Source organism: Accipiter gentilis, chromosome 10 (genome assembly GCF_929443795.1).
Source record: "Accipiter gentilis chromosome 10, bAccGen1.1, whole genome shotgun sequence".
Taxonomy (NCBI): Eukaryota; Metazoa; Chordata; class Aves; order Accipitriformes; family Accipitridae; genus Astur; species Astur gentilis.
Genome location: NC_064889.1, coordinates 38,395,102 through 38,467,043, shown reverse-complemented (window position 1 = coordinate 38,467,043; position 71,942 = coordinate 38,395,102). Strand labels below are relative to the sequence as shown.

Below are 71,942 nucleotides of genomic sequence, written 5' to 3'. Positions count from 1 at the left end.
CTAACAGGGAGTTAAGAGAAAGTGCCGTCACGAGTTCAGGAAGAAATGCTGCCACCTGTGAGGGTCTGAGTCTTCCAAATCGCTTGGGAGAATTGGAGAAAGTTGATGGGAAAAGGATGGATTAGTGAAGGTCATGAACTTAGAGATGGTGAGCTTGAAGACAGCCTATATATGTGTTTGTATGTATGCGCATATATTTATTTATTTATTTATATTTATAAAATCACCACTAGGAAACTTTATAGGCTTCAGTCTGCTTAGAGAAACAAATCAGTGGTTATGGTTCTGGAGGTTTTATTATATGGCAGCAACCAGGAGCATCATGAGATGAAGCTGTAGGCGTCACCTTAAACAAGAGGGGAATAAAGTCTGTCTTGCCCAGTTGAAGAGCTGAGTAAGGAGGACGGACAGAGGGCTGGAGAAGAAGCAGGGCAGAGGGAAAGGAAGCGATGTTTGCAGGGCTGCCCAGCAGACCTGGGATGCAAAAGTTTGCCTTGTTATCTAGTACCCTGTTCCTGCAGATCGTATCTCCTCTGGGGTTTTCTTCCTAGGCACGTGCCTATTCTGCCAGGTAGAGGTATTTAAATACAACATATTATTATTTGTTCTTGAACGCATATGTTCATCCCCCTCTGAGAGCGATAGGAGAACAGTGTAGATATCCGATGAATCTTTCACCCTCGCTGTAGTGACAGCTTTGATTTGTGAAACAGCTTGGAATAAAACGCTGGTAATTTTTCATGGAAAAAATAGTGGACATAATTTCCGTGTGTCGCAAAGAGAACAGCAGAGAACTGAAACGCCTGGACACACCGTTATCTGAGTGCCAAAATCCCGGATGGATATAAAAGTTAGTGTTTTTAACCCAGAGAATTAATGTTACAATCATACCTAATTAAGTAGATTCTGCTTGTTTATTGTTTTCAAGTATCTGCAGCTCTACTCATCAATTTTTCACAGTATTTCTTGGCTGTTTTCTCACATTCAGTCTCTTTGCTGGTTTGATGTTTTGTTCTCTGGAGATTTCTTTCATAAATTTTTACTGTTTCCTCAGAGAGATCTTTTCTTTTTTTTTTTTTCTTCTTTTTTTCCAAATGACTGTTGTCACTGCGCAATGTTGTAGCGGGAGGAGAAAGACAGGCAGTGGAAACTCCTTTAACTGAATGACATGGAAAAACCCCTCTGGCTCCCTGTCAGCCAAAGAAGGTCTAATGCAGTCAGAGCTACAACTCTTGTCAATGGCTACTAAATCCAGTATTTAATATTGATCTCCAGCTTCATAAACACCATATTGACAATGCTGACACCGGTCCTGACATCAGCATGATGAAATACAACCAGGACATACAAAAATGACTTCATACTGCCAGATTTGCTCACAGCAACCGCTGGAACAAAACCGGGGAGGATCTTTTGTAAGTTTAGTTAGTTCGTAGTAATAAAGTTTCCTTAGAGGACTCTGGAGGTTGGGGGACTATTATTTGCTTGCCATCCAGCTGCCTATGCTACGCCGTTCAGGCATGATGCTGAGGTGAGATTGAGAGGAGGAAAGCCGGACTGCCTCAGCGGTTGGGGCAGGGGGATATTTGAAATCGCCGTTGCAGGCATTTAAAGCAGATATTGCGCTCACCTTGGCTCCCTGGCTGCGGGGAGGAGGTTTGCTGGGCATGCCCTATACCGACCCGTGGCTCAGCCAAAGGACCAAAACTGATCTTAGCTTTGGAGGAGATTTTTGGAGATTCATCTTTCTGTGATCTGTTTTTAGCCCAACACTAAGCACAGGGTAATAAGAAAGGTTCCCAAACAGCAGTGTTGGTACCCTGCCGTCGCCCACACAGGGCAAGTCAGACTTAGAGATGTCCAAGGCGCTGAGCACAGCCCCCTGCAGAATAACGGACCTGGGGTCTGCTGCCATCACCTCCTTTGTGGGTGCTGAGCCTGGGGATGTCCTTTCTGAATTTAATTAAAGTCTAGAAGCAGTGCCACTAAATCATATGAAGACCAACTGGAACATTTTTCCAATAAGAGTGTTCGAAGTGACTATGGTATTTAGGGAAATGGTTATGAGCTGATAAAAATTCACATGGTAACTATGTTTTAATAAAATGAAGGGGGAAGGAAGAGAAGAATTCAGATTTTCCCCTGAAAATTTTAAAAAATTACTTTTCACATACCTCGATTATCTCCACCTTCATTTTATATATGAAAATCAGTGCCTGCAGAATGAGTCAATAAAAGCCAATAAAATGAGAACAGTGTGAGACAGATCTTTGGATTGTATAAATAAAGCATGGCTGAGGTGACATCATTGGGGCAACAGTGATTTATACCAGCTGAGGATCTGGCCCATAAACTGGGTATAACTCTTTCCGTGCTGTGATTTATGTTCTCCAGTTATTGACTGCTTGGGAATAAGTCCTCTGTTATAAACAATCTGGGAAGCAAAGACGACAGTTGTGTCTTAATGAGACCATGGTTCAAAGCAGTGCCCTGTTACATTGACCCTTCTATAGATCAGAAAGTCTCCTTGATTTAATTACCTTACAGAACCCTAGACCCTAGACTAGACAGCTCCAAAACTCATTTATGCCCTGATTTATTTTTTTTTTTTTTTTTTTTTTTTGGTGCACTTTATAGTGATTTACAATTTAGCCAAGGGACTCTTCAGGCTACCAATGAGAATTGTTTAGAGGGGTTTGCAGTTTGTATGCAATTACATTTTCCTTAAGAAAAAAAAAAAAAAAAAAAGAAGCCCATTTTGAGACTATAAAGGTCTCATCTCCTTTCCCAAGCACAAAGAATAAGCAGAGCTGCCTTTTAAGTCTAAAGGACCAAAATCTTCAAGGATAGAATTAGGGGAATTTAAATTAAAGGCAAGACACTGCACATGTCGGGAACATTCCCATTTGAAAGTTAATGATTCAGTCTTGCACGCAGTTTTCATCAGATATTACAGGATTGTTCCACCAGGATTATCTCATCTTCAAGGAGATGTTGGGTTTGGGTTTTTTTCCCCTTCAAATCTGCGGTATAAAGCAGTGGAAATAATACGATGTTCCCTTCCATTCACAAATGACTATTCTCTTCTGTCTCAGGATGTCTCACACTCTCTAATTAGGTAAGGCTTAAAACACCTCCAAAAATTAACGAAACACCCAACTATTACATCTTAATTTCTTCTGGAGGGATACTGCACTGCAACCAAATGTGCAGCAAACAGCCTTGGCTCTTCTGATGCTTCCTCGGTGCCACAGCCCGTGGGATTTTGTCTCACCGCTCCAGGGAGGGATGCTTGGAGCCACCACAGTCCAAACTGGGAGAAACCCAGCCCGGGGACCACTGCCAACAACCGTGGGGTCACCCAGCCCCCCCGTGCTCGGAGGTGGCCGATGGCCACTGAACCAGCATGGAGGTTGTCTTTGTGCTACCAAAAGTCTTGATAAATATTCAATTAACACCAACCTGCCTTTCGTGCCTTGGGAAAAAAATCTCCTCCTGAAGCTTTTCCCTCATCTCTGTGGATTCAAAGACTTTTGTGTTATAGTTGCCAACAGCGCCTGCATGATTTAAAAACTGAACTCCCATTGCATTTTCATAATTTACACTTGGTTCTTTCTGACTGAAAGACACAATTCCCACTCACCTTTCCTCGAAACTCCCTTCTGCGCATCACCTACCCTGATTTAGGATCTGCTTTTTCCCTTTTCACTAAATCTTCCTCTCCCAGTACCTATTCCTTGGCAGTTTCCATCTCTTTTCTTTCTCTGACGACAGAGAGTTGGTGTTTCAGCCTTTACTGCCATGGTCTGACCTTGGCACAACCACTAGTGTCTGTCTCAGTCCCAGGGGACTTGGAAGTAAGAGCCTGATAGAGAAATAAGTCAGGTCCTTTTGCCCTGGACATGAGCACACTACCTGTGCTCAGCAAAGCACCGTGCCAGGTGTCATATATACGGTCATTAATTAGCTCATGCCATTAATTATCACTAATGTTCAAACTGTAGCAGAATTTTTAACAGAAAGCATCCCCTCTGTTGGCATATTTATACCCTGTGAATATACTTTTTTCGTTATTTTCAAGTTCCTTAAGCAGAAACATATACTCCCTCAGGAATGAAGTCTCTTGGGCAAAGTTACAGTATATATTAAGAGAGGAACTTTAACCCATGCTGTAAACCACATATTAATATTTAATAAGCCCCTGCCTTCTTTCAACACAAATAAAACATTATTGCTCTCTGAGCTGAAATATGTTTAAATGGAACAATGATTTATATTTTTCCAAAACAAACAGTCTTCAAGTGAAGTCCTTTTGAAATGATTTGAAAGCTGTTTCTGAGTTGGATGGGTGCCTAAAAATAATGTTGTAGATTGTTAAGATCTGACAATACCAATAATCATACTGCTATAATTCAGCTTAAGCACCCTACCTTCCTCTGGGTATCAGGACTCCCTGTTTCTCCTTGACATCTAGGGCATTTTAATGCATTCTAGCTGAATATTTAAACTTACAATCATAAGCTCCTCTGGAAAATATAGTCTTGTATTTTTAGGACTGGAAAAGGACGTAGGGAACTTGTTTCTCCCCATTAAAATGATAATAAGTGTCTCTACTAATAGGAGAGGGGAAAAAGAAAGAGAATAACGTGACAGTTGTAACGATCCCGCTCTGTCATAAAACGAATACGTTAATAGGGAAATACAATCATCAAAATGCAGAGCCGCTCTGACATCTGGACCGAATTAGAGGCACTGGAAGGCAAGCCCGCGCGGCGCTGCCGTGATGCTGCCGTGCCCCGGCGCCGCGGCAGGTGGATGCGCGGCCCCACACGGAGCAAACTCGCGTTGCTTTGATGCTCCTCCAACTTGGAAGAGCTGGTCCTGGTCCCCTCTTAGACCGGGGATGCTGCTGAATCAGGCCTTAGCGAGATCCATAACAGGCATCAGTGCCCGCTGCGGCAGAACGGGTTTCCTCGGGGAAGGTTTTGCAGCCTGCAATTAAAAGAAGGGATGGACTTCTGAATTGCAGCGCTGATGCGATAAAACGTTTCCTGCATTCTTGATGGGTTTTGTTTTGCTTCGTTCAGGGCAAGAAAAGGAGAGAAGGGAAAACAAACGCGGTGTAAAGCCCGGTGGCCAGCGGCAGGCTGCTCAGCCCTGGCATAAGCAAGAACAACCTTGAGGCTGCTGACGCACTCCCTGAGTTTCCGAAGAGCTGTTTCGCTAGTCATGAGCCAGATTTCAGGAATACTTTCTGGCCCCGTGTGCTGAAAAGTCCTGCCAGGTCCCCATCCAAATCCCAGCGCTGGATTGCTGCTGCATCGCATGGCACAGATGGGTCTGCTGGAGTCACCGGGGCTTTAGGAGCCAAACACCTGCAGGACAGGGAGCTTGCTTAGCTCAGACCTTCTGTAACACTTACCAGTGTGGTGCTGGTAATGATAATTAAAGGACCTGGATCCTTAGAAGGTTTCAATGGGTGACATTTAACTCGAGGCAATGCAGCTACACTGCTTCACCCCACTGAGGGTCTGGCACCTGGCGAACCATTAGCAACACAGCCCCCAGAGGATAAAATACAAACGGCACACAGCTCTGTGTGAAAAGAAAAACGACATCTCTAACAACATAACGAAGCCCTCCCACATATCAAACGGCTGAAATGGCTGCAAGCAAATCCTGTGCATTATCTAGCAAAATATGATTAAAGTTATGCCTGTAAGCTCCTTAACGAGACAGATATGGTACCTAGGGAAGTTATACATACTTCAGGGGTTCCCTGACTCTCTGCAGTCACGTTTGCAGGTTTCTTTCGGAGGTTACTGGAATGGGGTGTCCTGGGGTTTGCACCTCTCCCGGCTGGGTGCTGCAGACCTGCCCCTGCCGCATCGCCCCGGGCAGGCAGGGTGAGGGGTCCCGCCGCTTCCCACCTGATGCTAAGATTGGGTGCCACACTGGCAAGACCGTAAAAGCCAATCCAGTCTGCTTTTTTATACCACAAACGGGACGAGAAGGACAAAAATCGTGGTGATGTAGGCTATTGACAATGTGTCTGGGCTTTTGACTAATAGTAAATCAACATGAGACAGTGGAGTTTCAGAAAGTGAGACTGGTTTCGGTGTTATTTCAGTAATCTGGTGCTTCTTTAAACATTAACCAAGCCCTACTGCATAAACCCAGAGACACTAAGGGGAGAAAGCACTTCTTGCAGGACATCCCTTCTCCTCAATTTTTTGCTTGATATTTGTAAGTGCTCTGCTTAGCCCAGTTTTCAGTGCTCCCAAGTGATGGGGACTTCTATCCAGGCAGCAGCTGAGCAGTCCTGTTTATTTATAAGAATCAGCCAGAGCCACACAAAAGGTTATGGCTACAGGCCAAATGTCTTTGACATCATAGCCTGTCATTAATGGCATAAATCCTCTGTGATTTCATTTCCCAGTCAGCTAACCAGCATCTATCACAGATTATTTTAAAGGAAAAAATGTCTAAACATTTACCTTCAAACCCCAAACAGATCATATCATTCTCTTTTGCCGTCCCAATATTAAATATATTCTCTTGCATATGGCATTTTTATTACAGGTTGCGACCAGTCACGGAGCTTGTTTCAGAAAGAGATATGTACAAAGAGAAGTTTTCTTATTGTTCCCTAAGGGGAAAAACAAAAACAGCATTTCATTTAACAAAACCTTTACCAACCACATTACTTTGCTGGTGTAATGTATTTTTGTTCCCCTGCTTGTGCACAAGATCTCTATCGGGTCATTCATTTTGAGGGAGAGAAAAATTGAAAAGGTTGCTTTCTGCGCTACAGCTTCTTAAATGTGAGAACTTTTAATGTGGACAGGCCAGAACAGTCTTCCTTCAGACCATGCCTGTCCCTTCTTTTGCATACAATGATCGTGGTTATGTGCAAAACATTAGCAAATGACTCAGAGCATGAAAGGACCGCATATGCATGTAATGCCTGAATATTTTAATTTCAAACACCTTGGTATTTTAAGTCTTACTGACCTTGGTATATTTGCTGGTGGACAATACACTGCTTGATAAAAAAACTTGATATTCCACCAGTCGTTACTGGTTACATTAGGTTGGGCCTAAGAAGCACAAGAAAAGTTTTCCAAACCAGGGCTGGTACTGAAGCTGCAGGGGTGAACTGGGAATTCTTCTGCTCTTATATGCAAAAGCAGATAGTCAGAGAGTCAGTTTTGATCTGACTTTTTTGCATATAAGCCTGAAATCGCAGAAATTAGTCCAGATTACACTGTTTGAGAGCAAAAGAACCTGACGGGGCTGCCTCCAGAAGAAAACGTCCATAATGTAAATGTACAGCGCTCGCTTATCAGCTCTCATCTCAAAAGCGCCCTGTAAGGAGAAGTTAATTATAGGCAATTACAGATGCATTCTGAGATCCAAACGAATTCAAAGGAAGACAACTTAGGATCAGATCAAGTCCACTTCACATCTGCTGCACAAAGGGCAGAATTACACAGGCAATTTGGTACGTGGACGCTAGCAGTTAGGCAGAGGCAGCGAGCGTGAGCCTCCTGATGCCAGTGCAAACTCCCGGAGGCTGTGTTTTTGTGGTCCCTGATGCCTGTAGGTGGCAGGGGAAGGGAACATCACACGGAGAACCCTGCGGCCAGCAGCGTGCCAAGGGGCCGGGGCGATGCGGCCAGGAGGCTGCCCCAGCCCGAGATGGTCCATGTGAATTTTCCCAAGGCGGAAAATAATACGTAGGGGCACACGAGCAAGGCTGGCTGAGCAAACACAGTCTTCCCGCTCTCTCTGGCCACCCTGCAGCGTTCGGAAGAGAAAGGACAGAACTGGAGCTGGACATGACAGCATGAACCCAGCGTTCCCATTTGAGCCATCGCTCTTGCCTTCATCCCACGTTAACCCTGTACCCAAAAGCCCTCACCACCAACAAGGAATAACGAAAGGACCTCACGCATACCTTAGCAAATATAAATTAGATGTTTCCTTTTTTTGAGCCGTCTGGAATCTCAGGAGGCACCCGCAAGCAAACGCTACCCAGACGTGCAGACAGCACGGATGTGTCAGAGCACTCATGTGAGAGCCAAAGTTAAAATATGCCTGCAGAGCACCAGTAGCTCCATTCTTATGACTAACGCATCCCAAAGGTGCCATAACATGCACTGATGCAATGAATTCTGGGGCGCTGGAAGGAGTACAGTGAGAGGAGGAGCTGGAGAGGAGAGTTTCTTAGGAAAGCCAGCAAGTTATTTTTCCACAATTTATCATACTACTTTTACACTGCAAGTTAGCCTTTTCCTCCAACTGCAGAGATGAAAAGTCACACAACTCCAGCATGAATTGAGCCAGCCAAGAAAAAGAAAGGCAGCTTTCTCTGCTCCCCGGGGCATATATTATACCTATTTGTTAACATTTTTTGATATGTGGAGGAGACAAACTTCAGGGAAGGAATGTGGACATCTCCTATCTGAAACAAAATCTACCATGTTGGAACGGGCTGAACATGTTTCGTTAGGAAGATGTGTTAGGGGCAGTAATATATTTGAGCGGTAACGCTTACATTTTTCAGCGCAAATAATAGAGCGCGGTGCTGCCCTTGTGAATAACAGTCACACGATGGACTTTTGCAGTGCTGGTGGAAATACTAAATGGCACATCTGCAGCCTGGCGGAAGAGTAAGATGTGTGCCTGAGCAGAGCAAGGAGGAACATCAGCAGCAAAGCAGACCCCAACCGCTGTGGTCGCAGAAGCTCCCAGGGTTTACGTGCTCCCATGGATGACGAGCTGAGTGTCACCAAAACTCCATGAGCCTTTAGAGTAGATAAAGTTACCTGTAAACGTGTTGGGAAGCTTCCTCCTGAACCGCCATCGGCAGCAACCATCAGCAATCTTTCCAGGGACATGGAAATATCCGTGGAAGGAAACCTGTGAGATTGGAAGTGGGTGGCGTGAGGCTTTCAAGCGATACATAATTAATGGTATCTCAAATACATGCAAATAATTTACATGTGTAAAAAAATCTCCAAGTCTGAAAACCCAGACTAAGAAAGACTGCGACTGTTTAATCATTTACTGTAATAGCAGTATTGTCATTAAAAAGGCGCCACGATGCGATTCTTGCAGCAGATGAAAAGGAGGGACAATACATGCAGATGCTACTCACATTTTCTCTTCCTGCACTCCCAGTGGTTTAATTTATATCTGATGAGACTACAGTTTTAAGAAGGAGAATGGCACATTAGTCTCACTGGTAATACCGCTCAGGATGAAAGCGCTCTCATTATTCGCACTGAAAGATCCAGATTTGCTTAAACAAGAACTGTCACAACATGCTGAGGTCCAGGGATTCCTAAGGGAGCTAGTCTGACATATTTGAAGCTGATTTGCATTAATTTATGAATATTACATAGTCTGTTTGTCCAATGGTTCTAAAGATGTTTAGTCAATGCATACCTTGAGTTAATTCAATAGAAAAACTGTCAGATAATACGCCAAGGGACAGGCACAGCAATTCTAGCAACCCCTCCTCATTAAACACCGGGTGTAAAGAACTGCAGAAGGATTTCATCGCAGGGGTTAATGAGCTATAAATATTGAAAATACCGAGACACTCCAACTACATTAAAATGTTGCAACTATAAAGGTAAATACCAAATCCGCAAGGGTCCTTGAGATCAAAGCCCGGTGAAGAGTGTCACTGGGAGGAGAGAGAAAAGAAGGGGGAAAGAAGGAGAAGGGCAGAAATAAACTCCTGAGCCTGCTGGGAGACAGCTTTGGAAAACTTGAGATAACGACTCTAATACAGCTGCAGCACTGGCTCTAATTAGGATAAATCAGGGCTTCCCTAATTGCTTTTAATCCCCCTGGCTTCTCTGAAAACAGGAGTGACCAAGCACAAGGCATGCAGCCCTGTGCCGGAACGCGTGGCACGTGGAGGAGAGCACAGTGTCGGGGGTCCGCTGCCTCCTTACCCCCCTGGGGCTCTCAGAGGCAATTTCCCATACGGGATCAGATTTGCAGGCTGGCCAGATACAGAGGGATGGAGGGAGGCCAAGGACACCGTGATCTGCAAGAGCATCTGTCTCCGTCAGCACGTTGCCTTTGCAAAGCAAGATGCAGGTGACATTACGCGCTTCCTCAGTTGAATTAATTGCTTTCCTTTTCCAGATGTTGCTGTTACAATCATCCCAAACCCCTGCAGATAGGTGTCCTTCAGGTGGAGCTACTGAGTGTGCTATAAAGAGCAGATGGAGCATTTTTGCACTCCAGTTGCTTTGAAATGCAGCATGTGCATTTGAGCTGCTCCATGCCTTTATTCGCCCTATTTTCCTTTAAAGTTGGTTTTGTTGTTTTGGGGTTTTTTTCCCTTCAATTAGCTGCTGGGCTTCTTTTTAGAGGGTGGACATCTCTTGCCAAACTCTCTTTCAGAAGGAAGAATGGAATTCCCTCCGTTTCCATCTGTGGATCACAGAGGTATCCTGAGTCAACTGCAGACAGCCAAAGCTCTCTTGCCTAAGGTGTAAACAGAGAAAATACCAACTTTTGATCTGCTTCTACCTTTCCAGCAAAAGTGAAGTCAGTACAAGTATCAACATGGGAAAATGGAAAAAAAAACAACTTGCTGGTCTGTCTTGCATTCTCTGTGTGCATGCAAAGGACTTGCACAGAACTACAGGGGTAAAGATGGAAATGCTTTGGTTAAAGGTAGAGATTCATCCTTCCTGGGAGCTAGGAGCCACCACACCATTTAAGAATATTAAAAGACTTCAAAAATAGAGCTAAAATGGTATTATTTCTCTGGGTAATCTCTCTGCCCCAGGGTGAGATTCATCCCTGTTCATAAACACCCTGTGCTATTAAACTACCAAAATCTATCCTTTCCTGTTACCAGCCTATTATATATCAATTAAATGAAACTCCTATAATGTTTTCAGTGGAAGCAGTACCTTGGAGTTTATTAGTCTTGGGCAACCCTAGCAGCCAGATCTTTCTCGAAGCCTAATAATCAAGAAATTTCTTACGTAGTGAACTCAAAGTGCTCTGGTTTGGTTGGTTCTTTATTTATAGCTGAGCGTCAGATTTTGCAGGCTGGACCAACGGGTTCCCATGGCAGTGGTAGGAGGCTTGGGGAGCACAGCGGCTCTGTCCCTGTTGCTTGTGGACTCCGAGCCTGGATGAAACACAGGCACAGCCAGGAGGCACCTTGCATGCCATGTAATGCAAAATAATTAATAAGTTAATTTGCATATCAAATACAGTTTATGCACAGCAAGATATTTTGCCTTTAAAAAAAAAAAAAAAGGTAGTAAAATACCAATCCTGGAAAGCAAGAGCCTATGGTTTCCTCCCTGCTGCAGCAGGGAAGGTCTCCCCAAGGAGCCAACGTGCCTCTTGCAGCAGGAGGAAACAGGGTTTACCTGTGGGGATCTTTCCCCGGCTGCCTGGTTACGAGGAATAATCAGAATAAGGCCAAGTTTGGGGATCTGAGAGCTAATACTTGGTTTTGACCTTGGTTCCTGGGTTACCTTGAACTCTGCAGTAGTTGGGAGGTGGAAAGAGGAGGGTATCCATCAGGCACAGGAGATCTGTGCCACGGCTTGTGACACCCCTTTGCGCAGCTTCCCAGCCAGAGTGATTCAGTAGGTGTTTCACAGTTTAAGGTATATGTCATTTGTACGAGTTTCAATGTAGATTTTTTTTTAATAAAACCTGTTTCTAGCATCTCTGGGTTGAAATCCAAGCCAGTAAGGAAAGAAAAGGCAAGAGCCATATTTTTTTAATTTTTTTTTTTTTTTAGAGAATAATATAAAATGTATATATTGCTGAAACAGGTGTCTTTGTAGCCCCTTCCTGCCCTGTCCACCCAAAACTATAAAATGCATTGGCTTGCGTGTAACAACCTGGATTTGCACACTCAAACATGCATAAATGTTGGTGCTAGATTAAAGACTGTACTTCAGAGAAAACTTTGGAAGGAGAAAAAAAAAAAAAAAGATATATTCAAGACTCATATTTCATTTTTATATTCTTGAACTTCCTATAATTCCATTGCTTTCCCTTTTCTGTCCTGTCCCCAGACACCGGCAAACCAGCAGAAACATCTCCGCGATCTGCAAGAGAGGACAAAGCAAGGGCAATGCATCAAGCTAAAAAGAGGGAAAGGCTTCAGGTGGCCACGAGGGTTCTAAACTGATGTTAACACCTTACAAAATAAAGTCTACCCGAGGCACAAGATAAATGGAAGGATTTAGCTATGGCTTTCGGTTCCATCTGGAGAACTGCCAAAAGCGCGGAACAGCCTGCTGTGGGTCTCGGTGCGATGCGGTAGCCGGTGTTACAGCGTTTGCCTCTGAGGTTCGTGCTGGAGGTGATACGAACAGTTCATGCGATGTTGTTGGTGCTCCCCTGGCAGCGTCTGCTCCTGGGACAGCGTTCCTTGCCCTTCAACTAATAGAAAAAAAAATACAGGATTGCCACGAGCAGTGACGTACTGCTGTCACTTCCCATCTCTCAGCAGACTTTGTTCCCATGTAGCTGCTCAATTCCCAAAGACCTGTTCCTGTTCCCTCACCTGAAACTCTGGAATTTTCATCTCAGCCTCCACCAAGTGACTCCACAATCATTCAGTTGGTTTTACTCATCCTCTAATTTCCGTGAAATGCCATTGCAGTTGTAGTGGGGTGGTGATCAGAGTTTGGCTTTTCTTGGCAGGTCAGGGAGTGCTGCAGGAGTCCTGCTTCTCTTTGGCTTCCCCCGTGAGGACGCATGGCTTTTGTGTTTGCCTTTTGTGTTTGTGTTTCCATCACAGCTTCTGAGCTGTGAACGGGTCTAAAGATTGCCAATTCTTTGAATTTAGACATAAGTTTGCAAGTGCTTCCAGATCCTGCCTACCTGGAAGCCAATGGGGGATGTGTTATGTGAGAACAGGTGAAACAGCCCAATACTGGACACCGACGAGCAAATGGAGAGAGAGGCAAAAACCAGTCTGAAAAATTCTACTTTGCAAACTCCCTCTCCGCCCCCCCCGCTTCTATCTCCTACAGATTTACCAAAGTACGACTCCTTACGCTGCTGCCCTGAGGGGTGCAAGAAGCTGTGGGGAGCTCGTATGTGCACTGACCCCCCCAAAAAAGCTGACAGCCCCTTCCTCAAAGAGCTGACAAGCCCATGGCACCAGGACACGTGAGCTAATCCAGACAAGGTGGGTATTGACTCCCAGAGCGCACGTCTCATCCAAAACCTTCCCCGCACGGTGATCTCCACCTGCCAAGAATCCAGAACCACGAAACAGGCTCCCCTGAAGTCACCAGTCTAGTTTAAACATTTTGAAAGAATGGCCATTTCTTTAAACATTATTACACATTTTTTGCACAGCAACAAACCCAGCAGTCAGCACGCGCTCGGTACATCAAAGCAGTCAGCAAGCACTGCTAGTTTGATGAGAAAACTAGGGAAAAAGGCAACAGTTGGTTCATGCAGCTTTCTCTAATGCACCTTCCCGTATCCTGCTGCTTCTGGCATGCCAACACCCGCGCTGTTACATCTTCTGTGGCATTTTACTCATGCCGTCCAGATTCAGATAGCAGCCGCTTGCAGGCTTCATGCTTCCTAGATGCATCCAGGGAAGGAGAAGAGTTTAGCTATTACCTTGCTAGCTCCCAGAATATGCTGTCAGTGTTTTGTTGCTATATTTACTCTGACTCCACCTGCGCGGACCAGTGGCCGGCAAAAGAAGGGAAAGGCACTGACAGGAGAGGGTGCTAACGATTTAGGGAACGGGAGCGAGCCAGGCAGATTATGCAGATAGTGGCCCCCGACCCGCTGCCCCTGCAGCAAACATCAAAGCCAGGGTCAGATCAGCGAGCGGCTCTCACAGAGGATGCTTTTCGGCAGGGAGAATAAGCAGATCGAGGCTGTGACAGCTCATCTGTATCTCTAAATCCATCCCTGTAATTATGACTATAAGCTTTCCAAGAGACCATTAGATTTGAAAAGTAAATTTGAATTTATAAATGGAGTCCTTCTAGATAGGGTCCGGCTCCATCCAAGGCATCATTTAATAGCTTTAAAGTTTGAAAGTTCAGCGGAGGGGTCAAAACTGCATCGAAATGCTTGACGGCCGTCCTCAGCCGTTGCAGCGTGTTTGATTCCGGTGAGATCAGCAGTTTTTGAGCTGAGTCACCGTTGTGCAGCCTCAATATCTGCCCTGGAGGCCACACACAAACAGCGGGAAAGGAGCTTTCCAACGCAGACAAATAAGGGCACGGAGTCTCTTTTCGGTTACTCAAGGCCCGTCCCCGTTACATTTCCCCGTCCCGTTCCACAAAAGCCCAGCTCCACGCTTGTGACAGCAGGCTCAGCACTCCAGACCAGCGAGGCATGTATGAAGATTACAGTGAGCGTGTTTGGAACTGAGCGGAGGAGCATCGTTTCGATAAGGGGATGTTCCAGGCAGACATGAAACGTGGGGATTTGAAGATGAGTTTCCTGCTTAATTTTTTAATCCCTTTCCAAATCTTTCAATGCGCTTGCTTATGCTCTGTGTTTTCATTTCCTCCCCTCCCTCCCTCCCCGCCCCCTTCCCCTGCTTTGTAGTTTATGCAGACTTTGAGCTTTTTTTTCCATTTCATACAACTTGTAGGAAATGATCGGGAGCTCTGCAGTTCCAGGTATGACCTTAAGAAAGTCCCTCAGTCTCTCTGGGGCAGATCTTCCTTTGGTGCAAGGTGCCTTACGCTCCACCGTGTCTGTGTTCTCATCTGGGAAATAATGATGGTATCACCTTTCCTCCTGCCTTTTGTCAAGGGAGAGAACGACCTGTCTCTTCCCAAAGTGCTTCAGACAACGACTGTGCTCAGACAGCCATAAACACAGCTATATAATAACCTCCAGACCCATCTCCCCAGTTCGTTTGCATACATGGTGCACACATCGCTTCATTCCCAATTTTTTTTTTTTTATTTATTTAGAAATAATAAAATAAGACATAATATATAAAAATCTGTACAATCCACAATTTGTGCAGTACATTAGGAAGACTTCGATACAAAAAGGCTGCAAACAGGAAAATAGTAATGGACAACTGTCAGATGCCTAGGTTGTTCACCTTACAATAGCTGCAGGCCAAAAGTCATTACAAAATCGGTATCTCGTTGGCTGTGGGATGGCAACTATGCAGCACCCTTCTACTTTACAACGGTTGTGAGCAGCCATAATTTAAAGACGTTACAGTACTTCTCAGTTTTACCTTGTAATCCATTATGAAAAAGAAGACCTAAGAGAACAAATAAAATATCTGGCCCCTTTGTCTTTTCCGAGAAGAGCGAGTGCTAAGCTAACAACGTAGAAGTTTCTCATGGCTGGGAGAGAATATCATGAAACACAGCTAGTAAGTAATGCTTTCTACCCTTGCTACTTAACGAAGGACAGCTCGCACGGAAGAGACAGAGGAAAGAAGCGGTCCATCCCCACCTGCCTCGGAAATGCTTTTTGTCACTGTACGCAGTATTATGTTTTAGACAATGTGTCTCATTCAAGTATTTTCAGGGAAGGGCAGAAATAACATATTCCTCCCCAGACCCTAAGCGAAATACAGTATAAACCCTCTGTGCGAGCCGGTTGAGCCAACTTTATCCTCGATAAAGAGGCCGAACCAACGGCTGTTGGAGTCTGTGGGTAGAGCTCGGTCAGTTTAAAGGGCCCCCAAGTAAAGCATCAGCTTGGCCCAGGATCATCGGGAACTGAAGAAATGCTGTCAGTCACTGTATAGTCCTTAAAAATAACAACATTTTTTAAAATGACTAACCCAATTTGCTGCTGCAGAAGTGTGCTACAATAGTCTGTCCTATGCCGGGCTTGCCACGGCTTGATGAGAAATACAGAAATGATGGACAAGGGGGAAGGGTACCATGGAGTGTACATTGCAGGTCTCTTTCTAGCAGCTTCCCGGAGCCAGAGGCTGAGTGCAATTCTGCAATGTAAGATTCAATCGGCAAAGACAAAGGGTTATTAAAAAAAAAAAAAAAAAAAGAAAAGAAAAAGAATGCGGCAGAGAGTGTAATGGATTACCTCAATGCACACCCTTGACAAGACTAGCACTCGGAAAGCTGGTAACTTTTAAAAATGCCAGTAACTAGAACATGTTTTCAAATTAAAAGTCCATGCTTAAAAATAAATAAAGAGAAGTTCATAGCATTAGGAATCCTATAAGGCTTGCAAGTATTTGCTAAAAATCATGCTAACCGGTAGCATCTAGGTAACTAGCTAGCTGAGACTGCCGAGCAGAATTTATACTTTTTGTGGCCTTTTCTTTTTCTTCTTCTCCTTGTCCTCCTTTACAGACTTCTATTTACATTTGGCTTTAAATATGAAAATACTTGATAAACTTTATAAAATGTACATTTTAAAAATATTTCTGAAAAACTGACTTGAAAAACAAAACAAAACAAAAAACCCCAAAACCCAAAACCTCTGCACCAGAAATGTTAAGGGGGAGGGGATTTTATTTTTTTTTTTTTTTTTAACCTCTGAATTTCTTTTGCTTTAAAGAAACAAGCTGAATCCTGCATTTCCCGTCCCCCATCTCTCATCCCTCCCTCAAATATCTCAAGTATCATTTAGCGGGAACACTGTGCACCTGGGGGATGCCGACCTGGAGAACAGGTCCCCTTTCTCCCAGTCAGCCTCCCTTTTCCATCCCTTCCCCGTTGTGTTTTCGTGCACCCTCTGTTTCACTGAATACTCTTTGGTTTAGTTATTTTCCTTTTACAAGAATATCACAATAGCAGCACTAGCAGCACTCAGTTGTCTTCACTACTGTTGACCCAGAAACTGCAATCAAGTCGCCTTTATATGTTCAGCCTTTCCTCTCTTTTACATCCCCCCACCCCAGTAACAGCCTTAGTACTTGCACTTAATCATCTGCCCTCTCTAGTAGCCAAATCTATGTTTACAATGTCGAATTTCCACAGTTTCGAACCCACCCAATGTAGATACCATCTTATCAGAAAACCATTTCATTGCAGGCATTTCTTTCAGGCAGGGCTGGAAGGGGCCAGAGGCCTTCACAGATATCCGTTTGCAGAAGACGTTAGACCTAGAACAAGCTGTTTTTTAATGGCATACAGTGATCCAATACTGCAAGAGTTGACTAGGATTATCGTGTCCCCCCCCACCCCCCACCCCTCTCCACCTGCTCCTGGGGAGCGGGCGTGAAGCGCCGGTTCGCCGTCTCCTTGATCTTAGAGGCACAGAGAATTTACAGCCTTCTGGGCGAAGGAGCCAAAATACCGCTAGAGCCAGAGCTCCCCTGAAGGTCACCAGATCTGCTCCGAGCTCGGTGCCACGTCTCGTCCGCTGACCTCTCGGTTGGCGTTTGCTGGGGAGAGGAGGCGGGAGACGGCCCTCGCTTTGCAGCCTCGTCCTCCCCGAATAATCCCTCTCTAAACGAGGTGGAAACCACGCTTTTTCTGACACCTTTGCCCTGCTGAAGAGAAGCATTTTTTTGTTTTTGTTTTTTTTTGGTTTTTTTTACAAAACGCTCCAATCCCTGTGCCCTTCTTTCTCTTTTCCTCCCCGTGACCCTCTCCCTTCCTCTTCAAAAAACCCTCTTCCTGGGGATTTCTCTATCGCTCGGCTCATCTGTCCCTAAACGCCGGCCTCTAGCATCGATCGGCAGCTTTGAGTGTCCCTGACAGAGTTGAACTGGTAACACAACGGCAGCCAAGGGGCCGGGGTCAGACGCCTGCAGCACACGGAGGATGGCTCAGTTTTCGGGAGGCTGAGGTTCTCGCGCCGGTTTGGAACGTGCGCGCTAACACTCGACCCTCTGCTGCTGTCCGGCTCGGCGAGCGACCAGCAAGGACAGAGGTTTGCTCGTTTGTTTTCCCCTGACTGCGTTTCTCCGTACAGGAAAAGAAGGGAATTTATTTCCCCAGAGAAGAGCAGGGGGAAAGGGGAGGAGTCCTAGCTCACTTTAGATCCGAGTCTTAAGCTTTTAGAATAAGGTGCAAAAGAAAGGTCTTAAAATGAGAAGGAAAAAAAAAAAAATCAAAACAACAAAAAAAAGTGTCTGAGGTTTGAAATATTTTTGTTTAAAGCAGCCTGTTCCTTTTTTTTTTCCTTTTTTTTTTTTTTTTTTAAATAAACTCCGCTGTGCAAAACTGTGCATTTTCTTTGGTATCCATTTAGGTAGTTTTAACTTAGTACTTTTTCTATGTATATATATATTTAATTTCATTTTTTCCTTTAGACAGAGAATTAAATTCTCCCCCCAAAAATCATAATTTTGCTGGAGGCTACTGATTGGCCTGATATTACATAATGCCCCTTATGTAATTGGAAAGAGAGAAATTGATTCTAGCTATCAAACTACTGGCCTCAAAAGGAGTTTAGACTTTCTGGCAACATTGGCCTCTCTGAAGTGATCACGAGCTTTTCAACTCAAAAAGTTCAACACTGAATTTGTTTTTTTTTTTTTTTAAATTACACAAGAGAAAATAAAAACTACACTGCAACAAAAATAACCATTTGTGTTCATGTAGTTAGCAGCAGCTTTTTAAAAAATAATTATAATAATAATAATAAGGCAGATTCTTGCCTTTGTTATGCCATTAAAAACATTCTTGTTCCCTAGAGAGAAGCATTCTGGAAAAAGTTGAAAAAAAATAATAATAACCCAACCAAAGCTTGCCTGCAAGTTCAAGTTTTGTAAAAAAATATATACATAATTTATTCTACAACATATGTGCCTTCTGTTCATACTTAGACGTGTTTAGTGCTTTGTGTTTAGAGTTCATTCTCTGTCATCCCTCCTCTGAGGACAGCCCTAAAACCAGCCTGGGTTTCTCAGGTCTGCTTGCCTTCACACCACTCTTCAACAGTACCGTTGTCTGAAAACTGTTCTGGGCCAACTTCTCAGGTCAACGTGCCTTTGACCGATAGATGTATTTCATTTTTCTTTTTTTTTTTCCTTTCAACCAAAAGAGAGAGGAAGAGTTTGTCAGTCATATTTCCGACTCCCGCCGTAGCGGCCGTGGCTCTAGAGGCACCCCTGCTTGGTTGTGGTGGTCCATGTCCGGGTGGGTGTCTGTGCTCATGCTCTCAGGCACCCCAGTGTCAATCTCATCCTCCTCTTTGCTGGTGAGGGCTACTTCGTTCTCGTAGCAAAAGGAGTTTGCGTTCGAGAGAATGTATTTCTTTTCTGCTAAGTCTCTGGCACTGCAGATGGGTGTGTTGGGCACTTCGTATGTTTTGTGGAACCTCGAGTAGTCCACTTTGTAGTAGTTTTTCTCTTCAAAGAGTACGGGCTCGTAGCGGTGGCCCCAGAGGATTTCGTTTGCCAGATATGAGCTACGGCACTGGGTAGTCATGGCGGTAGCTTCCACCATGCCCTCTAATATTACTACAATTTCAAAGTCAGCATTGTCCATGTCTTGTTTGCTCAAGTCATACAAAGGACTGTCTTCATCTATTTCATGTACTATCGTAATGGGGGAGACCAGAAATATTCGGTCTATTCCGCTGTCAAACCCTACGTTGATGTCTATTTGATCCAAGGGGATGTACTCCCCTTCCGACGTGATCCTGGATTTGAGGAGCTGCGCTCGCACGTGTGCCTCGACCAAGTGGCTTTTCCTCAGGTTTCCAACGCGCCACATCAGGCACAGTTTTCCATCTCTCATGGCCACGACGGCATTGTGGCTGAAGACTAGAGTTTCATTTCTCTTTTTTGGCTTGGCCATCTTTGCCATGACGGCACCAATGATGAAGGCATCAATGATGCAGCCTACTATAGACTGGAAAACCACCATGAAAACTGCGATGGGGCACTCGTCTGTGACACACCTGAAGCCATAGCCGATCGTGGTCTGGGTCTCAATGGAGAACAGAAAGGCTGCGGTGAAGCTGCTCACTTGAGAGACGCAAGGTTTGCTATTTTCTTGATTCTCCAGATCCCCATGCAACAGTGCAATCAACCAAAACACACAGCCAAAAAAAAGCCAGGAGAGGATGAAAGTCAGGCAGAAGATAACTAGCATCCACCTCCAGCGGATGTCCACGCAAGTGGTGAAGATGTCTGCCAGGTATCGCTGTCCCTTCTCGCCCACGTTAATAAACTGGACGTTGCAGTGGCCATCTTTTTTGACAAAGCGGCTCCTGCATTGCTGTCTGGTATGTACCTTACTCTTTCCATTCCCAAAGCCGTTGGCAACGGCCATGGTTGCCAGCTTCATGCCGTCCTCTTCCGAAGACACGATGCTGTAGCGGTTGGTTCGCACGCTGCCCATCACTACTGCTGTGGACTGAGGTGCTTCTGCTTTAGAAAACAGTCTAAGTTTCTGCAAAACCCTTTGGAGAAACAGTTTTGAAAGTTCTAGAGGAACACACACACACAGAAAAACTGGGGAGAGGCTGGAGTCCCCAAAAGCCCTTGGATCAACCAAGGACAGTCTTCTGGCATGCAGAGTTAGCTTAGCAAGTAACCGTCATAGAGAGGGCATGGTCTGCAAGAGAAAGAGAAATGTCGTATTAGATCTTGGAGGAAAAGGATAAGGGATCAAACCTGAAAGAATCAAGTCAAACGTCTCCTGTGGACCTGCAGGAAGTTTCCTTATTCTTAATGGCAGCATTTTCTGGAATGCGTAACGTGCGCAGTTGTATATTGACAGACGTGACATCATTACTACAAAGAAGGCATCGCTCTTCCCGAGGGAAGGCACTGAAGTGATCATGTCACACAAGTCTGTGAGCAATATTCGCCTTAAAGCTGGACATGCAAAGAATCTATGTACTATTTACAACTGTGCTTTCTGTTTATTTTGAAACAAACAATTAGCATTAACATCCATCTGTTCGAACATAAATACTGAAGCAGTTTTTAGTGACCTACAATGTGTCTGTCTCCTGGACTGTTTTACCTATGACAAACAAGGGAGCGTGCAAAAGGGAAGATGACGTGTACTGAGAAAAGCAATAAACTTGGAAAATGCAAATATCTGTGATTTCCATGAAATTACATTGCATATAACTTTTTTTTTTTTTTTTTAAACTAAGCTAGAAAAAAAGAGTTGTGTATGCTTTGCAAGTGGCAGGAATAAGAGCTGCCTTAGTTCCTCTTTAACTCCATAAACTCATTGGGATCTGTGTATTTTTTATGCTCCCATTAGGCTTAAGTCGTATGAAGCAAACTAAACCTTGTAATGACCCTCATCAGCTCCTGCTAATGCAACTAGCAAAAGGCTACAACAGAGTAGGACTGGCTGAGTGTCTTTGTAACACCTTTGGTGGCAAGTACCAGCACCTTCCCCTCGGGAGCCCGAGGCAGCCAGTTCCATCTCCAACGGGGAACGGCTCGGGGCATCCCGTGGGTCTTAAATGTCAGCAATTAAGACTCAGCAGAGAGGCTACAAAACCTTCTTCCTGAGGGTAGAAGCCACCAAACTTGTTTCAGGGAGGTCTGGCTTAGACCCAGGTTTGGCTTTTAACAAGTGCGTCATCCATTAAGTCATGTACTGTATATCGGGAAATGTAATTGAAATACTGCAGAGGAGAAGAGATGCATTAATGCAACTGCTCCATCCACTCATGCACCCCACGGAGGAAATAAACCTAAAACCAAGTGATGAGGAATGTCTGCTTCCATTTGCCATAGGAGAGGAGACTTTGGTACCATTTACAGTAGCAGGGGATTAAATCGTGATGCTCTTTGTAAATCGATGTTATCAAAAGTCATCTGAGTGTCCAAAACCCAACAAAACTGCAACTGCCAAGGAACACAACCTCTGCCCATGAATCGGCTTCAGTGCTCTGCGGCTCTTCCTCTGATTCATATCTGACAACAGCTGTAGATAAGAGTTTCTCTCCTTTCCCCAAAACAACCCCTAAAGCCCTGCAGAGGTGTTCCAAAAAACTTGAGGGTTTTCAAACAGTTTCTCAGCCCTCCCACATCCTTCAACCACATTACAAGGGCTTTAGGTCAGCAAACACTTGTTAGGAAAAGAGCAGGTGACAAACAGAAAACATCGTGCTCGCAGTTACATGCGGGATGGTTTTCCCTCTAGAATCTCTTTAGGGTTTACTTTTACCTTCTCTTTTTTCCTCACTTCTGTTTGTTGTGCAAGAATGCGTCCCAACGCCTACTTGCTGAGATTAGTCATCTGTGACTTCAGCGGTGTACAAGACATTTTGGCAGCTTTTGATAGGTTCGGTAATGCCCGGTTTTGAGTACGGCTCTCAGCCATGTAGGCTCACAGTACAGCTGCCCTCTTTCTTATCTGACTATCTTGCCTACACTGTGTAAAGATTCACTTTTTGTCCCCTCACACCTTTTTGATCATGGGGTTTCTCATTCCCGTCAGGATCTCGTTCTCAAAAGTACAAAGGAATTCTTTTAATGCTCACTTAAATTATTTTTCTTGCCTGAAAAAGACTTTTATTAGAAACCTGAACACAGGGGGGAAGTGAAATTACTGTTAATACATTCCACGCAAAAAACTTCTTGAAAAACCATTGCATTGGTCTGCAAATCGATCACTTTTATAAACCACATCCTATAATCACAGTCATGTTCGATTTCCACATTCAAAGTCTTGTTTTGTTCCAAGCTGATGGAAACACACAGCCTAGGAAACAGTTTATTTTGAATTTATTTTTTTTTTTCCCCCTGCATTGTCTCTTGGATTTTAGAGGAAAACTTGTGGTGGAGGGAAAGATAAGCTGTAAAGTCTCAAGTGTCTGAATATGCAGCTCCCCCCACAAAAGTCTTGACCTGAGGGCATTTGTTTGAATTCCACAAATCACTGAAATCGTAATGCCAGCTTCCTGCGGCAAGCGGGCTGCATTTGGAAGTTTGGGACCCCAATTAGGTATCGTACATTGTCATACTCCTACTCCGAATGGCTGAGCACCTTCTACCTACTGTACCTCACACCACATTTCTCCTTCCCAGCTGCACACTGTCGGTGCTCTGCCCTTGGGAGCAGAACTGCCCCGATTTGGCTCTAACGATCCTTAAACTCGGGGGTATGCCTGGGAGCACCTTTACACGCTACCTGAAGTTTAAACAACAAAGCTCTGGCATGCTCCACCGCCGCATAGATATTTTCTTTCTTTTACAGCATAACTTGCCTCTCTTCCTTGCAAGCCCTCGGAGCGGGGAGGATACCGGGATGGGAGCACAACCAGCACCGTGTACAGGGACCAGCCGGTGCAACGCAGCATCCACTAGCTGCCTGATCACACACCTGATGGGCATTCCTCCTGACTTTCCCAACCAGTTTCAACAGAGGTCCCCCCACCCACCCCCCCAAATCCCAGAAACAATCAAACTAGCGTGAAAAGCGAACGGTACTTCTTATTTGGCTAATCCACCTGCTGCCCAAAGGCAAACCAAGTTTGCCACCCTCCCACCCCACTTCATTAGCAGTTGTTGGTGGCACCGAAAATGCCAAACTAGTGTGGGACCAGCCCTGCAATCCTCACCAGACAAAAGAAGCCAGCCCAGAAGCCACCAACCCACCCAAATCTTTATACAATTGGGCCCAACGCACTGCAGCCAGACACACACACACGCAAGCAGCTGTAAATTCAGTCATCACTAGGTGCGTTATTAATTCAGGCTACCTTTCCTGCTGGAATTGAATACAAGACTAGAGCAATGCAGTTTGTAATTATCAGCCCTGGCACCGACGCAGCATTACTAGGAAGGGATGAGATGGGATGGGAGAGTCCTGGGCTTGCTCTGCTGTGAGGGGATGCTTGCAGGAGCAGAGAAAAACGGGGCTGTGTTGCATATCTGCAGCATTTCTGAACCAACGTTATTGGAAATGCCGCGATGAGGAGCCCAAACCCTCACTCTCCCCTTAGCAAGCATCCCCCTCGAGACCTCCCCCCGGCCAAGCAAAGACACTCACGTCGCGTGTCTAAACTCCCCAACGAACAGCTCGGAGCGAATTTGTGCAGAAGGTTTAATACTGAGCAAAAACTCTGAAGCGCCAAAAGAGCGGGGGGGTGGTGGGGGGGGGTGGGAAGAGGAGAGGAGCACTAACGAGCCCTTGGAGCAGTTATTCCCAGGCTGACGCCACGCAGCCCTGCAGAATGAGCCGGGCACATGTTGCTAAGAGAGAACCAGCACTACCTTAGCCAAACGCCTTTGCCTGCTGCTCTCAGTAAACAGAACAAAGGAGTTACTCGCCCCAGAGAAGCCTGTTCCCACAGTCCCTGCTCCATCGCTGCCGGGTACGGCCACCCCTGTAACCTTTCTCCAGACCCCCGCGTTACTTATAAGTCATTCCCCAGGGCTTCTCTGCTGGTTTGAGTAGGAGTCAAGTTACACAAAGTGGGGAGCTGTCTTCAGGAGAAGGATCTGTCCTTCACCATCAGGCAGTGGGGGGGGGGATAAGGAAAAAAGGGAAAAAAAAAAAAAAAGAGCAGATGATGTAGGGAAATGGGTGCAAAGAAATAGGAGAAAGGAAAGGACAAGTGGTTTTATGCATCTGCTGTCCTGCAAAGGAGAGGGGTACAGGATATTTCTAGCTGATGACAAAATAACTACAAGTGAAATAGTCATCACCAGGGGGTGTACTTGATGCACCGGCTGGGAGGATGGAAAAGCAAACAAGTGTAAAGGTAAGGCTGAACCAGAAAAAAGTGCCGGCTGCCTGCGGGGTGGAAAGGTGGCAGCAGGCTGGGAGAGGACCGAGATGGGGGTCCTGGCTCAGCCCGGGCCACTGGCGTGGTCCCGGCCCAGGCACCTGCGGGTCCCCGCCTGCCCCAACCCCAGGAAGATGACAAAGCAGCCACTGAAACCCCGCAAATAAATCTGCCATCTCTTATCAGTATTTTTTCCTTTAACTGTCATGAACGAAGTTGAAACAATACAGCCTCTTCGCAGGCTCTCCAGCTGCAAGGGCTTTTTTTTTTTTTTTTTTTTTTTCCCTCCTTTCTTCCTAGTTTTTTTGGCCAGGCTGATTAAAAATAAAGACGCTCCCCCGTTTTGCATACTGCCAATGAATGAAGTTACAGGTTCGTTTCACACCCCTCTCAAACATTTTGGACACTCCTTTCACAAACACGCTTCTGATCTCTAAGACTTGATACTTTTGACCTCTCCCTTGTAGAGGAAACGCCAGGCGAGAAGAATGGAAAGGGATGGAGCGGTGCTACTTCTGCGACACGGAGTTGTCATGCAAACTTCCAGCCCTTCCCCAGAATAAAATATCGCGGGGCGGAGGGGAGGGAAGGGGGGGGGGGGGGAGCAGCTGGTGCATGGAAAGTTATGAACATAAACAGATGCTGCAAGCAGATGCTCGAGTGTTCCCAGCATACCTATCTAATTATTTTAGGCACTGAGAATAGCTCGTGGACGGTGCATGAGAATGCAGGAGTTCCCCCTCCAACCGGCTATGCCCAAGCGTTTGCAAGACATCGACCGACAAGGAAAGCTTTCTCTCGGCACCCAGGCGGCTACCCTACCCCTGAAAACCAGGCTGGCTATTCGGGAGGCGACCGGGTGGGCTTCTTAAATAAATCTAAAAAGAAGGTGCTCCTTACCTGCCTTAAAGGAGGTGCTTAGAGAGTTAAAATGCTGTAAGATCCAGCGGCTGGAGAGGAGAGGAGGCTGGGGGAGGTGGGGGGGGGAGACGACAAACACGGGATGGATAAGGAATGAAAAGGGGGGGGAGAAAAAAAAAAAATAAACCCCACGCAGCAAGGCAATCCCCGGGGGTTGCCCGCCGGCCTCCGCCGCCCCGCTCGCAACTGAGCCACTCAATGAGCCGCGGCCCCTTTTTTTGCTGGGGCGGCCATGGGATGTTTAATAGCGGCCCCGGTGGCCCCGCCCACCCAGCCTGGTCCCCACCAATAGGAACCCGGCGGAGGGGCGGGACCGAGCCCAACCCGCGCCCGGGGGGTCGGGGGAGAAGCTCTGAGGAGAGATGGCGGGGCCCTGGGGGGGGGCTGAGGAGAAGGGGGGGATAGGGAGGGTGTTGGGGCTCGGGGGGGGGGTTCTACGGGGTGGAGGGTCCTTGGGGGTGCTGGGGAGGATGGGGGGGACCCCTCGGCTCTGGGGGGGGGTGGGGTGGTTGGGGGGGTGAGTGGTGGGGGGAGAAGGGCTGCCGGTGTTCCCCACGCCTCGGGCCGGTGCCCTCCGGTTGCGCCCTCCGGGTATCGATTCGACACCCGCCACGGCGAGAAAGGATTTTGCAAGGCTTTGCAGGGAACTCGGGAGAAAAGTCCCGGGTGGGTTCTCAGCGCCCCACGGGGCTAACGCGCGAGGACCCGCGGAGCAAAGAGAGACCCCCCGGGGGAGAGAGAAGGGGGGGTTGTTCTTTTTGTTGCTTTCTTGGTTTGGGTGAAGAGGAACGCTAAGGTGCGGGGCGTCTCGTCACGAAAACGCCTGAGCCTCACACGCACGAGAAGCGAGCCGAGCGTACCGCAGCGCGGCTACTGAACTTAACATCCCTGTCTTTCACCGAAATCGAACGTCCCTTCCAAAACGAGAGCTGTGATCCCTGAGCTGAGATCTTGTGGAGCGGGGCTGGAAGCAAGAGAAGCATTTGCCTGGCTGCAGTACGCAGGATCCCTTTCTTTGTTCCATAGATCACCTGTGGCAGCTCGATCAGCCGGCTGGCTGGCCGTGGCTGGAATACACAGAAATCAAAATGATTTTTAATAGCTTGTCCTCCCTACGGTGGACGTGGCCTAAGACAAAGAAAACAAGGATGAAATGTCTGGCTGGGAGCCTTGCAGGAACAAAAACAGCCTTGTAAGCACAGCCTGAAGTTTGCCAAACTCCAGCTCTGATGGACAGTGCAGGGGTGTTAGTTTCCGAGGCAGGTGTCCGCTGCTGCAACGCGCTCCTGCCGCCCTCGGAAAAGGCGAGTTCCCGAGTGCTAACAGCTGAAATGCAGCAGGGAGCCCCGCGTGCTGTGCTGGAAAACTAAGAGCGAAGGTGACTGCCGAATGCAAGGGTTGCAGACCGCACAAGTCTTAAGAAATTGGCGCCAACACCTTGAATTGCAACCCAGGACTGCAACGGAAACCTCTGCAACAACCCGGAGAACGGGTCCTGGGGATGCTTCTGGGATAAGACAGCGTTAATCAGCAGTCAGGTCTTCTGCCTGGAGCTGCTGGTCCGAGCGGGTCGGCCACTCTCCTCCGGGGAGCTTCCTTACAATGTCCAGAGCAGGCTCTAAATATGATTCCCTGCTTTCCACAGCAATGCCGGTGCCCGTGTCACTCGTAGTTGCTTAACCTGCCCTCCTCCTCCTCCTCCTCGTTCATTTCGTAAGTTGACATTAGCTGTCTTTAAATACTCAGTGAAAAGGCTTTGGCCAAATGCTTTCTCATGGAGTATAGGCTTTAAGAACACACTCCTCGTATTGCTGCTGAACAATTTCCACCAACTGCCCTTACTGTCACTTACAGTATTTGCTGAGTTCCCGGTACTGCGAATGAGGAAGCACCGCATTGTTGCGGCAACAAATACAATGGCCAAATGCAGCTGGTTTTAAAAGTCCCCACTGTTATGTGTGGACGATACGCAAAATTTACATGATGGGGAGAGGGGAAGAAAAGACAAGTGGTTGTGTATATTGAGCAATCTGGCACGTTGGGCAATCATACTGTTTATGAGTTATTCTTGGGTGATACTGTTCATTTTTAAGTGGAAGAAAAGTCCTATAGCACAGATAAGTTTCTTACAAATGATGACTCTGGAGAAAAAATCTGTAAGAGGGAACGACTGCAATTATTTTCTTCATTCAGTAAGATGAAGATCGTTAAATCCACAGTTTTTGAAAGCCATAGGCACAAATACTACACAGGTCATGTACGTATATCAGAGAAAAAAAAAAAACCTCTCGTTCCTCTGAACGTGTGCGTGCTTCCTATGAACAGCTAAAATAGCAACAATTTGACCCACCTTGAAGAAGTATGTACTCATCTATATGTAAGTGAAATAAAGTAGAGCTGTGACCCGCTATTGCCAAGAGATGCTCTGCCGAGAACACACACAGTTTGCTGGGGGGGTGGGTTCGACAAATCTCTGCACAATACCCACAAGATATTGCAGATTACAGCCTGACCTTGTAGACTCTTACTCAGCCTTTACTCATGCAAACCGACTGATAAAGACTACAGAGCTACTAGACCCAGAGATCCCAGATCCGCCGCTATGAGTAAGACTTATTCACAGCAGTACAGACTTGCAGGTCAAGCCATTTAGCATTTCATACTGAGGAAGGGTAGAGCATATAACATCACGACTATTTTACGGTTTTCTTAAAGTCGGAGCAGCTCTGCCCAGAAAGCTCTTCTTAGAATGAAATATCGATTCTAATCTATTATACAGGGAATGGGAACCGTAACAAAGCCATCTCTCGTCTGCATGGACTTCAGCGAGAGAGCTACTTCCAAACCCCCCAAACAGGGAAGTTGAAGTTACAAGAAAAGTTTCTAAAAAACCCTTTCCTGTTGCAACAAGCCAGGACAAAGAGGGTGAGAGGCAGCTGAAAACTTAACCCTCAAGAGTGAGTGAGGGTTTGTTTTCCTTTTCTCAATGAATGGTTTTCTAATTTGACGTAGTCTAGCTACAGAGGTCTCGTACTGCCGCACTACAGAGCGTCCTGACTGAAATATTAGAAGAGCTACGTGAAACGGTCATAGTCTGAAGAGTTTTCAAGACAAGATCTGCTATCTGCAGAAGGAACGGTATCAAGGGATAAGAAGGGCTCTGGGAAGGCAGAACATTCATATTTCATACCAGTGTAGGAGGTGTAAGAAAAGGAGCCAGCAACGAAGCAGGATGCTTTTCTTAGATGGATTTCAGCCAGGCCATATCAGTCAGAGAAGGGGCTTTGTCTCCCCACGTTTTCTGTTTTCCAGCATCATTCTCACCTTTGCCCATCACAGCCAACCTGTCCCTCAGTCTTGCAGAGATCTGCAGATGCCCTGTGGAAGCAAATTTGAGAGTTGTATTGCAGGCATAGTCCTTGCCAGCTGGGACCAGAGGCTTTAGCCCCTGTCTTACTGCACAGGAGATGTTATTAAATTGCTTTTTCTGTCTTGGCGGTGAAATGACCTAATTATCAGATTGCATTAGTCTTCATCTCTTAAAGTGGCCAAATCTGCTTTGGTTCTCAAGGATTTTATTGCCAGCTGAAAATAGCTTAATTGTATTGTACTTGCAAAGAAAACATGGTCTGGTAGAATCAAAGCACTCGGTTTCCACAAGATGAGAAGAAATGCCATAAATAATGTGTTGCGCTTTTTTTTTTTTTTTTGGTCTCACCATTTCCATGCATGTAAACTGGCATAAGTTAGCCTTTCTTCTCTAGCCATTAAGTCAACTGGAAAAAATTCATCAGGAAAAGGTGGTTTCCCCATTCACAGTAAACCCCTGGGGTTTAGACATTAACTGGATCTTTATAGGTCTAATGCTGGGATCTCCAAGGAAAAATGAAGCCACATTGGTAATAGAAGGAATGGGTAAATCCAATGAAAATTCCACAGAGAGTCAGTTATACGTGTGATAAGACTTGAGAGAGAAAATAAATGTATTTTGTACTTTGCAAGCAAATAGGATATACAGATGTGCAGCCAGTGACACAGTTATATTGGATAATAATGTGTTTGTTCATAGAGGGGGTGAAATATGACATAGGAAATTGAATTGCTTTGTATATCTGAGAACACTGGAAGTCACACACCATTCAGATTTTTTTTTATCTCTTTCTTTTCCAGACACTTTGTGTCCCAAATCTTTGCTGAAGATTTCAGGCTGTCTTATTTAGTCTTATTCCAAAGTCAAATCACCAGCTAGTGACTGTATTTTGAGAAAAAAACTAAGTATATACTTTCAGGTTTTGCTACTGCAGAAGGTGGATGTGGGAAGTAAGGTGAAGAAATCTTGAAATAATGAATTACAAACTGTAATCCATAGCTAACAGTAACTGTATATAACTAGCAATCCAACAGCAACCCAAGAAGTTCTGCCAAAAAAAACTTATTTCCAACACTATATTCCATGTGGCTCGATTCTCTATAAATTAAGATGCCTAGTTTAATGGGTCTTTAATTTCCAGCTAAACTTTCAGACCCAACAAAATATGATAAATACCCATTGGTAAAAAGTGAGCTCTCAGCTCTCAACACATGCTTACCTCTGCAGGGTCAAAAGCCTTGGAATGATGAGGAAATGTTAATCTGTTATTTAATGTACACCTTGCACATTCTTTATTTTCTAGAAGCCTTGCTGTAGCAAGGGAGTTGTATTACCATTTAGTGATCTATTTTCATAACATAGGATTGTGGATAATCTTTCAGAAATGTAGTAATCTTAAGAAGGGACATCTAGCATTGTTTGTGACATGGCATTATTCAATATTTTCCTTGTCCAGCCATCAGTCAGCTGTGGCAATTTGTCCTCAAAGGCGGCAGTGGGGAATGTATGTTTGGATTAGGGAGAAGGACATTAGTATAAGTGATAAAACTGACCAAGCAATTACATATTAATAAGGCTAATATTTTCCTATTAACCTCACAGTTATCTAATGATCTTCCATAGTTCCCATTCTTTGGATATCTCAAGGGAAAGGGAGTTAATGGTTAATAAAACTTGCCAGAGTGGTGAGAACATGCCCATGGAGCTGACATAGGGAACTTGACAATTCCTGGAAGGAAAAGGGTTAAGAGCCAGCAACTTACACACACAAAACTGTGTGACTACACTTTCATTCTCTTCCTTACAGCTTCAGTTGCTAGTGGCCTGCCAGATTTTCTAAAATCAGGATAGGCTCACGCTCAGCTGAACAAAACAGGGTAAGAATATCTTTGTATTTCTCTGGCTTGCAAACTTTTGGTTATGTAAATGTTGTATGTAAGCAGGAAGGCTCTCAAGGCAGTAGATATTCACAGGTTTTTCAATGAGTCCCCTACTGTGGGCTGTCACTAGTCAAGTCACCTACTTGCTCAAAAGCCCTCGTGGTGCTCAGCCGACTTTCAAACTTTCATCTGCAGAGTCCGCTGTGCTCAGAGACACTGGGCTGGGTCCCTCAACCTCAACCTCCTTCCTTGGGGGTTATCAGAATTTGATGAGTTGATCCTTATAAATGGTTGTTAGCCAAGATGTGAGGGTGAGGAGAGCTGCAAGGGGTGAAGATGTGTTTCTGGTCTGCTTCTCTGCCCCTGCAGCATCTTACCACCAACCTTCCTGCCACAACAGCATTCTGGTTAGCAAAAAAAAAAAGTGGTAACCTACCTTCTGGTGTTCTGTGCAGGATGAGGAATGGGTAATGATTACAGATTCGTGTTTTCTCTAACTTCGCCATGGCCGTAAGAGGAGGGATGAAGCAGAGATCTGCTTCAGCCTTTGTCACCATCTGTGTGCCACCTTAGGTGGAAATGTGGAAAATTTCCAGTGGGAAAGGGAGTGGCAAGAAAGAATAAAAAGTCAATTGCAATGGAAAGAGCTAGAAACCTTTCATCTTTTCTAAACAAAATTAATGCAAAGTACGTGCCTTTTCTGCAACTCGCCTACTGACCCATTTGTATTACACAACTTGGTTCACCAAAGTGATTCAAATTGGGCAGCTTCACTTTCTCAGGTGATGTTTGGTAGCTTCTGCGGAAGGGATGAAGTGAAATATGTGAGTACACGATTAAACTTGCCTCCAACAGCAGAACACTATACCCAGAAGTGACTCAAAGAAGCTCTGTTAAAACCCTACATGGTTTTCTTGCATTGCAAAGTGCGTACTGCATTTCTGCTGATGATCATTAATTATCACTGTACTTTATTACCTATCAGTGTATCCGCTCCAGTGGAAACTGCATTTATAAACTCAGAAGCATCTGATTTGCATTAACACCACACAAACTACTGCTCTGCTTACTTTCTCACACTTTTTATTTTAGTATATTAGCTTAGATGCAAATGTTCTCAGTGTTTTCTATCAGTTTGTACCAGAACCTAAGAATTTGCCTGGAGTCCATGGCCACAACGTAAATGACAATATCAGAGTTTATTTTCTCTCCTGGAAAGCAAATAAACTTTGCTAAAAACAGAGAGTTAGATCATTGGCCATTGTGGAAGGAAAAACACAGTAGAAAACAAGCTTGAAGTTCCCTGAGGAGCCAGCACTGTGCCTATTTACATCAAATGTGAACTTCCATCTTGACGGTAGTGGTGCAGACTGCTCCCTGGTAGGAGACCGGGTGATTGTACGTTGTGTTTGTGCTGGCTGTTTCAAAGCACTGTCAACACAGCAATTCCCATACCGGGTCTGCAGGTGCACCAAAGAGGGTCCTTGAGCTGCCGGAGCTGGTGTCGAGCAGTCCCACCTTGACTGGGAGAACCTCGAGACCTTTCCTAGCCATCACATCATCTCTTCTCCGCCGTGCCTGCACTTCCCTGGTCAGGAAGCCAAGCTGAGCAAGGAGGAGAGCCTGGCTGGGAGACACGTCGCCCGGGTAATCAGAGGAGTAGATCGCTGGCACAAAATGGCAGTCCAGCCCCTCTCGTAACTCCTGCGTGGCTGGGAAGGAGGTAGACAAATTAAATTAGCTGGCACCTTTCTAAATTTCCCTCAAAACTAAAATTGGACAGATGAGTAAAACCAAACCAAGCTCAAATTGTTGGTTAAACTTCCTGAGATTGTTTTTGACTGATTAGTTGGACCAGCCCTCCAAGGCCCACCCGCTAAAACACCTCTGTCATTTGAAAAATCTGTCGTCAGAGAGGAAATAATCTTCAGCAAGTAAATGCCACAGCTTCCTTTCTTCTGCTATCACGATCTTGTGCTGCTTATTTGCTTTTTCTGATGCCATTTTGTGCCTCCAGACTAAATTCTGCCTTTTATTTATGCAGATGAACAGGGGAAGGATTCCTCACCCACTCTTGGGCATCCTGTATTAAAATTTGGGACAAACTGCGTGGCCTGTGCTCTGTTTTGGCCTGATCGAGATGCACAGACAGAGGGAAAGGATGGCCGCAGAAGGAGGCTCTCCCCTGTTTTGCACTAGGAAAGGTTGCACCTCAGAAGGCATGAGCCATGCGTTTCTTTCTAATCTCCCTAATACTTCAAAAGTTGGCTTTGATCCTCTGATATTATTTGAGCTAGTGCCCAAACCCTATTAAGCAACCTTGTGACAGAGACTGGAGGGGAAAGGATTGTGCCATTTCCCATCAAGTATTAAAAAAGCAGTATGGAAAGTCATAAAATGTGGAAGTTGCTGCAGCCCACAGTTCCTGAGAGACCCGCTGACATCATGGTCCACCGGTGGCATCACAGGTCCCAGGACCTCGGCGGTTTCCCAGGGCTGTTCCTGCTCTTCACACACACAAATGGGTGCTGCAGAGAGCAGGGTGCCTGGGAGGGAGCAGGGCTCGCTGCCGGTCCCTTCTCCGTCTGCAGACGGGGCTGGCACGCGTTAGCATTTTCTGCAGTTTGTTATTGGCGTAAAGCGATTTGCAGAAACACGCCGCCGGTCCGTAGCTCACGAAAAAGACGGGCTGATTACAAGAAGTCCACATTCCTCCTCAGAGGCCTCAGACCAGAAAACCTTTATTCAGAGCAGCACTTTGATACATATTTCACTTTAATCTAAGCACACACTTAACGTGGGAGCCAAATGCCTACTGAGGCCATCGGTAACGGGCTCGGGCAGAGGGAGCATTCAGCACCCAGGTTCTGACTATCTTGATTTGACAAAGGCCAGAGATCACATGTAGAGGCAATCAGTGGCAAAGAGTAAAGAGTGAGAGAGCAAGCGAGAGAGACAAAGAGATAAAGAGAATGAACAGAGGCTCGTCATGTCGCTTGTTACAGTACTGGAAGGTGCTTGTGCTCTCTGACAGCAAAGGTGACATAAAAAAACCCTTTGCAGAACAGACCAGACCAGAGCAAAATGGCCTGGCTTTGTTCGTCTTTCCTGATGGGGTGACTCCAGTGCTTAGGATCGGATGCCAGCAGTGCCAATCATTTCTGGGCCTTTTGCTAAAAAATCCCCCAAAGCAATCCTCGAAGTTTACAGAAGTTAGAAATCATCAACCGACTCATCTTTCCTTAATCATCATCTGTGATGCTGGTCACCAGAACCTCCAGGTGAAGCCAGGATGGGTGCACAGTGAAGGTGAGCACACTTGAAAACACAAGTGAATGCTGCAGAGAGCTGTTTGCTTTGCATTATTCACACTCTTCAAGCTCTGGCAAATTGCTTTTCCTCTGACCATACTTCACTGTAATTTTTTCAAGCTGAACCAGTTTGGATAGAGTAAGTGTCTGTTCTGAATCTTCATTAGAAATGTGAATTGACTTTGAATCTTTTTGGAAGGTCCAGAAAGAAATAGAAGACTTTCAAGCATCTTTGTGCTTTTGGTGTCTGGAAGTGGCTTGTCTCACAGGAGAGAAAAGAAAAGAAGCAGATCCATTTGAGTAATTTAATCTGTATAAGGTAATTTACTACAAGGCAACACTTCAGTACTCAGTGCTTTCATTTTCCAGCACACAAGTATCCTTGACCTTCCTCTTCTCTAGCCTCAGTTATGTTTCAGCTAACTCTTGTAAGAAGAAGCCTCCCTAAGGAGCAAATCTACAAGTCAAAGTCATGACTTTCTTTGCTCAGAAAAGGACCCAGAAGACTGCATCAGCTGTATGTATCTCCTCCCTTTATATGGCTAGGCTGTTCCAGCGCTTTCATCATCTCAGGTAAAATTAGCACTATAGTAATTACCCTGGGCCAAATATACAGCTGGTGAAAGTGCACATATTTCAGAGGGATGAAACTTGAGATGGAATTGGCAGGCACCATCCCCTTTTATTAAGGCTAACGTAAGGAAAGTGATGGGAGCTATTTCAGTCCCACATCCACATGTGCAGACACACACTCACATGCGACGCTTCCACTCTGCTGCGATTTTCCCTGCTAGAGCTTTGCACCCAACTTCCTGAGGATTGCTAATGCCAGCGTAAGGTTTTCCAAAATCAACCCTCCGCATCTTAGGTACAGACCATATCAAAGGAGGTCTGTGGTTTTGGTCTTCTGTACTATCAGCCAGACGTTTGCTGGAGGGTGTTGGGAAACGGCTCGTGGCTGGTGGTGTGTAAAGGTGTGCAGGGCTGATGGTTTGTGTGATTGTGAAGAACTATACTCGATGGCTTTATCTGGTACTTCTTCAAAAAAGAAGGATAAGATTGGAGGAAAGAGAAAGGAGACCCAGTGAGGCAAACCGTTACGAGCCCTCTAACGGATGGTTGCCAACTCGGGAGTGGCACTCTGCTGTACCCTCTCAAATGAAACAAGTGGCAAAAGAAAGGTGGATTTTTTGCCTATGGAAAAAGTGATCACTGAAGAGAAGAGATTTTAATCAGTTTATACAGTAAATAATTCCAAAAACTGCAGTAAAGTACTTACCAAATTTTGTTTCCCGACTCACATCCTACCACAGGTCACTCTGGGAACCGCCCCATTGAAATTGGTGGGGTGACATTTACTTAAAATGAGTAAGTCCCTTGACCTTGGGCGGGCAAGGAAGGTTTCCCCTTGGGTACACTCACCAGGGTCTTTTTTGATTTCCACTTGGAGATCTGAAAAGAGACCTACCCATTTATGCATAATTCCTGTTTTTCATGCCCCATTTAGGGCATGGCTGTCACAGTGAAGCATTTATCGGTCAAAATTTGGGCTAGAGACACCCAATACGGACATTTCACCAAGCCCCAGTACACAGCAGTGGTGGTGGGGAGGCTTTGGGACAGTCTCCTCTCCGCTGCTGTTTTGTACAACGGTCACGTAAAGGCCATCAGCTCATTTTGGCACCTGGACCAAGCAGGAATCGTGCCGAATGAACATCAGACCAAAAATAGTCCCTCCCCTGTCAGGCAAGTCTGAGAGACACCCTGTGATCAAAGATGGGGAAACACGAGGAACAAATACAATGCCCAGTAGTCGCAGCAAACCAGCTGCCTGACAGTTGTGGAGCTTCCTACACACGCCGCTGCGAAGGAGAGCCTGAAGAAAGGATGTGAAGAAGGATGATGATATAGATGGTTCAGCAGATGTTTAATTGGAGCTACTCCCATGCGTGAGAGAAAGCACGAAGCTGTTCAATGGAAAATGTGCATTCAGAAGTGGACATGGCACTGAATATGAGATAATTATTAAGGCATTTCTGTTTTGGAGCCCTTCTGTGTGTAGTTCTACATAATAAACGTTAGCGTTGCCTTTCTACACGCACACATGTTCCCTGGTCCAAACAAACAAGCAGCTTTTTGCTTCTTGTCACTGATACCTCTTGAAGTAAGTATCTTTGGCCACAAATAGATCATTGCCCTATTTGAAAAGTTCCTAGTGGAGTGTAGCCAGTTTTGACTGGCTATATATACCTAAGCTGGCAAATCAAGCAACCTCTCAGCTTTTGCTTCTATATATAAAGAGGAATGATATAGAATAAATCAGCTGGACGCAGCACATGTCAAATCAGTTCTTACACCAAAATCGTTTTCTGCCCGAGTTTGATTTAGTCTACTGAGCCCGAAAAGGCAGCTATAGGAAGCCTTAACCTCTGGTGCCGAGTTTGCCTGGGATGGTCAGGCAATAGCAGGAGACAACAGGTTCTCTGCTCATGCCGTGGTTGATTATAACACGGTGGTTATAACACGGTGGTTATAACACCGCCTTTCTGCGGGGAACCCATCGCGGGGACAGCACGCCGTGCCTCCCAAATCGTTGCGATCCTACGCCGCCGCAAAGCTGCTCCCCTGAGAGCTTCAAACAGAGACGGAGGCCGAGCCTACGGGCTTCCTTTGACTTTAGGGCGCTTTTCTCCTAAGAGATGCTCTTGGAAAGCCCCTCGGAGTGGGAGCAGGGCAAGCGGGGAAGGAAGCGGGGACGGGGGGGACGGGGGGCGGTTGTGCCGCGGTTCGCCACCAGGTGGAGCCAAAGCGCCCGCGGCGGCGCGGCGCGGCCCGGGCGGAGCTGGGGGCTGCGGGGGCGGGGAGGGAGGGCGAGGGATGGGGGGGGGCAGTGGTTGGGAAAATTTGGTGAAGCCCCCTCTGCCCTTTGGACGTGGTTGGTAGGATCTGAGGGGGGTGTGGGGGGGTGTGTGCCGGGTCCGGAAAGGTAATAGGGCTTGGGGGAGGCACCTGGGGAGGAAATGGTTGGGGGTTTCTGCAGGGGCTAGGTGACTTTGTGTTGGGGAGTATGAAGGAAACATCGACTGACAGGTGGTGATATCACCGCTTCCAAAAATCCTGGCTTTCTAGGGAGCGACATCAGGCTGAAACGGAATTATCCGACTTCATTTGCCTGATGTTTATCTGATTCCCTCGTCGTTTCTTCAGCCGCGGGGACTGACCCCAAGAAAAGCTTTAAATTCTGGAAGTAGCTCCTGTGTTGTGATCTTAAGCCCCATGAAAACATCGATCCACGTTTTTCAGCCCAGACTAAAACTGTAACTGTTCCTTGTTTCCTTCTTGTTTCATTTATGTCATGCTTTCTCTTGTCTGCTTGGAAGTGAATTTGTTGTCAGATGCTTCCCTAAATGGGCCTCTCAGGCCCACCACAGAGACACCAACTCGTTCTGTTTGCAGGTTCCCAGCTCAAAACCAGCAAAGATTTAAGAGCTAAAAAAAGCTTACAAGCAATTTTTTCTTCCCACACAAACACTTCTGATACCCTGAAAGGTACCTGTTATTTCCTGAAGTGAGGCTAACTGTGGAACTGTAATGCTTCAAGTTAAGTAGGCAGCTGAAGTCAGACCTCCTGCACAGTGTGTAAGAAACAAGGGATAAACAAAGGGACATATATTATGCCCTTCTGAAAATCAACTTCACAGAAAATATGCACTAAATGATACATGATAATGGGGAAGGAAATGCCAGCTGCCTTAATGAACTGTGGTAGGCAAAACTGGAAAAATAAATTCTATAATAATCTCTTATTATATTCCCTTTGACATAAACTAATCCTGACCCAGAACAATAGTGTTACTTTCCAAGAGAAAATAACCGAGATGCAGCTATAATCATGATTGAGTCCAATGCAAAGTGGTTTCTATTTTCTCTTTGTTCTTAAAATTTTGCTTCATCTGGTAAATTCTGTGGAAAAGATGGGAACAGGGGGAGCAACTTTTAGCTGAGGCAGAAAGAAATGCCAGTTGCTGCCTCTTGGTGGCTGGGAAGAAGCTGCTGAACTTCAACCCGATGTATTGCCTTTCTGCTGAAGACCCAAGGAGCACCTGCAATGCTTTGGGAGAGCGGGAGGGTGCTTGTGTTTCACTTCAGCTCCCAACTCACTGAACAGCCCAGAAAGCAGCCAGACACTTACTTTAGGACTGGTGGGCACTTCATCCGTTTCATTAGGGATGACTCAAGGGTTAGGTCTGCGTTTCTGCTGTAAGGATGCATGTGTTATTACCTCTGTTGGGTTCCTGAGCAGCTTACTTGCTTTTGCATTGCTCAGCTCCGCAATGGCAATGAATAAAAAAAAAAAAAAAAACACCACCAAACAAACAAATGGAAAACCTTGAGAAACATCCTCATCTAGAAAGAGCAGATGGGTAGATGGGTGAGGAAGATTCTCCCTCCTACTTACCGAAAGCTGCTTTACACCACTGTACTGCAAGAGTCTTCCCTAGGTCCTCTCCTAGGCAAGGAGGATGTAAGAACCTCTACCAAGAGCGCAGTCAGTCCCCACTTGAATGATAGTTACAGAAGGAGTCTGCACAGTTGGTGTGGTTGTGTATCCCTTCTACACCTCCGTCCATTCCTGTCTTACCCACCTGGTGCTACCGAAGACCCTCCATCAGGCGAGGAGGTTGCAGATTAAGCATGCAAGCTCTGGATGCAACTGCAGAAGCGTGTGTGTGTGTATATCTGCAAGCAGGGCTTTGTTTCGCTCCTTCCTCCAAACAAACAGAGTTCGTGCTAAGAAGCTTCCACAGAATGTGTTTATCACTTTGTGGGTTTGCTTGTGATCTGGCACCTTTTAAAGTCAAAAGACTACTCTGCACCTTATAAATCTTTTCATGACCTCTTAGTGCCTAAGATATGGAAGCTTAAAACTGCGGCTGAAGGGAAGAAAAGTAAAATGTGCTCTCACAAGGTGTGTGGTAGAGGCATGTTCTTTATTTCTGTGTCTTTATTCATAAAAATGCAATGCATGCTTTACTATACATTATTATACATAGTTTTTATACTGTGATAAATATAATTAAAATATCAAACAGAGAAACCCAGAAAAAGCCAGACTGGTTGAGATCAGTGGTTAAACCAGAATCCTGTCTCCAGCACTGGCTGGTATCAGATGCTGTAGATAAAAGTAGAAGAAACTGTATAGTAGCCTGTTACGAATTAACATGCCCAGGAGAGAAGTTTCTTCCTGACCCTCATCAGTTAGTGGTCGACTTATATGCCAAAGCATACATTACTATACATGCTCACATATTTATATCTATCTATACCAAGAAGCATGTGACAAAATGCTAAATCAGACTCCAGGTACTTTCGCTTACAGGAAAGTCATTACGAGGAAAGAATTTTTTTCAGTGCAAGCGGCTCACACAGTACATAACTGGGAGAGGGAAAGGCAGCTGAGATTCGCAGCTTAATATGGGAAACTACTTTTGCAAACAGCACCTGAAATATGCACCTTTTTGAAGATGTTTTGGGGATTTTGATTACATGTCTCAGTAGTATCTCATCCCTCTGCGTAGCTTTACCTATGTGATTAAGCAAATACTCACACGTGTGTAAGTACTTGTGAAGTGACTAGTTAACCAGATTTCATGGTAGATATTCCTTTTTTTCTGAAAATCATAGGATCACAGAAAAAAGGGTTGGAAAGTTCAAGGCAGTGTTGACCATTCTGTATCACTCCTGACAGGTGTCTTCTCCAACAGCTTCCCAGGAGCCACCACCCCAGAGATTACAAACCCCACAGATCTGTCAGTGCTTCATCTTATTTATGACAGTGTCTCCTAATTAACTTCAATCTTTTTTGGCTTCAGTTTAAACCCATGTTTTGTTGTCCTATCCACCAGATACAGACAACAGATTGTCCCTCTCTCTTGAATTGCAATTTTTGTGTTTGAGAACTGTTTCTTTGTTTCCTAGCTCCCTTTTGGACTGAAACACCTTATTTCCCTACTTCCTCACTGACATGTTTTCTAGATCTCCAGATTCTCTTCACGTTGTTCCATATCTTTCCCAAAGCGTGATGCCCAACATCAAATCAAGTAACCCAGCCAAGATCTCTCAAAGACAGAGGAGTGTGGAAGGATTACTTCACATGTCTCAAAGCTTATATTCTATTTTATACAATCCGGATGGTGTTTTTTTCCAACACCACATAAGTACTGAGACCCTTATACATTTTCCTACATTGCTTTCCATTTTCTTTAGACTATTTCCCCAATGCCTGCCAGTGCTTAAATCCAGGATACAAGAAGATGTTTTCTACTGCAGTTACACGTGGATGCTGCTGCTGATTCAGCATATAAAATAGGCTAATTAATGAGCTTCGGAACAACCACCTCCCCCCAGGCTTGTTAATATGCTTGGTTTTACCTAAAGGGATCACATAGATTCAAAGACAAGTGCTATCAAAAGAGAAATGCAAGATACATTAAAATAATGCAGCAATACTACTATATGGAGTAAATTTCAGGAAAAAAGATTCAGCATGCTATTTTTCTTCATTAAAGGTGATGAGCTCATAAAACCTCTTAATTAGTCAGAATGATGTGAATGACTCGTCAGACCTAATTTTAGCAGCCTAAAATTTAGCCAGCATTTCCACAACAGTCATCTCATCTCCTTCAACAATAAATGGAGAGGGATGAACATTTCCAGGATAAACATACCCTGTTGCCTTCAGCTCCCTAAAAAGCCAGAGTAAGGTGGCATGAACTCCCCTGTGAATACAGAAGAACACTCCAGTAACCACAAAGAGCCTCGACCAGTAGGCAAACACTCTAATTTTTTGGTGGCTGAGTTCAGGTGAGAAAAATCCCATTTTAGGCAACCACAAATTCAGAGATAATTATTTTTATGTTAGCATGATAATGAAACACAATGCAAATTAACTGTAGCCATCAGGGGGAAAAAAGCGTGTTGAGATATTGCTTATTGAATAATTAGAGAGATGTGCAGAGTGTGGAACCTCCACATCACAGACAACTTCAAAACATTAACATTTTCCTTTCTTCCAAATTGAGCTGACAGCTGAGTTTGTTGAATTTCTCTGTGAAGGATCATTTTTACACAGTCATTTCAGATGAATAAGAATATTTCATTTTGACAAAATCACACTGTTTGGTCTCCAGATTGATCTTTGTCTTTTTTAAAGAAGCATAATCTACTAAAAAGAAAAGCAAGGCTGACATTCTGAAATGAAAGACGTTTTGATTTGAAATATTGCACAGCTCACTCTAAAAACATGATCTTCTCTCCGAGGCTCAACCTGATTTTGCTGATTTCAGTTTCAGACTTGAGGTCCCGTTTTGATTACTGAACGTTGCAAATGAGCCAGTTTGGCCAGCCCTCCCAGCCATCAGAGCCACGTAACAAAACCTTCACGCAGCCCCAAGCCAGCTGACATACCGCATACCTCAAGCTGTTGAAGGAGTGGCAGTTCTGGGAATGGCTCACGACTAGGAAATGAGAAAAGCTCTCCAGGATCCCACTGTGGATCCCACAGGACTAGGCAGGGTGTAAGCAGGTTTCCAAAGCTACCGAGTAATACTGGGTTCAGCTATTCTTGCCAGTTCACTCCTTCCTACAAGGAGCAGCCCCATGGATTCACCAGCGTAGCCCTGGGACGAGGGCATCATTTGAACTGCTGGCGAGGTGCAATGAAAGCGTAATCATTTGTTGCGATGGTGGGGGAGTTTCAGAGCCTCCTAGAGAGACTGGGAACTGTCCTTCCAAATAAATTAGGCAGCTTTGAAAAATCTGACCTGGAGGGCACATTACATTGTTTTTGTTCCCTGCCTAGATCATTATCTATGTCTGGGTATGTCCAACATTGGTCCCTGCAGGGTAATAAAGTTTACAATAAGTTTGCTCGAGTACGGTAGCTGTCCAGTCAACCCAAATGTAAGCTGTTTTCTTGTGCCAATGCTAATCTGTTACTGATACCCATGCTAACCAGTATGAAGCGCCTTCTAGCAGCTCAGCAATGTATTACAATGCGGGCACGCTGTCAGCGAGGTTTAGAACATAAATACTTGGGCATATGAGTTCATTGTTTATATTCTAAAAGCTATGCTGGGAGGATTTGTTGGAAGTGATTTGAATTGCAGTAAAAAAGCTAGACTTGGGACTCTATTGATAGACTACTCAAGGTCACAGCTGCTTTCTGATAAGGAATTTCTCCAGAAGGCTGATTGACACCTGTCACGAGGTCTTCTGGATCTTCACAACTAGTGATGAGAGCAACTGCGCTAAATGACTTTTGGTTAGTACTAAATGACTTGATCTCCAGTGCTGACGTCTCTGCTGCTTTTTCCCGCGTCTTCTCGGTTCGGTTCCATTCTTGCTCCTTCCGATCCAGTTGCATGGCACTGCAGTGAGGAGCATAAACTTCTGTGGTCTCTTCAAACTGTAAGCAATCCACCTTATAGTATTTTTTCTTTACATGTAAGACATCGTTAAACCTATGGCCCCAAAGAATCTCTCTGGGGACATATGAGCTTCTTGACTGATGTGACGTTCCCGTTGAATCACCTGTGTAGACAAATGTGACCAAGATTTCAAAGTTGTCCTTGGCCAGGGCTTTCCGGTCTAGACCATACAAGGGGCTCTCGCTATCAATTTCATGTACGACTGTCACTGGTGTAACGAGTATGATCTGGTCATTTAGCAACTTCAAGTCCTTGTATTCCATCGTCATTCTCCCCTCCTTGTCTTCCTTGTAGCGCAGAAGCTGAGCTCGTACAGAGCCCTCAACCATGTGATTTGGCCGGAAATCCCCAATGCGCCACATGAGGCAAAATTTATCATCTCTTAAGCCAACTACAGCATAGTAGCTGAAACGAATGGTTTGAGCTCTTTTTCGAGCTGTGGCCATTTTAGCCAAGGCTGCTCCGATTATGAAGGTGTCGATAATGCAGCTTAATACTGACTGTAGGATAACCATGAGGATTGCAACAGAGCACTCTTCTGTAACACAGCGGTAACCATAACCAATGGTCGTCTGGGTTTCGAGGGAGAATAGGAATGCTCCTGTGAAGCTATGGACATTTGCAACACAGGGGGTTATTTCTTCATCGTTGAATAAATCTCCGTGTTGGATCGCTATCAGCCAAAAGACTAGTCCAAAGAACAACCACGAAAGAACATACGACAATGAGAATATCACAAACATATGGCGCCACTTGATGTCCACCAGTGTGGTAAATATGTCCACTACGTAGCTCTCCCATTCCCCAAAGATGTGTTTGAAGTACACGTTGCAGCTGCCATCCTTGTGGAGAAAGCGATTCTGCAATCTTTTCATCCCCTTTTCAGGGCTTTCTTGACAAGTGCCTTGGTAACTGATCTTATTTCCCTGTATGTTTACAGGCCTATAGCAACCACTCTGCTCAGTCATCTTTCTCATATCTGTCTCGTGGAATCAGTTTACAGAACACACTTGTGGTCCCAGTGGCTATTTGTTTTCTTTGTTCATTGGAAATCTATGAAATAAAAGAAAGAGTTTATTTTTGGTTTAATTTCCTATGCCAGAACTGTGTAACACCAAATCTAAATACATTCACTCTGTGGCCATCATGAGCAATTTTCTGAAGAGCACAGACTCTGACATTCATTACACAACATAGCTCAAAAACTTAGGCCTGGAACTATGAGGCAGCTAGCAATTCAACTAGCTAGAAATGTCCATATCAATAGTAAAATTTGGTATGTAGATGAAAACAGAAATCAAAAACCTTTGTGATGACCCCACTGTGAGTATCTCTCCCAATGATCTGGTGAAGTAACATTCAAATCAGGATGGGCTTTCATGAACAGTCACAGGAATGGCATGAACCCTCTTAAAGTTAGCCAAATATCTGAGGTAGTTAATTATTTGTTTGTTGCATGTTTGTTTTCTTCCATTAGAAGAAATGCCTCGAACACACCCTCATTTAGACATAAGACTTCAGTAGCATGAGCAGGCAAGTTCAGTCCTAATGTGTTTTAACCAGAAAAACATATCAAATGCACAATCATTCATCATTATTTGTGTTTCTGTATTGCCCAGAAAAACCTGGTCATGGAATTGAACTTTACTGGGCTAGTGCTACAGAGACATATTTGTTCAATTTGTAGAAAAGTATTCACATTTCAAATGAAAAAGAAACCTCTCTGAGGTCCTGGAAACCCTCTCAAATCATTCCTTTAAAACAAACAAACAAAAATAATCTGGCTGCCAAAATGTATTTAAATTTTTATTAATAAGTTTGAAAGAAACATGCTGTATGTTAATAAAATTCGTGGATGACACAAATTTAGGAAGTGATGCGAATTAGGAGATTCCTCTGTCGGATCAGAGAAAAAAATGGATGTCTTTGCAGATTGCAACCATATGAACTTCAGCAGTACGAAGTGCTAGGCTATACGTTTAGTGACTAATAACAAGAACTTATGTTAGAAACTGAGACCTCATCAAATGGAATCCAATAAAAAAGGAAAGACTTAGCTGAAGTAATCAGTTACAGGATACTTATGAATTACTTGTAGGATACAGCACTGAAAAAGGCAAATGCCTTTTCCTGCAGGTCTCCAGCTCATTCTACAATATCCCAACCGCTAACACATAAACCACTGACAAGTCAGAAGTGATAGGGTACACAGCTAGAACAATTCAAAATTTTTGCCATAGATATCTCTGATATCTACCTGATATTTCTGAATGAAAAAAGCTAATATTTTTGAGGAAACCCTGTTGTTATTCTTCAAAAAATGGTAAGTTTTCAATGGAAAAATGACAAGTACTTTTCCCATTTTTAAGCTGGTTTCAGCTGACAAAAGTTCAGGTGTAGGTTTACAATGAAGCCAACATATTAATGGAAAATGAATTCAAAAAAAGTTTCCTAGTGGTAGTCTTTTTCCTCAGCTCTTCATTCACTTTGCCCGAGTATAAATGACTGCACACACTTCAAGGCAGAAGAGAGTCAGGCCCATAGAGTGTAATATATATTGGATGGACTAGATTAACAGACCGAGAACTCTTCTCTCATCCAAGGAACAATGACAAGCATGCATAGACACTATTCCAAAAACACTTAAAAGCCAAACATAGTTTCCATTTCTTTTTTCTTTTCTTTTTTTTTTTTTTTTTTTTTCAGTACAGAAATGAATGTGACATATGGTGTCGTAGCCTCAGAATGTGGCCTTCATTAAAAATCACAACATTAATGTTTCCAAAAATACTTCTTGGAATACAGTCTTTGGAAACATTCATATGACTTGCTTTACTCATAGCTTTAAACAAACTGTGTAGCCTAGTCTATTGAAGACTCTTGACCTAACATATTATAAGTCATATTTAACAACAAACAAAAACTGGAAACTGTTGAGTTATTTTTTTAAGAACCTCATAATGTGAGGTGTGAAAATGAAGCAAATTGTAATCGGGAGCCAATATAATCTTAAATAAAAAACATACTAAGGCTTATACTGTTTTTCTTATTGACTGATTCAAACTAGAGTTCCTTGAAAATACTCACAAACATCCTGGGACTCTAAAAGGGACTAAACAGTTCATGAATCAAAGACTGCTGAGTTGATTCTACTTTCTGCTGTTGCCATCAGCAGATCATCATATTTCAAAAATGGTGTTTTGCTGGCACCATCTTTGGATTTTGTTGGTGCTGGCAAGAATCACGGACTGTCACACATGCAGCTATGTGGCAAAGTCCACTCTGATTTTACAGTAGTCTGTCACACACAGGAGACAACTTTGATGATGAGGCATCTTGCATTAGGAACTCTGACTCTACTTAGGACCTCTCCTAAGTACTGGTTGTAGTAAAATATGTATGCTCATGGATGTCTGTGATGGGTTTTTGACTGGTATAAATGAAGCCATGTAGTAAGATGCTAGATCGGATTTTGCAAAACAATCAGAAGTATGTCTGTAATAAGAAAGGGAATGTGATGCAGAGCTTCCTAAACCAGAACCAAATAATCTAGCCCTGAAGCTGGATGGAGTGAAAAAGAATCAGTGCAGAGCAACACTAACAGACATATATTGCTCTCAGGATCTGAGTTAATCTTTCTCCGTCGTGTTGAAAATTGGATTGCTTAGAGCCATTTGGCATTGCACAGTGGAGACGTGCCCCAGATGACCTAAAATCCCAAATGTGCTTGAAAGTCTTAGGAAATAGCCTCCTCAGCCACTCAAAAACATCTAAAAATGTTGCCCGGTATTCTGGGTGTGCTTAAAGGTAAGCCAAATCTGAACTTTTCCAGGCTACCTTTTAAAGTCTCTCAAGTACAATAATAATCATACATCATAATTAATAACTCTTTTGCATTGTCTGATGTTGCTCAGAACATTTAAGTCTAAAAAACCATCCTTCAATGTTTCTGAATTATGTAAGTCTGTATTATGATCTGTACTTCATTCATGGGGACACTTTTAAACAGGCACGTGATTTTCCTATTCCAAATGAGAGGCAGCGAGGCTGTGAAGCCAGATGTTCATCGCTCACTCTACTGAGACACACTGCCTTTTGCAGAACAGTCTGAAGACTATTATTATTACCAAATTTTAAAGGGGAGAAGACCACAGACTTACAACCAGAGTTATGAACTTAAATCTTCAGAGCCATTTCAAAAATCTTATTTTTCAAAATGGAAATATTTTACACATCCCTAAGAAAGCCATATGAATTACATTAAAGGTCCTACTACCTGGTAAAGATTAACAAAGGGGGTGGGGGAGGATTTAAAAACATTCTCTACTCACTAAAGCTCATGGATCGGTTGCTGCAAATGATTCTCAGATGTTGCCAGGAAGCGTTTTCACCTTCCTCTAACACTAACACACAAACCCTCCCTTTTTTGTCTTGCTTTTACTTTCCATGTTTTTTTTTTTTTTCCTTTATTTCTGGGCATGTTTGTACACATCATGAGCCTCCTCTTGCATACTGTTCTGTTGTTCAGAGGAGGAAATGTGCTGAAATTTGCAGTACTTTTGCTAAACATTCTTATAAATGTATTCCACCACCCCCCAATAAAAACTTATCAGAGATAAAAATGGAGCAGTGAAGCTAGGCAGGAAGACAGAAATAGAGAAATCTGTAAGATTTCATTAGGGTAAATGTCAGAGAGTGTTCAGAAGTTCTTCTAAAGCATACACATATCAGACTCAAAGTTCAGAAAATCAGCATACATTCTTAATTATCTAAGCTAAGGTTAGGATCTGACTGTGTTGAATACTGAAACATGCTCAGGGACATACAGAACTGCTCTACAAACCTGTGTTCATGGGGTCTGCATATTGAACCCCAAATTGGTATCTTTGAAAATTTCACCCCAATTAGATATGGGAGAAAGGGAAGTAAATTCCTGTATTTCAAAGATCATAAAGCAGTGCAGTGGCAGAAATAGGAACAAACCCAACACACAGCGAAGAGCTACCACAAAGCAAACACTAGCAGAAGAAAGCCTTTTTATCATATTTATCATTTTCATCTAGTTCCTCCTGAATAGAGATGTTGTACCAGAAGAACTCGAACTCTCGATTTTCATCAACTTGCTCAGAACAACAGTACCTTAAAAGCCTTAAGCATTAAGTTTAGCCTTTTAAAGGCTTCCACTAAATGTAATTGTCAATTTAATCTTGATATTTTCAGTTTAGGGCTCAGTGTTTTACGAGGATAATCCCTATATTGCACCTTAACCTAATACCTAACAAGTTGTGGCTACGCCCATTTTATGACTATATTTTCCCATTATGTAAACAAGTAGGGGTGAATTTTTGTTCAGTGACAACTTCAGTCAACAGCCTGTTTGTAAAACATTAAGCAAAACAATGTGAAGATCTTGGTTCCAGAATAATGCTGCTCTGAGATTAAATCAAAAAGAAAACAACTCAAAACCTCCAATTGAAATTGGGTACTCTCACTCTAACCCCACACAGATGGAAGTGGATCTCTCTCTCTAGCATTGGTTTAGCAATCACCTCAGTTTCCTGCTTCATTTTGGAAATGGTCTGAAAGGTTTCCAGTTTTAGTCATTGTTGTGTAACCCTGGAAGACTTTCAGCTCAGAGACCAGAAATGTGACAAGTAAAAACCTTTTGAGCTGCTTTGGAATTGACTCAAATACTTGTTCCTTTTAAAAAAAAAAAAATCACCACCCACAAAATCTAAATAAATCTATTACAGGACAGCATTGAGACTCTTCCTTCCTTCTTTCTTTCCATCCTTCCATTCACTCTTCTTTGCAAAGGGACTTAACTTCTCCCGATACTTACAGGGAGTCTTTCTGCTTCCAATACGTAATCCCCAGAGCGGGGCTGGCACACATCATGATTCACCGTTTGTGTATCTGATATCATGAGCACCACATGACTGCCCCACCACGGTGTTTGCTAGCCATCCCCAACAGGTATGCTTCAGGACACGTGACACTGGGCTTGTAAATCTACCGCCTGCTTGGCTTGTAAGTTTGAATACCCTTAGCCCACAAGATATATTTGCCTTTATGGTGCAAAAGCTTTCACTCGTCTCCTCTGGCAGAACAAAAAAGCGCAATCATGTCACGGTTTCAGAAAGCGTCAGACATTCTTGGTCTCTAATGTCAGACCTGAGAGCCTGATAAGCACAACTTTATGTTACAAGTGTTTTTTCTTATATTTATTGTTCCTCGTCTCAGCTCAGGTCTCCACAAATGACTAAAGGGCATGTCTACAAGGGGAGAGGGAATGCAAAATCCCCTACACTGAACCCAGAGCCAGACCTCTAGGGAGCAAGGATGTAGGAGAGGGGTTCCCACCACAGAGCCTGACCCAGAGCACTTTCAGATCAGTGCATGCCTTTGTGCTGACTTTACAGGAGTGGAGCACACCCCAACAGGAGCTGCAATCACAGAACTTTCTTACATCCGTAGTAATGCCTTTGAAGCCACTGGAGCAAAGCTTTTAAATGGCTCGGCTTTCCCTTTAAAATAAACGTTTCGTTGTTCACATCACTTCAGCTTAGATGACTGAGTGCAGCGGAGGTTGGCAGGGCTGCAGTTCACCAGCCAGCAGCAGGACTCTCAAATTGTAGCACACAATTCTGCAAGCAACCCCTTACAAGTAACACCTTTCCTCTCTCCATCGTTTTGTGTATATAGGTCTTTCAACAGCAGAAGAGAAGATTGCAAATACAGAAATAAAAGAAAATTTTGAATAGGATAAGCTCAGAGCTGGAGAAAAAGGATATTTCTTAGACTTCTTATTCAATACCTCCGTACAGAGACAAGACCTAAAGTGTCAATATAAAAGTGTTTGTTTATTAAACATTTTAAAAGATAGACATAAATAGCACAGAGCAGCAGACCTTTGCATAGATTTTAAAGTCATGCAATAGTGCTGTAATCTACACTGGAACAACTCACAGTAACAGATATATTGACATTTAATTCATCTAAGTGAAACCAGATCTCCTTAAAACAAAACCAAAAAAAAAAAAAAAAAAGAAAAAAAAAGGAAAAAAAGAAGTTTGTCCCCTTAAGTTTGAGAAGACAGACTCTGCAAGTTGCTCCTTGATAAAGGCTGGTTGCCTGTTTCAGAGCCACAGGACAGGTTAAAAGTGAACCAGCCCCCTGCTTACCACTCAGAGCAATTCCCAAAATCTGTAGAAAGCTGAAAATGTCTATTTTAATTTATTTGCACTGTATGCACTGCATGGTTTTAGCCAGGAACAAGCAGTGGAAACACTGAAATACCACGAGAAATGGAAAGTGCTGGCAACTTGAAACTCTTGATTTCGGGCCTCACTGCCATTCTTTGTCTCAGGCAATTTGGCAGGGGTAAAACCTAAAACTGTTGACTCTCTTCCACTTTTTAACCCTCAGCTCTCAGCAGCTCCTGTACCAGGGTGACCAGACAGCGTGCACTCGACAGCACCATGCCCACACCAGCCTCCCCTAGAGCAGAGGTGGGAACAGCTGAAAAGACATATTTTATATCCAGTCTTCTTTGGAAATCAGTAGCCAACCTATTCCCTACTTCAGCAGGCAGAATCCCCTGGGCTTTAATGCAAGTTAGTTGTGAGGCAACTGAATACAAGTGTTAGTGCTAATTATCATTTCCTCCTCCCTCCTCCCCTGACACGCTGATGTCTGCGCCGACGCACAGTGAAGGTTAATTCCAATAGTTCTGCAGATGTGTGCAGTGGGATTTCTCCACACTTTGCACCTTATGGCTTACATTCAGCCTACAGAGGCACAGAAAAATGCTTCGAGGAACTTTTCCACCAGATCTTGTTGGCAGGGAACAGTAGAACAGTTTGTTGCAGCTCTTAATAGACATGATGTAATATAACAACGTATTCAACAATAGGTAAGTGGCAGGTCATGAACACTGATAGAATCAGATTAGATAATGCTGACCACTTCCATTTCACCGTGCCAACACCCTCGGCTCTGTTAGTTGCCGCAATTCAGTGCTGTTATATCTCTTCTCAAAACACAACAGGTTATTAATAATGTAGGATTTTGGGGACAGGCAAGAGCTGATATTCTAAAAGGGTTCTTCTAGTCTCAGGGGCTGTTTCCTTTACGTCACATTGTGCAGTTCTGCTTCCTGAGGCAGAAAGCGTACTCCTTTTTTTTTCCTGTTTTCTGGAGTACATTGTAAACCAAATATCCAGGGAAGGGCACTGTGACATAAGAACACAGAGTCACTGTCTTTCCAGTTATGCTCTTTATTCAAGTATATCTGTAGAATAAGGTACAGATACGGGGCTGCACTTCTTGGGCCACCACAATTAGCTCCTGCAGTCCTACGTACTTTGGTGCTCCCTGGTCCTGCTGCTCACTGTCTGTGCACACATAGCAAAAACAACTGAGAGAAGAAAAGGTTATGTGGTTTTAACCAAAGGGTTATGTGAAGATCAGAGAACCCCTTATATTGCCTGTGCAAGTTTTAATCCTGCCAATTCAAAAAGCTGCAGCTTTGACAATGGAAAGCCTTGTGTTGGTGTCAATGGAGTTTGGATCAGATGCCTTGCTATTGTATTTCATATAAGGAGTAGAATAAAATAGAATCCCAAGTTAACAGCATGAGTGAGCTCTGTTCAACAGATGAGAGAAGTAAGATGTGAGTAGGAAGCTTGAGGATCTCTGATTTTTATTTTTTTTTTCCAACGCTAGTAGAAGTTTCTCTAAGATGTAGCTTGACACCAGTTATTAACTTCTAAGGGCTATCCAGGGCAGACAGGAACACGTGCAAGTTTCTGCTGATCTCAACTTTGGGCTACTGACCTCAGCAGGAATTCCACTATAATACTCAGAAGCTGTCTCATCTCACCTAATAAAATATCCCAAATGCCAATTAAATCACCAAAGCCTTTACATTTTCAAAGCTAAAGGAAGGTCTAACAGTGAAAATATCATTTTGCATTACTTCTTTGAGGAAATGGAAGGGAGAAGGAAAAAAAAAATCAAAATAAAACATGTAAATAAAATGAATCACATCCACTATGACCTAATTTTTTAGGAAATACCACAAAAACCCCTGCTGTCTCAGCTTACTAAACTGATTCCCAAATCAAAGAGGTTGAGGTAAGTATTAGCTAAGGATCAAGTCAAACAATGTATCAGTGCTTTTTTTTAGGAAAAGCACTAGAAAATTCTGTGACTGACATTAACACACGCAGTCAGATAAACCAGCCAATCAAGTACTACGCTTCAAGAAGTTAATTTGTCAATCATAACTAGGGTCAAGAATCACTATTTGCTTTTCTGAGCAGCTTTGTATGACTCTCCTTTCATTTGTGAATATAGATACAGGAGAATTCCACCTCTGACGTGCCTAAATATGATTTTCTCTCTCCTCTGGTAGAAAATATCATGTAGCTCCTATGACTGGAGCTGCTCAGCCAAGGCCCATAGTCCTAGATGGCATCCCGAGTTTCAGGTTCTTCATCCAAACCTAAACATGCTTCCACATTTGTCAGCCTATATATGTCACCACTTTTTAAAAGCCTGTGAAATATATTAAAACCTTTCAGAAGTCAGAGGCCTGATCCAAATCCTACTGAAGTCAGCGAAGGGGTTGTCTTTGATTTCTTGTTTTGGATCAGGTCTAGCTGTTGGGTTTCTTAGTATCACCACAGGCAGTATTCATCATTGCTCTTCAAAATTGGCTTGGCTTGCTGGAATTACAGCAATACTTTCTAAGGAACAAGGGCTTTTTCAAACCTTCATTTTCTTTGGTTCACAGACTTTGGCAGAAAGTTGACTTTCCATATTGTTACTTAACTCCGCTGAGGTCTATAGGAAATTTGGGAATGGGATGCTTCTTTCAGAGATGGCTTTCAACACCTTGTAGAGCAGATGGCTGAACCTCTGTGTACACATCCTCATGAGCCTCTGTCTCAGCATGGCTGCATGTGATCTGGAAAGGCAGGTTTCTCTGAGAACTCAGTAGCTGTTTTTTCAGAACTTATACTCAGCATGGTGTTGGCCACTCTTGTTTTCAACTATCATTCTCTTCCCAAGTTCAGTGGTCTAAAAACAGTATGTTGCTGTTTTGCAAGTCAGATGATTAAAATAACGTAGAAGTGGAAAATCACGTGTATGTGTGTGTGTTTGGACCGTACATTTAAGAATTTTCCTTTTACCTTAGTGTGCAGGGTGCATAACTTCATTTCTGGTCTCTTGAAGCTGTCCCACAGCTTATTCTTGATCACCTGAGTGAGTTTCTGTACACAGGGATTAGTATTTTAGGAAATATAAAGATAGGCAGAATCTCCTCTTAAACCTTGTCTCTTCTCCCCCAGCTTTAACACATCATTAGATAAGTTACTAATTCCTCTAAAGATAGGAACATTCATCCTGAATCAGAGTTCAGTTTCATTTGTGCCAGTGCCTACTCTTTAATGGTGGTCCACATCAAATATTTAATGGGGTAAACTTTATTCATCATTTATGGCTCCATATACAACGTTTCTCCTCTCCACTCCATCCAAAAACATGTGTAGCAGACAGATTTAGTGCTTAATTCTCAAGATCCTTTTCAATATTTGCACCAATACTAACTGTGACACCCTGATGAGTCTTTACCCATATCACTATCCCATTCTCTGGAATATACCACTCTGTATCAGCGTTTCTCAGATCTAATCCTTCTCTTTTTTCATGTCCTCTCACTGTCCTGCTTCTTAGAGTTGTCTTTTGGGCATATTCTGAATTCTCAAAGGTTATTGAGTGAATATAGCTTTTATTCTTGCTGTGCTCTTGCTTTCCACACTGTACTTATGGCATTCATCGCAACAGGCTCTGAAAATGGCTTTCACAATCCGCCTTACACAGTTTAAAAAGATACTTTTCATGATGGTGAAAGCCTTAAGTCTTGACCTTGTTTTATTTTTTATTTGATTTGTGTTGACTACTACTGACATTTTTAATGTAATTTCCTAAATATTTTCTTCTTTGGTTTTGTACCCATGTTTCAACCACTGTATGTCAAGCTTGCACTTGCCAGACTGATTTGTCAGTAAATCCCAATGACTTCTTCCATGGGCTCCCCAAGGAATAGACCCTTCAATAGTAGGCAATCTGTTTCTTCAGCTCCTGGAGGGCTTGACAGGAATCCCAGGCAAGGCATGTGGGATAAGGACAATCTAAGACCTAAGGCATTGGGTTTAAATCTAAGAAAAACATTCATGCATATGTTTAACTATAAGCACATAATAAGAATGAACATAAGATTGCTTCAACTCTTCCTGAGACTGCAGCCAGAGAGGTGGAATACTTGTTGAAGGCTTTAGGACAAACCACTGGAGGAATGCAACAAACAGGTTTCTCAGCCCCATCATAATGAATTTATTCAATCAGCAAATCCCTCAGCTATCTGAGGGAAAGTTAATACAGTATTTTTTGTTCAAAATACCAAACTGTTTCCAAAAATGGCAGTGCTTATTTAAAAAATAAATAAATAAATATATATATAAGTTCCCTTTAATAAAAAAAGTTAATTGGGGGGGGTGGGGTGGTGGTAATAGGACTTTCGTCTTCCAGTGATTTGCACAGAGGCTGTCTATGCCTCCCTCATTGCCCATGATCTGTGCCTCTATGGTTGCCCTTTGCATGGAATATTTTCACTCAGCAGCACTACTAACTGAATGAGCTACTTATGGGAGGTTCAGCTCATTTCAAGATGTTTGTGATGACCTGTTCAGTCAGCTGTGTTTTTCCTGTTTCACTTCTCAAAGGCAAACACTGTGAACAAGCGAGCAGATCTTATCAAGACGATGTTAACAAAAAGACATCAAATAAAAATCTGTTATATTACAAATGTCAACACTCACGAAAAAAGATATCTAAGCTACAGTAGAGTTGATTTTATTGCCAAAGCAATTCCCAAAGCTTGTTTTGAGAAGAAACTTTTGTGTTTTTCCTTATAGGTGCTGTGGACCTGTGAAACAAATGTCTGTCTTGTTTATTACACATTAACTTTACAGGGGTGCTGCCATCAGAAACAGCAGCATGCCTAAATAGAATTCACACTCGGGTTTGAAATTTCCTTTCACTGTCCCCCAATCCACTCCGAATCAGTTGGGAGTTACATAAATGATTGGTCAACAGAATTAAATTCAGAAGTGATATGCCCAGCCTAAGTGGAAGACGTTTTATCCTATATTTTCCCTAGGTCATTTTTACTCCTGTTTTCACTGAGTAAAACTGATTAAGAGCATCACTTTCTCCTGCCACAAAGCCAGAGTCATTCAAAAGTCACACAAATCCGTAGGTGATTAATTAAACTGCAAATCACTATCAAGGCCTGACAAGCTGCGAATCACATGAGCTTGGACTGGTGGCATTCTTCCTCTGGAACATTTTGTATAGTGCTAAGCTGTATTCACTTCATAATGAAAAGATCTTCAGGGAATGAAGTCTGTGAAAAACATAAAGTGGTGTTTCCCACAGAAAAAGCAAGCCCCACCACTTGGGTGTCTTAGTCTGGGAGCAACTGCAATGCTGATTACACTCGGGAGAGAAAGTACAGATTAAGGAGACTAAAAAGTAACCTAAAAGGTTCTGGAAGGAAGCCAGAAGAACTGTAACAAAGGGAAAGCAATCTGAAAACAATAATGTCCCAAAACATCCTGCAGAAAGAAGCAAGGATGAATCTCCACTCCATATGAATGCTAGATAGATGAAGTTATCTCCCAGCTACTGCCAGCACAAACATCATTTACGGAGCTTGACAGCTGCACAGCAATTAGGAGAGGAGCTTGTGTTTACTTGTGTTTAAAGGCAGAAGCGGCAAGTGGGTTCCAGCAACATTATGACGCGTGTTGATAATTATGATATTATGCCATTGATTTGGTCTTCGGGTGTTTTTCAAATCAGGACTTCAGATCTCTTTGTTCTCCTGTGTAAAATTCAGCTTTGAGGTCATTCTTCGCCTTACACACCCTTGGCTGTTTATGAACCTCCTCACAAACTCAAAGCCCATTTCCCATTGAGGAAGACAAGAAACAGGTTGTGTCATTGTCTGGCTCAATTGTTCTTCATAACTACATAATAATTCCAAAGAGAGGCATACTTACTAGCTTGAAGTTTTATTGTTGTAAAAGCCTCATATCAACAATGAAAGGATATGCATGGTACCAGACAAACGATTGAGGAGAATCTGCTTTTCATATTAAAGGAACATGAATGAGAATGACATCCATCTATTTGAAAGGAAAATTGGTAGAAGGTTCAATGGGGCACCCACCTGTAATGAATGTTGAGGGCCATTTCTGCCCTCTTGTCACCAAAACAGATGGCTCTACGCACCTATGTGTGACAGCGATCCCCTACGGACATCCCAAAGGATGCCAAGCCAAACCTTTTAAGCTTTTAGCTTCGGGGCAGAGGGGCAGACCCTGGCACCCTAACCTGACATTTCCTTAAGGCTGCAGGAAACACGTTCTCCTGTCCTGATGTTATGCATTGTTGCTCCTAGCTGTGGCTGCATTTTATTAGTTTAGACAGCACTCCGGGATCTTTTGGAATAAAAGGATCGTTATTGCAGAAGTTGGAAAAATGTCAGCAGAAGGGATGAAATAGTGCCCCATGCCCTTGCCATGCTGAACAGGGAATCTTTTCTTCCAGTGTTAGTTTAGGACTTAATCCTGCAAGGTCTTGTCTGTCAGCAAATACAATCAGGTTTAAGAGCATGAATAACCATCCTAGAAATCACTGGAAACTATTTTGTTAGTGTAAAATTAAGCAAGTGCAGAAGTTCTGCAATAGACTTGGACCAGAGTACTCAGCACCCTGCAGAAATGAGCCTTTAGTTCTTAGAACCATTTATTGTGTCCAGAGCAGCCATTCATTAGGGCTTTGTGCAGAGAGGTTGAATTTCACTCACTTGGAAGATATTCTTTCTAACCCCCTGAGACACAGAGACTCTTTGGTTGATTTGGAAAACAAAATGATTAATGACATTTTACAAGTTTTTCCACTAAACAGATTTCAGTTGAAGTCTGTCACAAGCTAAAGAATTTGCAGGAATAGTGTCAATCTGATGACATAGTGGCAATAAATCCTATTGTACTGGATTACGTTTTTACCCATTAAAATGCTTTGACCTATTGTCATCCAAGTAGAACCACATTCCACTGGCTGTTCAAAAGGTTCTGATTTCACTCTCGATTGTTACCGGGGAAACTGCACCTCAATCCAAAACTCTGCCGCACCAATCATTTAACTCAATTTGAATGGACTCATGTAGATAAAGCAAAGCACTAATTACTTATTCCCATTGAAAAAGTCTAAATCAAATCTTTCTGAGACCTGAATAACAGAAATTTATAGAAGTTGTTTGAGGGTTACTTGGGTTTTGTATGAGGCACCAATTGCCTCATTTCTTTGTGGCAACAAAATACCATGAAAAGATTAATATTCTTTGTCTATCCAAAGCAAGACTGCACTAGAAATCTCACCACAGGCCACTCCTGGAAAGAGTTCTCACTCAGTTGTGGAAAACTAAAAGGATTTTCATTAATAGTCAAACAGCTGGTTAAGGCTTGCGAGTGGAAATAGAAATATTTCAATTTTCCCATTGAGATTTCTGGTGGAAAGTAGGCTGTGTTTTATGGCATCTACTTTTATATGTATTAAGTGAATATCATCTCAGTTGTTCAGTTTTGTCTTAATACGATCTATCTTTGAGTGGGAGAATGCCAGTTAGAAAATGTGCGTGTTCTCCCATAGCTGCTAAGGATCAGCATTTCTTGGACAGCAAAATGGGCCATCTGGCCGTGTCAGAAATCAGGTCAGTAAAGTCAGCTCGGGTCTGGCCACTGCCAGCATGCAGGCTTGCAAACAAACAACGAGGTGATGCTGGTACTGCAACACAGAATCAATGCCCTGATGTTGATGTACACAAAAGTAGGTGCCAATTTGAAAACAGTTTGAGAGAAAATGTTTTGCAAAGAACTGGAGACCCTTTGTGTTCAAAGTTGCCTCAGGAATGGAGATGCCTTTAGTTCTTATACATGGAAAATTTCCAGTTAGTTTTACTCTTTTAACCAGATGAGTCTTAATTTCACATCGCCTAGTGAATCCCTGTCTTGGTTTTCCTTTGGGGTGCAGGAAAACTTGTCTGAAAAATGGTTGTTCACTGAAATTGCCTCTTTTCTGTTTGTTTCCCAGGCTGTTGATTTTTATCAAATGTCAATTCTTAGATCTTCTCAGGCTAGTATTGACCTACTATCCTCTACCATGTTGACAGCAAAGAGAAACCAAAAATTCAATGCTTCCTCAGCTGAATCTTTCCACAGGAAATTAAGGGCTGAAACGCTCTCCACTCTTCCAATTCTCCAATCCAGCGTGTCACCACAAATAACATTTGAGTACTTGAAGCATATTCTCCCCTGTCTGCACTCTTAAAACACGGATTTAACTGCTTTAAAAAGAGGAACCAGTGCTACTATCATGACTGCAACCTACAAAAAATGAACAGTTCCTTGTGAAAAACACCACAATGGCTTCTTGGGTTACAGAACTGCTTCCTGCCAGACAGGACGGACAGCTAGTCTGCTTTTACAATGTAAGAAGAAAAGATGAAGAATCAAATTAAGGTCTTATCCCAATTTAAAAAGCAATCAGAAAATAAATCTGAGGTTGGTTTTGTTTGTTTGGCTTGTTTGTATTTATCATATGGCATTTTAATTGCACAGTAGGTTACTGGAAATGGATGTTCTGTTACCAAATATTCTCACCAAAAGCTCATGGTGAGAATATTGGGCAAGAAAGGTAACTAATAAAAGAAAGAACAGCAAGGCATCGGCCAATCTAGAGAGTCTTAGTCACATCGGAGAATATTGAGCGAGGTGAATTAGAAGTGTCCTGCTGAAAGGCAGAATCTTTCTCAGTATGAAGTGTTTCTTTCCAAGAACTTTTTGATCTTTCCAAGAACTATTCAGAACCTTTACTGGCAGAAGGGTTTCTCAGATTGCAACCTTTTGTCAGATAAGACTTCCTTTGCAGAAGTTTGTTTCTTTAGAAACAGTTTCCTGAACAAATGACTGATACATCAGTCCCTGCTCTTTCTGCCTCCAGAATGCCAGATATAGAAATCTTGGTAAGAACTTGACTTGCATTTCTGACATTTCTTCCCTTCTGTCGCAGTGCTGAGTTCTTACAGCTACACTAATGAAGCCCATCTAAAATATGGATTGCCTGGACATTGCCTGAATTTAGCAAGTTTGCAGCTGGTTAACTCTGATTGATCAACTGACATTTGCTAAGCAGTGCTAAACCATTTATCACCATGTACTATAATCTTGCCTTTGACAGTACATAGATCAATTGTCTGATCTCTAGGGAGCTTGGCTGACTTAGTAGCACCAATTTTGTTATATCAGTACATTCACACTCTTTCCAAAGCAGTAATGAAACAAGTGCATCAGAATGTTTGCTCTCATTTCAAAAATGCCCGTCAGCACTGTAGAATGTGGCATGTAGATGCCCCAAGCCTGCTTTGCATTCCTTTAAATCATGTAGATAAAAGGAAAGAAGAGAAGAGAAGAGAAGAGAAGAGAAGAGAAGAGAAGAGAAGAGAAGAGAAGAGAAGAGAAGAGAAGAGAAGAGAAGAGAAGAGAAGAGAAGAGAAGAGAAGGGAAAGCAAAAAGAAGATGCAAAAGTGCTGGGAGTCTTAGTGAAGTCTTTGCAGTTCATGAAAGCTAAAGAATTTTCCTCCGTTCCTTCTTTCAGTGACTAATTTCTATTGCTGTAACTAGCAGTAGGAATGTTTATCCCCACCAGAACTGAAGCATTCACTTCCTCTTCTCCATCTCCTATTGTCACTTGAAAAAGCACTTCCCTCTCCATTCTGGCTCTGGCAGGAAAGCTTATAATAATACTACAAAAAACACTATCTATAAAAGAATTTCTTTTGTGTATTAAAAGCTTATAGTCTCACTCTGTATCACCATCCCCAAGGGGAATGAGTCAGCGGTAATAAGAAACACCAGCTCAAATTTCCCAGGAGACCACACTACCAGAAGAAAGGAAAGTGAAGTAACGCAAGGACATTGCAAACTTTTTTATAGGAATGGTCATATGGACAGAGCACCTCACAGACCCCCCCCCTCTCTAATCTGGATCACCTCTGTCTTCTTCCAAGGCTCACAGCTCTGTTGTGGCCACTGCCACGGGAGGAGAGCTTCGATCCAAAACTACGGCCCAGGCGCAAATATTTGAGGAAGTTTAACAACAAGGAAGATGCAGAAGCCGGTATTAAGTAACCAAACCCCTGGCAAGGGCATCGCAACCCATGCGGTGAGCAACGTGACGATTGTATTGTCTGTCTTTGCCATCTTTCAACTTGTTCTGTCTGTTGGGTTAGTATTACTAGACAGGTTGTCTTCAGCAGGCACACCTTGGCAGTAGGAGTGAAAACCCTAAATATACAGCAAGGAAAGGAAATCCTGTCCAGCAGTTTGCCTTCTATATGACCTTCCCAGACCCTCATCTTACTTAGAAAGATATTACGGTGTTTTTAGTACAGTTTAAAATGTTTGTTCAGGATTTAGAAATATAGAGATGGGGGTACCTCTAACGTGGATGAACATAATTCTTCCTTTCTTACATTTGTTTGCGGATTTTCATGGCATACTAGGGGTGAGAATCTCTCAGCAGACTCCTTACACATGTACGTTTGTGCACAGCTACACACTCACACAGGTCCTCACGCACAGACACACAGATCTAACAAAACTGTGTCCCTTCTTGTATTTCAGGCCTTCACTACTAGGCCTCCTCTACTACTATTGTTCCAACAAACTGGTTGCCCAGACCAGACTCATAAGGCAAGCTCTGGGGCAGAATGATTCTTCTGACTCACACTCATTTCAGCCAAAATTTCTCACAGTCTGTAACCTTCAATTTCCTCTGGTATGAGCTGAAAGTGCCTCTGCTGGTCTGCCCTCCTAACTCAAGAATTCGTGCGGGCAGTTTTGCTGCACCTTAGCTTTGTTCCTCCTCCGGTAATGACAAGTTGGATAAACCCCACCAGAAACGGACAGACAGGAATGGAGGAATGTAGGACTGCCAAACTGGATCGGACCCACAGTCTGTCTAGTCTTGTATCCTGTCTCCACCAGTAGCTAATACCAAATGCTCCAGGAGAAGGTGTAAGAGCCCTGCAGTAGGCAGCCTTGGAAGAGTTTCCCTCCTCTAACAAGTTCTTATCCTGATCTTCAGTAATTAGAGGCTGGCTTCAGCCCTGAAATTACACAGCTTAATATCCTTCCCAAACACGTATTCATACAAGCGCTAAAGCTCTGCCTCTTTTTAATATTTAAATGAACGCAAACTCTCCTTCTGAATTTCAGAGAGAGAAACTGTGTTTCCAAACAACAACTAACAAGCTGCCAGGTTACATGCAAAACACACTTCCAGTTGAACAAGATAAACAGTTTATTCCCACACAGGTTGTTTAGTTAGTTTAAAACTCTGTAAGGTAACAGAATTTCTCTTTACATGTACACACACAGAGACAAGCATAATCAAGGAAATGAGAAATGGGCTTTACCTTAAAGTCTTCTGAGATCTGAAAGAATCTCTGCTTCACTCCCTCCTTTCTTTTTCTCTGTCTCTCTCCCTCTCTCTTGCATGGCTGGACTGACAGGTTGGCAGAGCTGAGAACGACAGGTTGGGTTTGTTTTTTTAGGCACAACTCCTCCCCCTCTCAAAGAGAGAAAAAAATGCAAGACTGTTTGGGAAAAGTTCACAGAAAATCCCATCCTTTCAGCACATTAGAACTGACAAGAAATACACTACATTTGGGAGCCCAGCAGTTTTCCAGGTTTTTTTCTCAAAAAGTCTCAACATCTACTTTGCAATAAGTATGAAGCAACTAGAGGATTTACACCAGGAGCTAATTTGAACCCAAACCTTTCCTATTTCTCTAATAACTGACACAACAGGTAATTATAGCCCCTTTAAGGCAGCCGTGACAAGAGGATTTTTGTAGAAGTGGGAAGGGCTTTTTGCATACAGCACAAATTATCTTTGGGCCTTAGATTTTACCCTTGCATCCCACCACCACTATGTATAATAAAAGTCACCAGTAAATGTCCGAAGTCCTCATCTTTCCCCCAGAACCCTCCACTGCTGCCAACCTGTCCGCACTGACAGCAGAAAGCAGGTTATTTTAAACTCTTGTGCTACTCCATCCTCTGACTTGGTTGCATAGAGACCAGCTCACCTTCTGTCACTGTCACCTGAAATGTGAGAGTAATCCCAGGGAGCTGGGACGGGTCTTTAGCAGGCCACATTGGCCACAAAAAAGAGGTCAGTGTAAAAAGAGGAGTGTGCAGTACAGAGCAATACTATCAGTTGTGTGCTTCCACGGGCCTTCCCAGGTGTTCTGGCTCACCAAGACAAAATACATTCCTTCAAACTCCTGCTACTACAAAGTTTTTTAACTCAGCCCATTCGAGAGTGTCACACACAAGATGCAGACACCGATCTTACCCTGAGCCTATCGACAAGGTCTTCAGATGAACTCTGCCTGCTCCCACTTCTGTGCATCGCTGCTGCTTGTGCCTGTGCCCACCTGGCCACGGAGCTTTGCTTTTGTTTTTTGTTAATATTTGTTAATAATTTGTTAATAAATGCCGAGAAAGAGAAGCCAAGAGGTTGGCGGCTGGTGATGGAATAGCTTCTACGCTCCCACTTTCCTGCAATCTATCAAAAGAATTGAGAGGCAAGTCTCTTTTGTGCTCTAATACTTTTCCTAAAATGGCAGTTTGGGCACAAATCTGCAATTTCTATGGCTTGTTCTCTGCGGAGTAGCTGTCTCTCCTTACCCCGCTGTTTCAAGCAAGCATACAGTAGTCTAATGACAGTCATCTGCATAAATTTGCATGACAGACTCCTTGAATAGAATCCATACCTCCTCTGGGTCAGATTTGCAGCAGGTTTATAACAATAAAGTTTCAGAGACTTCCTTTACCTGCGTCACTATGGCTGGCATTACAGTATTTAGTATGCTGATGAGCAACAGCTCAGCAAAGGCGTAAGTGTTCCAAAACCTTTGGAAAAAAAAATGCAGCCAGTTTAATTTAACATTATGGTGAACTAGATTAGAGGTGAATTCAATGGGTATCACACAAAATAAAGATGACATCATATACAGTAATGTCCAGTTCCACCTCTCGTGAGCTCAGCTTTTTCTCTTATACCAGGGGAGGGCCATGCCCGTCTATTCCAGGACCGACTTCCATTCCTCCCTAGTCTCCTGCAAAATGCATTTTCTTTCTGTGTCTTCTGTCAGGCAACTGTTCTCAATCGTGTTCAGCTCCCTACTTAAGATTTCCACAGAGATAACACAAATGCTCAGAACTCTTTCCTGCCAGTGGAACAAGTTAACTGAACCCAGACAAAACTGGCCAGGGCCAGCACCAAAGTTCAGTGATAATGAATCATGGCTGAATGCACCAGTGCCTGCTGAGTGCCTCTATGAAGTGAGAAACTGTTCTTAAGGTTACAGCATGGTAACAGTCTTCATGTTTCTGCCTTAATTTCTAATACAGATGCGAAAGGGATAAGAATGTATTAGCATTAAGTGTGTGCCAGTCTCAGCATTACAGTATCAAAGGTAGATTTACTAGCAGAAAGATCCAGCTGTAGCTTGCTTTGGCACTGATATATAAGTCTTCCCAGTCCTCCCTCCTCAGAATTATGAGGCTGGAGATCCAGACCCTTCTAGAGACTTGCAACTTGCAGAATCCTTAAGGAGGCAGGGTAGATCCAAAGGGGTTTATTCTCTCTGCTGACCCTTGTTAAGTGCTCCAACATCAAAGAGCCAGGAACTAAAACATGCCCAGTACAACACTCCTGCTTGACCTCTGCATATTGACGCCACATGGGCCGGCTGGCCTGTGGGCTCCTGGAAGAGGAGAGAAGCTGAGCAGCATTGCAAGGAAGGAGAATGTGCCAATCTCCAGCTATAGCTCCCTGCTCAGTCCCAGTCCAACCCTGTGATGCAAGCCTGGACCGGGACATGTGTTCGTGTGGCTAGGCTGTGTCCACCCCAGGAGCTAAGGGTCCATACGAGCCAAGAGCTGGCCCATAGTTCTTGGCAGAGTTGCTATAAGAGCTTAATATCAGTCAATAAAGGCACTTCAATTAAGTACAACAGTGAGGTCAGGTTTCTTGTTTTTCCTGTTTAACTAGCAAGTTTCAGGATAGTCTAATAATGAACCCTCAGAGCACAGCTTATTACAGCATCAGAAAGGTTGCAAAATTGCATACAACTTTGGTTTATTATACTCAATTAGTTACACTCCCTTAAAAAAAAAAAAAAAAAAAAAAAAAAAGATGAAGGAACATGTCTCATAATGTAGGAACTTAATCCAAAATGTCTTGATGCCAATGACAAGATTCCCATGGCTTTCAATCAACTATGGATCCATACAGCTAATAAAAATCTGGGATTTTCACATATTGCTACCGGTGTTAGACTAGTGTTTCCCATTGATTTGCAATCAGATTCTGTATGCCCTGCTCCCCTGTCCTGCTTTGAAAACATCTGCCTCAATGCATACAAACAGTCCTTTGTCTTTGCAATTTTCTTGGGCAGGTATAGCTGAGCAGTTACCAGTCACGCTGGAGTCATCTATGTATTGCAAAGGGGGAAAAGGAAAAAAAAAACCCAAACCCAAAACACATTTCAATTCCTAGCTTTTAGTCTTTGGGAGAGTGGATCACTCAAGCAACCTTGCAGTGGTCTCTGATCTACATCCATTACCTCAAACTCCAGCAACAATGTGCATAATCCAGGCTGCCTTTTTTGAACTGGCCAAGCCCGTTGCTAAATTTCCACTCGTTCGAAGTTCTAACTCTCTTTTTACTACCTATAAACTGCAGGTGCTTAAAGTTTGATAGCGAGGTGAGAAGCCCCCTGCAGAGAAGAGCAGCAAATGGGACAAGGTACGCTACCTTCAGTGCTTACAGATTGGTGGTCCCATGAAAATCAGGACAAAAGTTCCTGTTAACTTAGAGGGCGCAGATAAACCGTGTGGATGTCACAGACCCTCTGGCATGTCTGAGAGGAGATTCAGACTATTGGGAGCTGCAGAAGGACTCTAGCCCTTTTACATGTGCTATTGCACAGGGAGAATTTCAGTCTGGGGACTGAATAATTCACCAAGAAATCAGCTGGCCAGTGTGGAAATAATTTTAAATGAACTGAGCCCTTAGGTATTACATTAACTGGATCTCTAGGGAAGGATGTGGATTATTGCAGCTGAATAGAGCCCTTATTTATCAGATGGAAAAGGTTAATGTCATTTCCTTTCCTTTCCTCCATGGTTTTTCTTACCACATCACCATTTATGGATAGCATGAGGTGCAGACAGTGTAAGAACATGTGCTTGATTGTTTAAATGACCAGAGCTGTTACTTTAATGGGGGGGAGGGGGGTAAGAAATTAAGATTTCTTCTGGTTTCCTGGGGGGAATTACAGGGCTAGGAAACATAAAACACTGAAGAAAGGAAATGGGCTTGTGGAGCACCTGGTCTTTGATTTGACATCCAAGAGTACCTAACTGAATGAGGGAATTTTTGCATTCTCATCTACTGTGTGTGCATAATAAGAACCAGGATCAAACTAATCTAATATCCTTATTTCATACTTTATAAAGAAAGAGTGCATTAAGAAAGGTCATTTTTTTTTACTCCTTAATGAAGTTTAAATACAGTTAAATTAAGTTCTACTAATAAAGAGTCGATGTTTTTTTCTAATCTGCCTCTGGAGTCTCAATAGCTGTTGACCTAAAGATAAATATCAGAGCAGTTTGCCTATCTATTATATGCTTTACTAATGATGTCAACAAGGCAATTCTAATACAAGCTATGGAGACAATTTCCATGGCAATAAGACTGAGAGCAGTGAAAGCTTTTGTGGTAAAAGACTCAAGAGACCTAAGTTTATTTCCCTGTCTCTAGCACAGTATATCCTTAGGTAAGCCACTTAAGGATATCTTCCTAGTGCAGTAACAAAGATGGACCTAAACCGCACTGTCTTTTGTCAAAGTTCGAGAGAAGGGTGATCGCTTCTCACCATTTGGGAATTCAAGGATGCCAGGACCTGGCTCCCTGTATGAGTCAATGAAAAAAGATGAGTATGGCACTTGTGTTAGGCTTCTGAGTACAGCCTCAGTGTCTAGAGGTATTCAGATGGCTCAGCATAGGTGTCATGCATATTTCTCCTTGCCATGCCATAGGTAATAGATGGTTTGAGTTCCTCACCGCCCTCTTGTTTCCAGAGCCATCTGCAGAACATAACACCACGCTAGGCCACGTAAGAAGACATCTGAATACAGCTGTTGGTCTCTCTGACTGCACAGAACTACAAGATGTGAAATTGCCTCCTAGCTTCGAGGTCCAGCTGCTTCCCTGCCCCTGAATCCAACTTCATGTTGGAGCAAAACTCAGGCACACGCCTTTCCTCTCTCCACTTCCCACTATCCATGGAAACAAATCCAGGCTGAAGGGATGACGAGGGTCAGGACCTCTGTTTATATGCCGGATGATTCTGAGGTAACCTTTCTGGCCCCAGCTTGCCATCTGTGAAACTGAGTCAGTAGCATTACCTTACCTTGGAAAGGTTTCTTGAGGACAAAAAATTAATATTTGGGGGCACTGCGGCAGGGATAGCTAATTCCAGCTCTGAATGAAATGAGGAGAAAGATGCCCATTGACTTATATGGGATTTAGAATGAGCCCTTATTCATTTTACATTAGCTACTGAACAGCCATTTGAGGATAGCAGTGAATAACTATTAATACTTGTGCAGTTAAACAATCAGCATGTAAGTTATAATGGAGTAAATTAATGTATATATCTAAGGTAAGCACACTGTGACTACAGAGTTGGCTTCATGAAGTGAGTATTTGCGGAAAATGAAAAGAAGCACATGTAAAAGCTGAGTGCATCTGTTCTGATTTTTTTTTCTTGCCCATAAAGGAACAGCTTTCCCGGACAACCAAGCAGCAAGATACTACAGCAAACAGTGTTTCACATAAAGCCAACCTTGACTTTGTTATAATTGCTATGTAAATATAATCCCACTCATCAATTAAATGCTACTCTTCTGGGCTGGAACATTATACATGTTCATTGAGATGGGATCCCTGTCAATTCAGTTCGCTAACTCAGTATTCATGTGCATTAGCCTTGGAAAAGAGAATGTGATTGCTTGAATAAATTCAGCCACCGCCTCCTGCACCCCTGTATCAGTTGACACGCGTCAGTCTGACTGTAATATGGCTTCAGAAATATGTTGCCATGGAAATCCTAAATATTCAGTTCTTGGCAGGGCAATTCAAATGGGATACTTGATAAATAGAAATAGCCCAGGCCTTGCCAACCGCATAGCTAACCCCTTGGTCTTAGGTTGTTACTGCGAATCAGGAAGTCATTTTTTTCCAAAGTACTTGAAGAAAAAAAGTCTTAATTTTCACTAACATTTGTACCTCCAGGTTCCAGATTCCTTAGTGAGTCAGGAAATCTTTCTCAGACCTTCCCATTGCATAAGTGCAGTCTCTCCAGTGGGGTTACATTATTTTTTGAGCTGTCTGGATCCAGCCAGTTCCGCAGGCCAGAGGGTAATTGTTAATGGTCTCTGACTGCTTAGGTATTGCTACTCAGCAGTAGCCCTTGCACTCAGGATGACCTGTGCTTTCTGTCCCTGTACACCACCCACATGGGGCCAGCCGGTGTCTGACCCCTTGTTTTATGGTTATTGTTCTGTGTGACTGAACATTCTTAATAATTCAGCACAGTTCTATAGCTTTGCTGTTTCCTAAGCATAGTTGCAAACTTTACAACCCAAAATACAACCCATAAATAGACTTCCCTCTCGGGCAGAATCCAGCAGCTGTTTAACAACATACAACATCCCCCTGCAGCAGTTTAGCACAAGAAGTAATGTGTGTCATAGCTAATTAAGCTGTAGGCAATTCAGGCTGGAGACCAATTCTTTGCTCTGTGTTGGTGAAGCAGCACAACAGACCATTACTGGGGGCATTAAGTACTACTGTAATATTTTAAATCTCAGTAATTGTTACTGGGGAGGAGAAATTAAGTTTCACGGAGCGTAGTGGACATTGTCCATAGACATTGAGGTGCTGGAGCGTGTCCAAAGAAGAGCAATGAAGCTGGTGAAGAGTCTAGAGAACAAGTCCTGTGAGGGGCAGGTGAGGGAACTGGGGTTGTTTAGTCTGGAGAAAGGAGGCTGAGGGGAAACCTGATCGCTCTCTACAACTACCTGAAAGGAGGCTGTAGTAAGGTGCATGTCGGTCTCTTTTCCTAAGTAACAAGTGATAGGACGAGAGGAAATGGCCTCAAGTTGCACCAGGGGAGGTTTAGATTGGATATTACGAAATATTTCTTCACCAAAAGGGTTGTCAAGCATTGGAACAGGCTGCCCAGGGAAGCGGTTGAGTCACCATCCCTGGAGGTATTTAAAAGAGGTCTAGATGCGGCACTTAGGGACACGGTTTAGCGGTGGACTTGGCAGCGCCAGGTTTACAGTTGAACTCGATGATCTTAAAGGTCTTTTCCAACCTAAATAATTCCCCGATTCTGTGATTCGCCGACCCAGCGAGCTTTGGGGCAGGAACACCGTTTTTTGGGGTTGTTTTTTTTTTTTTTGAGCAACTTTTCTAGCCGAAAGCGCTGCAGGAGCACTTGGACACGGCCTCCCTTTTCTCTTCGCCTTCGTTAAAAGGCTGGAAAACTTCAGGAGAGGTGCCGAGAGGGACAGAAAAACTCGTTGGCAGGGGAAGGAGCGGAGGGCGGCGGGCCGGGGGCGGGCGCGGGGGTGGGCGCTATCCCTTCAGCACCACGGCGGCGGCGGCGGAGCCGGGGGATGGATTTCCCTCCGGGAGAGAAGGAAGAGGGCGAGAAACTAACCCTAAGGACTTTCAGGAAGGTTTCTGGGTCTCCTCGGTTGTCTTAGTTCGAAGGGTTGTAGATCTGATGTGGTGGGTGAATGGCAGGCAGCGACTGAAGCACGACGCAGACGCTCGCTTACTCCCCCCCCCCGACACCCGGTGGGATGGGGGAGAGAATCAGGAAAAGAAGGAAAACCCGTGCGTTGAGATAAGAAAAGAACAGAAAAGAAGAAAGTAATAATGATAACACTAATAAAATGACACCAGCAATAATAAAAGGATTGGAGTGTACAAATGTTGTGCAGGGCAATTGCTCACCACCTGCCGACCGACACCCCACCAGTCCCCAAGTGGCAATTCCACCCCCCCCACTTCCCAGTTCCTATACTAGATGGGACGTCCCATGGTATGGAATACACCGTTGGCCAGTTTGGATCTGCTGCCCTGGCTGTGTCCTGTGCCAACTTCTTGTGCCCCTCCAGCTTTCTCGCTGGCTGGGCATGAGAAGCTGAAAAATCCTTGACTTTAGACTAAACGCTACTTAGCAGCAACTGAAAACATCAGAGTTATCAACATTCTTCGCATACTGAACTCAAAACACAGCACCATACCAGCTATTAAGAAGACAGTTAACTATCCCAGCTGCAACCAGGACATCTGATCTCAAGATCTGCCGTACGGCATTGCCTGCTTGGACCAAGCGTGTTTGTCTCATTCTTCAGCGGCGGGGAGGAAAGGAAAGAAGAAAATGCCTTGCTCTCGGTTTAGGTTTCATGTGATTTTGTACTGGAAAACAAATTAACCTGAGCGGATTTTCTGAAGTTGAGCTAGGAACAAAAGACAAGGTGGAAGTGTCTGAATGTTGAAAATGCACCAAAGTCCCAAATTAGTGAATCCTTTTTCTGAATGTTGTCTTACTAAGGCCTTTCATCAGCACTAAAAGAACAGAGAGTAAAGGTGCCTTTTTTTCTGAGTTAAAAGAAAAGATTATCTAAAAACTACTTTCAGTAAAATATTGATTGTGCTTTCTCCTCATCTCAAAAAACGTTTCTGTACAAGGAATTATGCCAGAAGAAAACTAAGCAACGATGCAATCTGTGGATATGAGCTGGCAATTCAGGTAAAACTATCATTTGGATTAATGAAGGTTAGAACTTCATTTCTTTAAGACATACATCTCTGCCATTATCTTGAACACTAGGGATTTCATTTTCGGATGAGACTGTTTCATACTCCACTATTGCAAAATAATCTGCCTACCAACTAAATAAACTCAGTTCGTTGCATGCTTGTTCACTGCTTCAAGTTCGGTCTGGAGGGAGGAAACAGCTGTCTTTAGAACTGAGCAAATACCTGGGAATTTAATAGCCCCCATGACACCAAAAATATTTGGTATACTTATTTTCAGGTGAGAATTTTTCCATCAAAGACAGAGAATTTAAGTTTCTGTTCAAAATCAGGACCTCCACAGTATCCCAGTTTTCTGTGTTATATATTTAAAACATATTCATAGCTGGCCAGAAGAAATGTTGAAAAGAAATGCTCCTGCTTCTATTGAGAGAGGAAATTTCTAAACACTGGTGGAAAAGGTTACTTCAAGGACTGGATTTCTCTTCCTCTAATAGGGATCGTCATTCACATTTGGCAACTTTCATGCCTCTGTGCTGAACAAAGCAAGAATTGTGCAGAGCAGATTAAGAATAAAAAAAAAGAAATCTGCATCGAGAAGGACTGTGAAACAGGAGTAGGAAAATATTCTTGTCAGACAAACCCCTCTCACATCATGTACACATACAAGCTAAACATTTCAGATACAACCATCCAATCTTCCTGCACATTACAAAGCACAATTGTTAAGATCTATAATGTACGATACTGCAGAGCATGGACTGCACCAGTGTTGTATATTCTGTAAATTGCAGTTGCTTTCAAAAGCGTATGAAATAATCTTATCTGCAGTCACTGGATTGTACATTATTTATTTTGTGTTTCAAACTACAAGAACGATATGATGCTTTGTTAGCTTACTGGTGGAAATTGATTTGGGTTCTCAAATGAAGTGTGGTAAAAGTCTAAGGTGCCCTTACTGAATGCTTGCTCCTTATGTTTGAACCAGAAACACTATCTTCTCGACCAGGTGTTATCAATCACAGTCTGTGTGCTTCGTTCCAATTGCTATGAAAAGTAAACAGATACAGCTCAGATTGCAGAATCTACCTGTCCTTCCCTAGCATCTATTACTTTTCCTGCCTTCCACCACCCCAGAGTTTTCTTGGGTGCTTCATCCTTTGACTCGAATGAGGAATGGTACTATATGACTTCTTAAAAGATTTTTTTTTGCAAAGCTGAGAGTTCCTACGCAGCTCTGACAGCGTAGCAAGAACTGAATTGCCAGCAGAGGGGGAGAGTTAGAGAGACATTGTGATTTGATCTAACATCCACTGAAGTCAGGGGAAGTGTTCTCACTGACCGTGTAAATAAAAAGAAAGAAAAACCTTCCACTAGCTAAGTTTGTGTGCTGTTTTCTCCAATTTACGTTTTCTAGGTGCTATCCATAACACCAAGTTTTCCTTGCTGTTTAAAAGAGTGTTCACCACTTTTTCTGTGCAATAAAAAAAAGCTCTGGAAAATGCAAGGCCCCATATGGTCTCATGAATAATGATTAAGATGAAAAAAATCCTCCTTGACCAGAACGAAAAGGCACTGAGCAGCTTTAAGCAGAGAATGCCGTATGCCAACCCCTCATGCCCCTAATAAATCTGCATTTGATCGTGCGCTGTAAGACCTTAAGCACATTGTAGAAATGGGGCAAATCCTCTTTTGGAATTTACTGACTTTAAAAAAATGAAAAGCAACATAATTCCATTTATTTTAACATCATTAGATTCTGAAAAAGAAACCCTGATCATATCATGGAGTAGCGTTATTGTTATTTCTATGATTGCGCCTGCATTTTAACACTTGACACCACACATTGCTGCTAGCCAATTGAGTCTTTTGCTGTGAAGTTATACAGGAGCTGAGAAGCATGTTAAGAGCTGGAGTGAGGCACAAAAAGCAGTTACTGCTTTGTACTTTTTTTCCCCGAGAAAGTCTAAGCTATTTATTGTCAGAATAATGCCACTGAGCCTGGATGGGGCAGTGGTGCTGGGAAATTATACTTTTCTGCTTTCTGTTGTATGTCTCTGAAGCATGACAAGGTGATATCCTACCTATCCTATCCTATCCTTTAGTATCACCAGAATGTTTTCAGAACTGGCTCCTAGCATTGCACTAAAAAAACCCCAACAAAACAACCAACCAAAAAAACAACCAACCAATGAAGCAAAACCCC

The 71,942-nt window shown here is 43.5% G+C and overlaps 2 protein-coding genes across 2 annotated transcripts; both read right to left on the bottom strand.

Moving 5' to 3' along the window:
* Window positions 1–14,549: 14,549 nt before the first annotated feature.
* On the bottom strand, window positions 14,550–25,775 carry KCNJ2 (potassium inwardly rectifying channel subfamily J member 2). The gene is made up of 2 exons (XM_049812734.1): window positions 25,552–25,775; window positions 14,550–20,504 (listed from the first exon to the last, which is right to left on the bottom strand). Exon 2 carries the CDS (start codon window positions 20,286–20,288, stop codon window positions 19,005–19,007), a length of 1,284 nt encoding a protein of 427 aa, XP_049668691.1. The 5' UTR covers window positions 20,289–20,504; window positions 25,552–25,775; the 3' UTR covers window positions 14,550–19,004.
* A 13,428-nt stretch (window positions 25,776–39,203) lies between these two features.
* On the bottom strand, window positions 39,204–61,330 carry KCNJ16 (potassium inwardly rectifying channel subfamily J member 16). Its single transcript, XM_049813017.1, has 2 exons — window positions 61,236–61,330; window positions 39,204–43,675 (listed from the first exon to the last, which is right to left on the bottom strand). The coding sequence occupies exon 2, from the start codon at window positions 43,597–43,599 to the stop codon at window positions 42,310–42,312; it is 1,290 nt and encodes a 429-aa protein (XP_049668974.1). The 5' UTR covers window positions 43,600–43,675; window positions 61,236–61,330; the 3' UTR covers window positions 39,204–42,309.
* Window positions 61,331–71,942: the final 10,612 nt, after the last annotated feature.

Bases quoted from the DNA above. Each gene is read 5' to 3' on its own strand.
- KCNJ2 (XM_049812734.1), bottom strand. From the start codon at position 20,288: ATGGGCAGCGTGCGAACCAACCGCTACAGCATCGTGTCTTCGGAAGAG.
- KCNJ16 (XM_049813017.1), bottom strand. From the start codon at position 43,599: ATGAGAAAGATGACTGAGCAGAGTGGTTGCTATAGGCCTGTAAACATA.